This window comes from Cyprinus carpio, chromosome A15, assembly GCF_018340385.1.
Source record: "Cyprinus carpio isolate SPL01 chromosome A15, ASM1834038v1, whole genome shotgun sequence".
NCBI classification, from domain to species: domain Eukaryota; kingdom Metazoa; phylum Chordata; class Actinopteri; order Cypriniformes; family Cyprinidae; genus Cyprinus; species Cyprinus carpio.
Window position 1 is genome coordinate 4,616,376 of NC_056586.1, and position 72,089 is coordinate 4,688,464.

Here is a 72,089-nt window from a genome sequence, read left to right on the forward strand (position 1 = left end):
CGTAAACGCTGTGACTTTAACACAGAGGTAATGACTACGAGTAATTACGGATAGATTAGAACGCCAGGATCGGCATCTGAAAATACATGCTGGGGAATCTTGTAGTCAAGATAAAGAGTAATGCTTTTTTTTTGTGGCTTCGAAAATCCCACTGGGACTGCATTTTAAGAGAAACCAATGTTTTGGTGTTTGGGAGAAATAAAACAGTTGTTATGCACTGTGGAATGGAGATTGGTTCTTAACGTGACAATCTCAAAACTGGTCAAACAATCATGTAATCTTAATCTCAGAGCTAAACTCATATTATTGTTTAACACAAGTCGACTGTAAATAAAAGATGACATGAGTGCCCAACTATAGCGCTATAATAATATAGAGCCTGGACAAACGGTACGTATGATCTGGCTTTGCTGCACTATTCCAAAAGTTTGGGGTCTGTACAATTTTTTTAACGTATCTTAATATTCACCAAGTTGCATTTATTTGATTAAGATATAATAATCAGTAATCATTATGAATACAACGTAAATAATGTGAATTACAATTTTAATTGTTTTCTCTATATTTAGTATATTGTACGAGTTGTTACCAAAATGGTCGATTATTTTTTCAATATTTTTGATGAATAGAAACGTTTATTGAAAAGAATCTTTGTAAACTGTGAAAATCTGCCGTCTTTTTTGATCAGTTAATGCATCTTTTTGATGGCAAAAAGTATTAATTCTCTTTAAAAAAAAAAAAAAAAAATCATACCGACCCCCAAATTTAGCTTATCAAAACAAAGGCTGATAAGCTCACAATGGTCACATATTGGTTAAATTGTTTGACCAATATATTGGTGTATGACTGCTGTTGGAAAGAAATTTTGAATAATTTCTTATAAATAATATAAAAAAAGAGATTCTGGGTATAAATCAGTCCGGACATTAAATTAGCAGACACTAGTTTCAAGGTCTGATGTAAATAGAATGCAATGAGTCTGCATATTATAACCAGTGTTTCTTAATAAAACCTGAAACTTCAGATACTGGAAACTTTTAGAGCCATCCTTAGCCACTGTTATTATCTACTCAGAATGAACTTGTCTTCACTCACCTTGTTCATGCAAAAGTGCGGAACATCTGCTCGATGTAGGCATTGGCCTTCTGGATCCAGACCTCTGGAGCCCGAAGAACTGCGTTTCAGAACTAATGCACGCGTGAGCTGACCAGGATGGACACTCAGTCATGAACTTCTTATACCACAGATGCATTTCAAACCAGCCTGCAGTCGTCCACGGTGCAGCCCGATGGAATTCCCCATCGCTGAACTGAGAACTGATTTGAATTCCCCATCGAGATCGGGAGCTAGTCTGTACAGGAAAGCCCAACTGGTCTGGCTGTGCAGGCGAAGCGTTTCGTTTCTCATAGACACAAGACTCTGGGACCTAAGAGAGAGGTGGGCACCCTCGGGAGGCTTTTGTACTGGCCTGGGATCAGACAGCCTCACCCAACTTTATCTTATTGATATTAACTCCCGACTAATCCAGCTCACTGTGTATGTGAGGCTTAAGGATGACCATCACGGCTGGGATGGCCATTGCTAATCTGTATGTGAGTGGGACGTCGTGACCAAAGCGTTCCCCATGTTGACGGCCTTGGCATAAACAGATGCGGCTGCATCAGCATTTCTCATATGCAAGTTGTTTCTAAATTTATTTTCAAACAGTTAGCTGATAAATATTCATATGAAAACATGTTAATAGCCATTTGACAATTTTGAGTCATCTAATGCCAAGGTAACAAGCTTCAGCAGATTTTTTTTTAATTCATAGTATGTGCCTTTACAATAATTACGTATTGATATTCTACAATCTTGTTGATTCCAAATAGTGCAGTTAAGAACACAAACATTCTTCACATGAAAAAAAAAAAATTCAGTTTGTTACCATTTGATTGTTAATCAAATTACACACATCCAAAAAAACCAAATTTCCCATTTTTTAATTTTTAAGATTATGATAAGATAATATTAGGTTGATACCATTTAAAATCAAACATCACAGTCAGTATAACATGAATGAAATGCATCCTTTGAGAGGATACAAGTTTTAGAGTTCTCAACGAAATTAAGCTTATCAAAACATTCAGAGATCCAAAATGCTGTCTATTTCTCTCTTTCTCATAGGCCTCAAACTAAGTAAATCTTGCTAAGATCTGTTCCATCTTCTCTGGAACGTTTCTAAAAATGCGTTTGTTGATCATGACCAGTACTTTGTTCTCAGAACACAGGTTTTTAGATACAGATTAGTAGAGGTATTAAGATGTATTGATATCAAACGTAAACAAAGTATTGTGCATGAAGCGCGGACATTACAGAGACATTTCCACACTTAACAGTAACTATGATGTTTTGGATATAGTACATCACCATAGAAAATATTACAACGCTGCTTCAGACTATGGTGGTACTGGACCCAGCACAAGTGCTCATAGGAAATCTCAGTGGACCCTTGCACAGTCTGTGATGATGTGTTGTCATTAGTTACTTACCACTGTAATCCAGCAATGTATATAAATAAAAATAGCTGTGAGAGTGTTGTTAATAAAAAAAAAAAAAAAAAGTTTTTGTGAATTTTCTTTTGGCTTACTGGAGAATATGCGGATGCAAGAAATCATATTTGCTGTAGTCTCTCATTCACCACCTATAGAAGTTTACTAACCGAGTTATTATCATTAGCATATTAACTATCATACCACACATATATACAAAACATGATCATTATTTGAAATGATAAAAGCTAAATTAAAACAAAAAATATAAAACTATTGGTTTTTATCAGCGATACTAAAGTAGAAAGAGCTCACTTTCTAAGAAAACCCAGAAATGTGAAGAGAGTCCAGTAGATCATATGTTGGAAGTAGGAGTTAGTTCACTTTACCACACACAAATTATGGCGATTAGTATTTCCCCTGGCAAACTAATGATACAAATTCCCATCTCGTTTTCAGGCAGAGCATTTTTCGTTGCCCTATACATAGGCAATCGATGCGCCCCTCCTGAAAATATATCCAAGTAAAATAAAATATATTCCAGACTTTTTCAAGGGCCCTCTCTTCCTTTGGGGCCCTGGTAATCAGTACTGGTTTTACCCCCAGATCCGGCACCCCTGGTTTCAGGATTTCTTTTACCCAGCATACGTACATTTGCTCCAACCACATACATTAAATAAAATAAATCAGCACAACAAATATGTGCTAATGGTAGTGATTTTGGTCTTCTCCTTGAGGCTAAACTACATTTCAGTGGATATGGAATGATTTAAAAAAAAAATGCTAGGGTAAAAACAACACTATTTAGGATTAACTGCACGGCAAAACCCAGCTGACTCGGAACTTAACCAACTTAACTTAATTGTTCCTTCCGTTAAAATACTGGTCAGAGACATGAAAAACAGGTGTTGTGTTCAAGTCTTCAGTCTCTCAGGTGTGGTTATGACAGTGGTGGACTCTTCCTCAACCTCCTAGAGTGCTTTCAAGAGACCTTTGAAATGAACCAAAAACTCAAGACGACAACATACAACTCGTTAGTACAGAAACCACTACAAAAATCAGTAGAGGAATCAGTCTGACTCGGTTCGCTGCTGGAGAGCGTCTCTATGAATTCACGCTGCGTTTCGGGCCACCATGTCATGGCTCCTATGGACCCGAATCAAATGCCCGCTACCGTGTTATCTGGCAAACATTTGATGTCCACTTGATCAATTCGGCCAAACAGTTCACGAGCGAGATACAAAGCTCACAAACACTGTGATGTAGTGTGCCAGGAAAAAGAACAAGAATGCGCCCTAACTGTTTTTCCATAATTAATAATCATCATTAAGCTTTAAAATCATGTCCGTCCCATTCTGTTTTGAACCATGATGTTAAACCAAACCTAACTGGGTATTATTATCTCTCTTGCAAACGAGAGCATGCCTACTTTTTTTTGCGTCTACGTTTTTATTTTTGTGGACGGTCCCTTGGCGTGCAGTCGCGCGGCTTCACGGCGTCTCTAGTAGTTTTCACACGCTCGTGCGGCCCCCGGTCAATACACAGCGCTGCGTTTCTGTTTCGGGATGTTTGCAGTGATGTGGGCTGTAAATCATGGAGCGAATGATCAAATAAAACCACGCAGCTCTTCCTGCGTCGATCACTCAGGTCAGTTCTGCTTTAATAACACTAACACGGACGGCCTCTCAGTGTATCAGCCGCTGGACTTGCACAAACACAAGTACATTTATAAATATCGACAGAGTTGTTACGAGTCATCAGCACGCGCCCGTCTCAGCTTGTGCTCATTAACTGCCAGTCAAGGGCTTTAATAATGCCAGTGTATAACAAAAATAACAAAAATAAAAAAAATCATACCGTTATGTGTCTCGTACCATTTGTTCTCATACCAATCGACTTGAAAAACGCAAGGGAAGAAGAGTTCGCTCAATAATACTTATGCTTGTTGTGTAGGGGGGACAAAATTGAAAGCGACACGCAGCATGCAGTCAAATCAGTTTTCTATTGTTTCGGCGTTTCACGGGGGCTTCGGTTCCCTTGGTCGTTTTTCTCCGCTTTAGGGCTCCGTCAAAGGCGGTTGGTTATTTATTATCAGGAAATAAACGAGAGGTATTGTAAGCGTTTTGAGGAGCGTGCAGAACTTCTTGGAGTTATTGTTTAGTACAGGGGGACACAGCATTGCGTAACCAGACTTGAGCTCAATCAGGTGTTCTAGTTATGCATTATGTATTTTGAGTTATGCTGTGATCTGATGTACCTTACAGTTCGTTTATGTCCCGTCATAATCTGTGAGAATCACAACAAGGTATACCAGACTAAACAAACTGTCAGATATTTTTCCTTGTATGCAAAACCATGCATTCTGAGTTATTAATGCGGTGTGATGCAGAAACAGAACTGGTATATTTATATGCACTTTTTGATTTGAATAGTATAAGTTGGTTGCCTGATATGGGAGCTCGAGAGCCAAATGTAAATTCGATGTTTGCCCCAACTGTTTGGTTAACATTTTAAACTATTGTTGTTGTTGTGCCAGATGGGGAAGGTCTATACTGCTGTTATTGCAGTCTTTAAATTCAAATTCCAAAAATGTCTGACTTTATATGAATGCATGTGTCAGTAATGCACACAATACAGAGCTGATACAAAATACTAAAACTGTTGCACTACCGTTTTGAATTGCATATCTTTCCATTGCCAGGTCAGCCATGTGTTTAGCCGGCTGACACCACGGGGGTGTCCTCTGTACTCCACGGAGCTCTCCGGGTGAGGAGGCGCTCCGTCATGGAGACCTTCCAGCTGAGCAAGCAGACAAACTCTGAACAAATCCTTTGGAGCTTGTATTTTGGTTCATATAATTATAGTGGTACTTATGAGAGAAGTTCTGAGATATAGCCCCTATTTAAGTACTTCGTATTTACAGGTTTTTGAGGTTAGTTTACAAAAAGCAAAGGGCCGGGGTTTTACTAATCTTTAAATGGGTCACTTAAGGCCCTTTCACTCCAAAGACAATAAACTATAAACAATAAATTATAAAACAAAGCCTATAACAATAACAACACAGAACTGATGCATTGGGAATTCACTTTCAGGAATGATTTTGTTGTCCAGGTGATGCAAAGATTTAAAAAAAAATCCAAAATCCTATAAAGGAGTTGGCGCGTATTAAAATGGCAGACGACAAATGCAACGAATGTTACAATAAACAAGCTGTAATTATGCATTGTTGTGGATGCTAATTTTGTTATCATTCTTAGTGTGAATGGGTCTTGAGAAAAGAAAGACAAGCATAAGTAGACAAACAAGAACAGTGACTAATTTAACACCAGTTGATTTTAAAGTTTTAATGAAATGGAAGTAGCTTCTATATTGTGTGACACATCTGAGTGTAACGGGTTAACAAAAAATAAGAAAGTAGGAGTGCAAAACTTGGTTTTGTTCATCAGTTGTTGATTGGATTTTGAGATGTGGGCGTTGCACTCAAAAATAATGAGAGCTTGCAATCGATTTGCAATTCGCAAAACATAATATAGTTATGGAATTGGCATGAGATTGTGTTGAATGAAACACATACATAAGATCTAAGCTGCGCATTTAGAAAAATAGGTGTGAATTTAATATTCAAGGCGATATAATAATGTAACATGCGGTTGGGAGGGAGTGGTTAAGAGCCCTACAGAGCTCTGCAGAGCCCTCTATAATGTTTGAATGTTGTCTTTGGAGCAGGATGGTCGGTACCTCGGCCTCAAAGCCTGATGCTGAAGCATCCCCTGCAGGGCTCGGAGACCTCGGAAGAGGTCCTGGAGGCTGGCTGGCCCAGACCCGAACAGCTGGTGGTTCAGCTGAAGGAGCTGGATTGAGAGAGGAAAGGACAGCCAGCTGCGCCAGAACATGATGGGAAAAAATATACAAAGCTCAAGGTGTGGACTTGTGTTTGTTCTCGTTATACTTGAGAAAAGAATATACAAGTAGACCCCTGATGAGCTGATAAAGTCAGCAGGTCTGAAGCTTGATGTTTTTAAGCATTAAGTGACTGTTTATTCTGTTATTCATCTATATTTGTGCTGGGCTGCAACTAACGATTCTTTTGAATCGAAAGAACGAGGCAGAGATATTCTAGTCAAGTTTACAAAGCTTAGAACTGCAGGCCAAAGCCAAGGCTTATGGCTGCCCTGAACAAAACAGCTCAAACTGGAGCTGAAAGGACATCCGAAAGCACTTTATTCAAGGATCTTCAGAACATATTATAACGAAGAATGAACAGCAGTCAGGTAAACACACAGAACCTGGGAAAACTGACTGTGAAATTGTAAACATTATTGGTGTTATTTTTCTTTAAGCATGGAAGTGTCGGAAAAAATCTTGGATGGCTTAGACACAAATATAATTAACATTATTATGAGTGGTGTATTCTTTAAATGTTGTTCATCTATTATTTGGGGATGGTTGCTAATTCATTCGCACAATGTCTTTGTCACAATGTAAAATTTAAAATTTTCCTGATGGCAGTGCAGTATGATAATGAACTGTTTTTTTTTGGAATTCGGAGGAGCAAAAATAATGAGAGCTTGCAATAGATTTGCAATTTGCCAAAACATATATAGTCTATGAATTGTCACTATAATTAGAAATGCCGTGGAAAAGTTCATTTATTTCAGTAATTCAACTCAAATTGGTGAAACTCGTGTATTACATAAATTCAAATGCACACAGGACTGAAGTAGTTTGTTAAGCTCTTTCGGTGCTTTTAATGTGTGATGATTTTGGCATCACATTAAACAAAAACCCACCAACTAACTATCTCAACAAATTTAGAATATGGGTAAAATGCCAGTTCAACTAATCAAACTCAAAACACCTGACAAGGTTTCCTGAGCCTTCACAAAATAAAAAAAGTGACGTGACGTGACAAAACCAGACAAATAGGGGGACCCATACTCAGAATTCGTGCATCGACATTAAGCAGCATCGCGAGAGTGCACAGCACACCAGCGAGTGAACACAACACACCAGAGCAACTTGAAACACCACACCCGGAGGCAGGTGGGGGCAGGCCATTGTATTGCGTGCGGCGCTGGACGGGGAGCAGTTGGGGGGGTTCGGTGCATTGCTCAAGGCCACCTCTAGTAGTGGTTATTGCCGGCCTGAGACTCGACACCAAAAAACTGATGTTTTCAACTCTCTAACAATTAGGCCACGACTTCCCTCAGTTGGTCTTAGGTACACATTCAGGGGAAGATGCTGGATCTGACAGTTGTCCAGGAGGGACAAAGTATTGACATCCCTTCACAAGGAGGGTTAGCACAACTTCATTGCCAAAGAAGTGGATGTGCCACAGAGTGCTGTATCCAAGCAGTGAACAGGAAAGTGGGGAAGGATAAAAGTGTTGTGGACAGAATAAAGGCTTTGCACAATAACAGATGGAGAACTGCACCTATCGAGGGATTGTCAGGCAAAATCGATTCAAGAATTGGACTGTCCAAAGAAACCTGGGCTCCATCCACCTCCGCAGGGCCACAAATGATCACCTCCATGCCACGCCTGAATTGAGACCTAATTAACGCAAATGGAGCCCACTACCCAAGTATTGAGTACATGCCAGAGCTGGTGTTGAGTACCGGGATAAACACTGCCATATATATGGATTACTCTAAGTCAGATTCCAAATCTCAAGCTAATTGTACTGAGGGAGTAAACTACTTTTTAAATATAATCGTAATCAGACTACAGTTAATTTTTTATGGAATTACATGATTACATAGTTATTTTACACATGCTTTAATAAGTTGGGTTACAAAATTAATTGATTCTCCTAAATTTCCTTTTTAAACGTTTATATTTTTTTCCTATATAAAACCTGCCGGCTTAATTCGTGTCAAGGTCGAAAGCACTTCATTCGAGTTGTACCAAGGAGCGGGCGGAGAGGGGGAGGGGTGTCAGAATCGCGCTCAGAGGAGAAATCAGCAACCAGATAATGGACGAATAGAGGGGAGAAGACAGACCGTTTAATCACTGGATGTACAGGACATCATTTCATTTTTAAAGCAAGTCACGGGGGGAAAATGTCACTGTCTCAGTTTAAGATCTGCCGTACCACGGATTAATTTGCTGTCCACTGGAACCTTCTTTGACCTAGCAAAGTTATTGATTGAGGGTACTTTATGTTTCTTCTAAGATAATTTTTTGTAATCTTGATTTTCTTCATTGTTACTACCGCCTTAGGGGCACTTCAAGGCCACGTCCCCACACGGAGCCGCATTCCCTGTATAGTGCATACATTTTGTATCATGATCGGTGTGTTCGTCACCACAGATCTGGCATTTTGGGATGGAGAGTGAAACAGATATTTTTTAAAAGCGCGAGGGGGTCCCAGAGTGGATAATAGCTTTAAAAATGGCCGCCTTTGCGTTTTCATTCGTTGTGGACAGCGTAAATCCGTTATATTTTCTGAAACGATGACGTTCATCAGCCCACGTCTCGCCCCTAGTCAAACACCCGCTACGTCACGTAAGAGCCAACAACAAAACATGAACAAACACTTGAAAAAATTGTTTTTTTATTAATTAACATTAACACAAATTAATAAATGTATTGTTCCATGTTCGGTTGTATACCGAGCGCGCAAGGTTTATGTGCATAGTCCTTGTCTTCTATCGTTCTTATAGTGTGCTCTGTGGCAGAAGTACAGCGCCACATGCTGGTCTGGACATGTTATAGACATATTCGTTTTGTGTCTTTTCCTCTTTTAGTACTATTTCAACTTAAAATTGTTTTGAGATGGAGTAGAAATGTCATTGCTGGTGTGAATTTAGTCTTTTTCAGGATTATTGTTTGCAATGTAGCTATTGTTTGTAGTTTTTTCCATTGATACTGTCATATACACTTCTAGTGTTTTTTTTGGTTTATTTTTTTATATTTGACACTAGCAGGGATATTGCTGTTAAATTCATTGTTTTTTAATATTGTTTTTGGTAATGTAGCTGTTTTCTAAATTTACTTAATTCTAAGTAAATATGTTAATTTAAAAATCATAAGGGGGGGATGTGATTTTGTTTTATTCAGTGTTACTAGCAAACACTTACAGCAACGGTACATTAGTGTTTATGTAGTTTTTTTTAGGGGAGTATTAACTTTCCATACAGTTGCACTTGAAAAAGAAGTAGAAGCTATTGTGGCTCTTGTTGGTTGAATTAAATATATTATTTTTTGGAATATATATTATATCTGTCAAAATAGCACAAGATTAGGCTAAATTCATTATATGTGATATCAATACGGGGTTAGCACAAAATCGTAATCTAAATGTAATTCAAAAGTAATCAGATTACGTTACCAAAAATGTGTGTAATCTACGAGATTATATTACTGGACTACAAATTTTGTCATGTAATCTGTAATCAGTATGACTGATTACAATTCTAAGTAATCTACCCAGCTCTGCGTACATGTACAGTAAATGAACATTACTTTCCAGTAGAGGCTTAACAGCACCTCACTAAAACTGTTTTGTTTTTTTTTTTTTTTTTTTTTTTTTTTAATTGGTCTTATGAAGTATTCTAATTTGTTGAGATAGAAAAAAAGAAAAAAAAAAAATAGGGTGAATTTAATATTCAGTTCGATATCCATATTAACATGCGGTTGGGAGGGAGTGGTTAACACATCTACAGAGCCCTCTATAATGTTTGAATGTTGTCTTTGGAGCAGGATGGTCGCCCGGTCCCTCACGGCCTCAGCCTGATGCTGAAGCATCCCTGCAGGGCTCGGAGACCTCGGAAAGATGTCCTGGAGACTAGGCTGCTGGCAGCCCACTTACCGAACAAGCTGGGTGGTTCAGCTTGAAGTAGAGCTGATTCGAGAGAAGGACAGCCAGGCTCGCCAGACACTTGAAAAATCTGAAAAACACCTCAAGGTGGTGGACTTGCATAACGAGAAAAGAATATACAAGTAAGACCATGAATGTCAAGCAGGTCTGAAGCTTGATTTTTTTGCATTTCATGACTGTGTTTTGTCTCGTACAGGAAGAGAAAGAACAGGCAGAAGTCAAAGTTAACAAAGCTTAAACTGCAGGCCTAAAGCCAAGTATGGCTGCCCTGAACAAACAGCTCAATGAAGCTGAAAGGACAAGAAGCAACTGTACAGCAGTCAGGTAAAGAGACAAGCGACATATTGGTGTTATTTTAAGCATGAAAGTGGTCTTATTGGGATAGCTCAATATATAATATTATTAGTGGTGTATTCTCTTGTTTCGTTCTATATATGGGCGATTGCCAAATTCATTAAAATTTTCAGTTACAGCAGGGGCTGAGTTTTTGATACTGTTTCTTTTTTTTTTTTTTTTTTTTTTTTTTTTAGAATTCAGAGAGCTCCTTCCAAATGGCTCCAGAAGTGGAGGAGGACACTCCAGCAGCTGAAAGAAAAAAGCTCAGCCAGGCAGAGTCCGCTAACAAGACCCTCCAACATTCAGCTCTGGGAGCTGAACAGCGTGGGTGAGAGAGGAAGGTCATGCAGAGGGCAGGTGAGTTCACAGGGCAAATTATTCAAGCACTATGAATAATTTTGAGCGTATGTTGTTCAAATCTTTAAATGTGTCATATGATGGGTCAGGTCTTTTGAGCTAGGTACTGTTTTATTTCTGTAATAACTAATCTTAGGCTTCACTCTCAAAGACCACTATCCACTGTTTTTATTTTTTCAAATGTCATCCAGGTGCGAATTCTGCAGGCTGTGGTGAGGGAAAAAAGATGTGCGAGTTGAAAGAACAAATCTTCAAACATGAGCAGGAACTCCTTAATCTCACGCAGGTCTCAATGACCCTGAACTTGCAGCAGGTGTGTTTGCGTTAAGTGCATGTCTGAAATTTTTAATGTTCCACAAAGGACGGAGGCCCATTTGATATTTATAATATTTCATATCATATATTCATAGATTATACTCATTTTCAATAAAGTCCTACTTTAATTATTATTGACGCAGTAAGTAAGGTAGGTTGTTGTTTAGTTATGGTTTAGGTATCTGGGTAGGGTCTAGAATATGGTTGTTCAGAATAATAAGGCATTACTATATGCTTTCTGTGAGTACTAAAAATACTAGTAGAAATACATTGTTATAAACAAACTAGTTATGGTGATAGATAGTGTTTCCTAATTCTAAAATGTAACCCCAACAAAAAAAGTATAATTGTTCCTCGGTCCCACATTTTGGCATTATAGTCTTGTACTAGCATGATTTCCCCAATATTTGAAAAAATACAAGAACATTATCTTAGATTTTAGGACCCCCCCCACAAAATTCAAAACCTTGTGTACCCAATATGATTTCCTAATTTATTCCAATGGTTTTAATTTTTATTATGAATTTGATGCTTAATATTACACAATTAGTATTAATTTTTCTTTTTTGATTATTATTACGTAGGCTTTATTTTCTTCTAAAAGGCTGCTATGTGTAGGTTCAGTAATTTCACTTCAATGGCAATGAATAGGTTCTTTTCATTGCCATTAAAGATAAATAACTGAACATAAACATAGGAGAAAAATGCTAATTTTAGAAGAAAATTTCAGACAGCACTTAAAGACTTTTGCATCTGAACTCTTCATATGCACACACACACACACACACACACACACACACACACACAAGCACACCACACACCACACATAAACACACACACACACAATCAAAAAGATGTAAGATGGGGAAGAGCACAGCAAGGGTGCCAGCAGAATAACATTGTCATTTGATGTTTCCACCATATTTGTTGCTTTGTTGTTTTGGGATACCTGTGTGTGTTGATATCCTTATTTGTGTGTTATTATAAAAGCATGAAATCATAGCTCGTCATGTTACCATGGCAATTTTGATCTAAGCTGTCTTGCATGGGTGCATGCATCATAGTTTCCACATTCTGTGAGAAGCACCCAACTCATCTTATATTGTTTGATTCATAGTGGTGTTGGAAGGAATTAAGGAAGAAACGGCGGACTTAACACTAGGTGTCTACAACGGGCATGACCGAAAAAAAAAAAAGCAAACACATAAATCATAAACCCTGCAGCTTTTTTTAGGAGGTCTTCATATCAATAAATGTGGTTTCTATTTTACTTCTAATCTTACTATGTTCTTTGCAGGCCTCTTTCGGCATCCCAGGCAGCGCATAGAGGAGCTGGAGGAGTCCTTGCGCTCCTCGTTCAGAAGTCCTAGAAATGTTGCAGCAGGAGCTCAAACAGTGCAGAAACCGAGCAAAAAACAGCGTCAGCATCCACAACATTAGTATAGTTTACCCGGGTGGTGATCATGTGTCCTGTTTAAAATTTTTTGAAAGCAAAATATGTTAGTAAATCATCACAGTCTACATCAAGAGATTTTTTTCCTTAACACCGTTACAGCTGGTTTGTGGTGATTTTGAGCTGGTTGAGATGGTCATGAGAGAATGAGAGTGCCCAGCAGTGTGATTAAAAATGGAATCCAAGTAAACAACAGAATTTCTTGTTGCATGTTGTGGTTAACAGCTGGTTGGGACTGTATAAGATCTTTTTTTTTTTTTAGGATTATAGACATCGCTTATAGCAAGGTAAGTGTAATAAACGTGGATGAAGGTTGTTCATTTGTGCAGAGCTTCTGAGGCTGTAAGGTTTTCAGGGCAGATGGAATTGGAGTTGGCCAAGAAGCCCGGGCGACTGAGAGAAGAGAGGAGACTTGGCAGCAGTGGGGCGAATGCAAGGCGGGGAGAAAAGATTCCAGGCTCTTAGAGTGCCAGCACTATGAAGCTTCAGGGAGTGGAGAGTGAGAACAGACCGTCAAATTCTCTCAACACTGAATACTTGAAAATAGACCACAGAGATGGATGAAAATGAGAGCAAAACTTTGAAATCGTGCTGAAAGCAGAGAGAAAGAAGGAAGAATAAACTCTGGAGAAATTGAACGATGTAAAGAAGATGCCTTTGAGGTACTGTCGTCTGAGTTCCAAAAAGTGAAAGTATGTCTAGTAGACAGCTCAGATTGCGACGCTCAGAGAGGGAGGACCACGAGAGCAGACCATCAGTTACAGCTCAACATCGAATGTCACAATACTTTAATGCTGAATTGCTGGAGAAAAGACCCCACAGTAGTTGGATGAGAAGAGAGGAGCAAAGCTTGAATCTAGGGAAAGGGAAAGATAAGAAGTGAGGAAGAAATGCTGGAGAGTCAATGAAAGAGAGAGAGACTTAGCTTTGAGGCAGAGCTGACCAACTTGAAAGTGTTCTTCTAGAAAATCTAGATTAAAAAACTTCAAGAAGATGAAAGAGACCAGACATCAGTTCTCTTTCTCAACGGCTGAGCGTTACTGAAAAGAGAAGCAGCAGAAGGTGGAGGAAATCAGAGAAAAACTTGAATCGTGGGCAAAGAGGAGAAGGGAAGAAATGCTGGTTAAAAATACAAAAAGAGAGAGAGAATGTGGGGCCTTTTGAGGCAGACCTGACGAAAGATGAAAAGGATCTCTAGATAACCGAGCTGGGGGAAAACGTTAGAAAATGAAAGAGCAGAACCAAGAAGCATCAGTGGCTCCTCAATTCTGAGTTACTGAAATACAAGATGCCACAGAGATGGATGAAACTGAGAGGCAAAACTTGAGAATCTGCGAAAGATCGAGAATGAAAGCGCAAGAATTGTCATGTCTCATGCTGGAGAAATTGAAAGCTAATAAGAAAAATGCCTGTTGAGGCTGAGCTGACCAACTTGAAAGGTATCTCTAGAAGCCAGATTGGAGACATCAGAGACTGAGAGAGAGCAGACCACCCATCAGCGTACACTCAACATCAGTGTCCCACAACAACTTATGCTGAAATTGCTGAAAAACGACTAACGGAGTTGGATGAGATGACTTAGCAAAGCTTGAATCTAGGGAAAGACGGGGAGAGAGGAAAGAAATGCTGGAGAAAATGAAAGAGAGAGAGACTAACGTTTGAGACCAGAGGTGACCAACTGTGAATGGTTACACTCTAGAAACTAGATTGGAATAATGTTAGAAAAATGAAGAAGCAACAGAACATCAGCCCCATCAGTAGCTCTATCATAAATTCTGATTTTTACTCCCTCAAAATCAGACCACAGTAGATGGATGAAATGATGAGGAGAAAAACTTGAATCTGCTGAAAGGACAAGAAGGAAAAAAGAAACGCTTTGGAGAATATTGGAAAAGATATATAAGAAACTGCCTTTGATGGCAAGAGGGCCTGGCCAAAAGAGAAAGTCTGTATAAGAATGCCAGACTGGAGACAATCAGAGAGTGAGATGAGAGCAGAACATCAGTACAACTCAACATTCAATGTCCACACAAGCTGTAGATGCTGAATTGCTGAAAAAGGACCACGGTAGTTGGAGGTGGGAGGGGGACTGAGATGAGTGAATCAACGAGCTTTTTGAGAGTTTAGTGGGAAAAGAGAGGGAGAGAAAGACGTAATGCTGGTGAGGGGAGGAAGATGAGAAGAGGAGAGATGACTGAGAGCTCTTCGAGACAGGAGGCTGGACCGGAAGCTTGGAGAAAGTATCGTCTAGAGGGGGAAAACTAGATTGGAAACGTTAGAAAAAATGAAAGGACCAGAGCAATCATGCTCACGATCAGTGGCAATCACAACGCTGAGTTACTGAAAGAAAGACCGAGCAGAAAGTCGGATGGAAGGATCAGGAGAGAAAACCTTGAAATCTGGGCAACGAGAGAAGACTGGAAGAAAATGCTGCGTTAACTAAAAGAGAGAGAATGATGCCTTTGAAGGCCAGAGCTGACGAAAAAATGAAAAGGATCTCTAGAACCGAGATTGGCAACGTTAGAAATGAAAAGCAACCAGAACATCAGTTGCTCTCACTGCTGAGTTACTCAAAAAGACCACAGAGATGGATGAAATGAGAGCAAACTTGAATCTGCTGAAAGAGAGAAAGAAGATAAAACGCTGGAGAGAATTGACAAGAGAGAGAGACTAGCTTTGAGGCAGAGGTGACCAACTTGAAAGTATCTCTAGAAGCCATATGTTTGAGACCACAGAAAGCGAAAAAGAGCAGACCAAAAGTCGCTCCAATTCAAGTCTGAGTTTACTGGAAAAAGGCCACAGAGATGGATGAAATGAGAGCAAAACTTGAATCTGCTGAAAGATTGAAAGAAGAAATGCTGGAGAAATTGAAAGATAGTAGAAAATGCCTTTGAGGCAGAGCTGACCAACGAGGTTGACCAAGTAATCTCTAGCAAATGCCAGGTTCGATTGGAAAACCACAGAAAGCGAAAAAAGAGCAGACCATCAGTACACATCAACATCAGTGTCACACAACTAAATTGCTGAATTGCTGAAAAAGACCACAATTTTGGATGAGATGTCGAGCAAAGCTTGAATCTGGGGAAAGAGAGAAGGAAGAAATGCTGGAGAAAATGAAAGAGAGAGAGACACTAATGCTTTGAGGCAGAGCTGACCAACTTGAAAGTATCTCTAGAAGCCAGATTGGAAACCACAGAAAGCGAAAAAGAGCAGACCATCAGTACACTCAACATCAGTGTCACACAACTTAATGCTGAATTGCTGAAAAAGACCACAGAGTTGGATGTGATGAGAGCAAAGCTTGAATCTGAGTGGGAAAGAGACGAAGGAAGAAATCTGGAGTCAATGAAAGAGAGAGAGACTAACTTTGAGGCAGAGCTGACCAACTTGAAAATATCTCTAGAAACCAGATTGGAAACATTAGAAAATGAAAGAAGAGCTGACCAAACATCAGTGCTCTCAATGCTGAGTTACTGAAAAAGACAGCAGTGGTGGATGAAATCAATGAAAAACTTGAATCTGAAGAAAGAGAGAAGAACGAAATGCTGGAGAAATTTAAAGAGAGAGAGACTAGCTTTGAGGCAGAGCTGACCAACTTGAAAGTATCTCTAGAAACTAGATTAGAAACTTCAGAAAATGAAAGAGACCAGAACGTATCAGTGCTCTCGCAATTCTGAGTTAGATGAGAAAGACAGCAGAGTTGGATGAAATTAGAGCGAAACTTGAATCTGGGCAAGGAGAGAGAAGGAAGAGGAAATGCTGGAGACAATGAAAAGAGAGAGAGAGTACCTTTGGAGACAGAGCTGACCAACTGAAAATATCTCTGGGAAGCCAGATTGGAAACACCACAGAAAGCGAAAAAGAGCAACCATCAGTGCTCTCAATCTGAGTTACTGAAAAAAGACCTCAGAGTTGGTTGATTGAGAGAAAAAACTTTCAGCTGATGAAGAGAGAAAGTCTGGAGACATTACAAGAGAGACAAATAACATTTGAGACCAAGCTGACAAATTTGCAAGCCTGTCTGGAAGTCGCTGAATGAGAGCCAGAAAGAGCAAAATGACAAAGAAGCTAGAGGTGGAGGTGGCAAGCCGCATGGAAGAGCGTCATCATCTTCAGGAAAAGCTCAATGAAGTGGAGAGAGCAAAGGAAGAAGAATCTAAGAGTGAAAGAGATCGCTTAGCAGCAATGCACAAAACGAGCTTGAGTCCTTAAGAGAGACACTGGATGCCAATAAAGAGGAACAGAAAGCAGGACTGCAAGCCAAGGATGCACTGGAGAAACGTTGGAGAGGGATTCAGAATTTGACACTCCTGGAGAGGGCAGCGATGGAAATATCCATTCCTACGACCTGCACAGTTCTTGCAGAGGTGTTACCTTGTCTAGAAGCTCGGCTGAGCAACCTTACAGTCACGAACATCAAGAGAGTCAAGCATGCATGTCCCAGATCACACTTACTCTGCAATCTCTGCAAGGTAAACAGCCCAGGAGAACAAAGTTCAAAGCAAAGTTGTGGTTTCAGTAGCAGTAACTGTCCTTGGGAAGCATTTTAATGAAACAATGCCAAATGTAGGCAAATTGGTTGTTACTGTGATCAAAAAGTAATTATGATTTTAACACACCCGATTGCTCTAGGTCAACTGGATAAGACTCACAGCTGAGAAGAGAGGAAGCAGTTGCTAGGATACAGGAAACTGGAGCAACAACGTCTCACTGTTCAGGTAGGTGGATTGCAAAAATATGTTAGAGTTTTAAAACATTGCTTTGCAAATACAACAGATTTTCAGTACAGTGGAACTTTTTGATGTTTTTTTTTTTTTGTTTTGAATGCAAGTATAAGGAGCTAATGAAATATTACTTTCACTCATACTTAGGTGTTAGGTATTAAATAAAAGGTACTTTGGGTTTCTTGGTATTAATCTGTCCTGCATTTTATATGCTATGGACATGCATGGTACTTAAAGTTGTATGAGTTGTTGACAGAGCGCTGCTGTTACTTTTCATGATCAGATAATATTTGCACCTAATGACAAAGACAATGACAATGGAGTTTGGTGCACAGAATAAGATGTAAACTCATTTAGTATATAGCATAAGCTGTGTCTGGTGCGACAGGAGCAAGGTGACATAAATGCCTAGACAGTTTGTCTCACAACTTATCAGGTCAGCGATATAATCCTCTGTCACTTTCATAAGTTTGTTTTTTTCTATACTGGCCCCCACATATAAGGGCACAATTATTAAGTATTAATAAAGGTATGGTTTGTAATAGCATTGAAATACTTGCAGTTATTGGTGGTCGATTCAATAGACCAGTGCACTCTCAATAAGCATGCATTAGTGTAAGCACACTGTTTGTTGTAACTGAGGCCTGTCTTTCCTAGGGTTACTGGTGAGTGAGTCATTACGTGATCATGGGACTGACCTGTCTGTGAGAGATTTGGGACAGGACACACCAGGGGTAAGTCTAATGGTTGCCCTTGTGTAGCATGAATGTACTTTGAACTGCAGTGGTTCTTTCAGTGACAGCAGTCCCAGTTCTCCCATAATTGCCTTGCTCTCTAGTGGAGAACATGCCCTTTACCGTTGTGGTTTGTAATGTTAGGACAACCAGAAAGGACCTGTTCCCCCAGTAAAAAACACAAAACAAAAACAGGAAGTTAAGAATTTTATTCTTGAAACAAGGTTGTTGGTTGTTTTTTTTTTTTTTTACACTTTTTTTTTTTTTTTTTTTTTAAAGTGCATGTAAAATTTTTAGTTATTTGATGATTTTTCACATGTTATCTCATGATTTTTTTTCTTTCTCACAAATGCTACCCTCAGGTAACAGTGGAGATGGACATAGTTCAGAAAACAAATTTCAGGACAGATCGGATTACAGTTTTTCGTGGAGCAGCAGCTTGCAGACAGAGAAAAGGGAACCTCTTTGCTCTCAGAGAAAAACTGTCACTCACTACAGCCAAAACTATTCCAGAGGAGGAAAGTTCCAATAGCCCAAGCAGAGATGGACATCGCTGGGTTGTACGACAACTCTACAGCTCTATCTGAGGTTCTTGAGGAGCACACAAGAGGAAGAGACAAACACTTGTGGCAGTTGACCCATCTGCTATGTCGGTGTCTCTGCTGGCAATGAGAGTAGCCCTGACCTTATAGCACCCCAACCTGAGTCTCCTGGAGAATCAAAGGGTACCTCCTCGGATGAGATGGTAACAAGCAGTGACTCAGAGGTGGCTCATAGTAGCTGGACTCTTCTGGAGGCAGTCAACCAAGATGGGACTCAAGAGTGGGTGCCCCAAATTCAGGACTTTTGCCTCATTGCGCTTATCCACCCCACAATCTTGGGAAGAGACCTGCAAAGAGCATGTTGCATCAACTAGCTGCTTAGTTGATATTGAATCACCATCTTTTAGTTATCCGTGAAACTGTACATGTACGTCTAGGCCAACAGGAGGGAAGTCTGCTAAAATACAGATTCAAGCACTGGTCAGGCTTTCCGCACAGATCCTTAGCAGAAGAGATTCAGAAAAGGTATAGTGAAAACTTCTGGGAGAGCTTCAGCAGTTGAAAGACACAGCTTTACAATCACAGGAGAGAGTTTTCCAGCTGGAGGAAGCATTGAAGTCACTCACAGATTCCAAAAAATGAGGTTCAGTGCAAGGCAGATATATACGAGAAAGAGCTGATTGAAGTCAAGGCATTGTTTGAGCAAGAAAAAAAACAAAAAAAAAAAATAGATAGGCAAAATGTTGCGGGAGCAGTTTGAGAACTTGCAGGAAGAGGCTTTTATCTAAAGATGATAAGATGAAAGCCTTACAGGCAAGCCTTGATGAGTCCATCAAAGACTTGTTGAACAACAAGGACAAGCTATAATGCTTGCTTTTCAACTAGAGGACAGAGAGCTCACTGTTCCTCCGAACTGGAACAGAAGCTTGTAGACATGGAGGGCAGGTTAGTTCAGGTCTCTCAGGAGGCTGATATGGCAAAAGCTGCTCTCGTTGCCAGGACTGCTGAGCTGGAAGGTCTGACAAAAGTGTCTTTCACAGAAAGACCAGGAGATGATGGAACTCAATGAAAGCATGACTGCCAAACTACTCCAGGCTGGAGAGGAAGGTTTACAGTATCCAGTGAAGTCAAAAAGCTAAAAGATTCAAATACATGAACTTGAGAGTGTCAGGGATGACCAGCAGAAAATCATAGAGGATAAAACAGCAGAATGTGAGGAGCTTGTTGCTTACGAACGGAGAATGATGACTTGAATATTCAGATGGCTGCCTTGAAGAAAAATGGAGAACAGGTCAAGAGAAAGCTGCAGGCAGCTCTGATACAGCGGAAAGAATTGATAAAAAAAGTTGCAGACTTGAGAAGGAGGCTGAGAGCAGGGAAGAAAAGGAAAGAGATGGTACTGAGGAAATAAAACTCTTCAGTTCAAAAATGAAATTAAGGAAAAAGAGCAAAGAAATACAGAGACTTGATGTTTTGTTGCAAGAGACCAGAGATGACTTAAATATAAAAGAAGAGACCTTAAAAAGTCTGAAACAAAACATCAGTAAGCAAGATCAAGCACTGACTGATCACGTGCAGAAAATAGAACATTTGACTGAGCGGTATTACAACTAAATGAACAACAAATGTCACAGATGGCTGAGGACAAAAATAGGCTTCTTTCACAGATAGCGTCCATGGAATCTGACATTGAAATATTGCATAAAAAGCTTCAGGAAGCTACTGATGCTCATGAGGACGCTGTTGTGAAAGCTCAAGAGAAAGCTCGCCATCATCTTGAGCAGATGAAACAACAGAAAGAGGAGTACAGTGACCTTTTTGAACGCCTCCAAACTGAAGAGAGAGAAAAAACTGGGTTGTTGAATCGTATTTGTGGAGCTTGAGGGACTGCTAGAATCAAAGAATGATACAGATAAAGTTGTGAGTGTGAATGTGGAGGGGAATGTTGGAATGGTCTGCTACACAAAATCTAGAGAAACCAGAGACAAATGATTGGGTTCAGGAGGATTGGGTGGATTTTTACTCCAGCTGAGACTACGAGGGCACAACAACATAAACCTGGTGAGCAATCTCAACAGCCCGTGGCAAAAAGATCATGAGGACATTATAAATGCTCTCCAGGAGGAATTCAGAGTTGAGCAGGCTGCTCGTGCAGAATTGGAGGTGCGCCTACAACCCTACAGAGCCAATCCTCTCAAATCACTCACTGATAGCAAATTCAAAGAGGGCTTTGCAAAAGAACTTGAAGCCTTGAGAGAAAAGGAGAGGCAGATTTGATGCTCTCACTGAGGAAATGGAGAGGCCATTTCTTAGGGGAGAAATGTCAGAGAGCCGAAGCTAATGCAGTGAAGCTGAGAGCGGAGGTGGATGAGGCTTGGGAAGCAGCTAAAAGAAGAATCTCAGATGCTGAGTCCCCCCAATCAAAGCCACTTCAGTCAGAAGTGGAAGAATTAAACAATTTTCTAAAAACAAGAATGATGAGATTGTTGATTTAAGCCAACAGCTTAGCGAACAAAGTTCCCTTTTACTTAAGATGCAGGAAACAGTACTGGAGAAAGATCAGCAGATTGCTTCCCTACAAGAAGGGCTTAAAGCGGAGCAAGATAAGGTTCAAAAAAACTGGAAGCAGAAATGCCACCACAACGTGAGGAAGAAAGAAGGATAATACGTGCCAACTCCAACAGCTTCAACGCCAAACTGCAGGCTGGCTCTTGTATCACGTAAGGAGGCCGCTCAAATAGAAACAGGTGCTAAAGGAGGAACAACTGCTGCTGAGAAGATCAAATTAGAGCTACAAACAAAAAACTGGAGTTACTAGAGGTGGTGGGCTGAAAACAAGTCCAAGAGAGGAGAGGGAGAAGTTAATTGAAGAGGTGGATCGAACTTTGTTGGAAAAACCAGAGTCTGCATGCCCTCATGTGAGAGCCTTAAACTTGCCATGGAGGGTGTTTTGAATGAGAAGGATGCATGTAAACGTCAGGCTGAGAGTGCCAAAGAGGAATCCGAACAAGTGTGCAGACAGCTGGAAGAAAAGGTGCAAAGCATGAAAGAAGAGTATGAATCCCTTCTCAAGTCATATGAAAATGTAAGTGATGAGGCTGAACGAGTGAGACGAGTGCTTGAAGCTGCTCGACAAGAGAGGCAGGAGTTAGCAGGCAAGGCTCGAGCTCATGAGGCAGCCAGGCAAGAGGCTTGAGAGGTTAGCTGAGGAAGCTATGAGGAGGTGGATGTTGTGAAAGAAAATGAGAAAGTTTGCCAAGGTTAAGCATCAGAAGATAATGGATCTGGAGGAGGAGAATAAAGGCTCAGGGACCAAGAAGAAAAGAAACTGACCAAACGTACAGATACTGAGCTGAAACAAGAGCTTAAGATAGTCAAACAAGAGCTTGAGACCTTGAAAACAAAATTATAATATTGTTATGGATGAAAAGAAATCTTTGGAGCATGAAGCTGAGGAGTTGAGACAGCGCTTTGGCTGAGGACATTGACAAAAAAGGCAGTGAGAACCTGGACACATGCTCCATGGAAACCATTAAAGGAGGTTAAAAAATTGTCCACACAGCAGAGAAGTCCTGATTTAATTGAAAATTCAAGAGAATCAGAGTGATAGTATTCCCCCCAGACGCCAATCCAACTAAGCCATTGGAAAAAAAATCCATTGGTACTGCTCTGAACAAAAAAAGTGCAAGCAAATGTTGAGATGACTGCTCAACACAGAGGAGATGCTCAGGAGCTAGGAAACCTCCTCTCAAAACAGCAGAGAATAAGATAAGGGAACTTGAAGCTGCTCTTGAAGAGCACATGGAATCCAGAAACAAGCAAGAGTCAACGCTGATGCAGAACTTGCTTCCCTCAAGCAGCAACTTCAGGAGTCTTCAGAAAGAGAGGGGCTCCAGAAGGAAAAGATCTTTAAGAAAGAGACCCAACTGCAAGAACTTCGTACCAGCCTAGAGACCTGAAAGGGATGAACCTGGAGGAGCGGTTAATGAACCATCTGGCTCAGCTCAATGGCAGCATTGCGGCTACCAGCAAGATGGCATCTGACAGTCGTGATCGCCTCACAGACATGCAGAGGGAATTGGAGAAGCTGGAGAGAGAGGGGGGCTGAGCTGGAGGCTGAGGTGGCAAGTGAGAGGGAGGGCAGCCAGGATGGAAGAGGACATGAGGCAGGCACAACGAGAGAGAGCAGAGGCAGAGGGTGAGGCCGGCAAACAAAGAGAGCTGGGAGCAGAAGTTGAAGTCAGCACAGAGGTTTAAAGAAGGTCAATCAAAACAGGACACGTCAACTTGAGGAACTGCTGAGGGAGAAGCAAATGGAAGTTCGACAACTACAGAAAGACTGCATTGAGTACCAGGAAAGAATAAGTGAACTAGGTAAAGATGATAAGTCATTGACTTTGGGGAGAGATGAGTTGAGTGCAGAACTTGAGGCGGCACGCTTGGAGATTGCAAAGATTATGCAAGACAGAAAAAGTATTGCATCTGAACTTTCAACGTATAAGGGGAAATTGGACATGGCGCTGGAAGAAGCAAAGCAGGCGCAAGCAGAAAAAATTGCTGCTGAACAAATGGTACAACGTCAGAGAGGCAGAGTTTGAAGGCAGATGCGGTAGCGTACCCTCGATGAAGTCAGGTATCGCCTTGGAGCCGAGCTAAACAGATGGAATTAAGACTGGAGAAATCTTACCGGGAGCGGGAGAGGGAGGAAGAGGCAACTCTTGAGGCAAGGAGTATTGCTGAGGCCACAGACAGGCATGCCCAGGAAATGCAGGCACGTCTGGATGAAGCACTGGCTCGGTTTGGCAGCCTTTTCGCGCTCCATGTCGTCCCTGCAGGATGACCGTGATCGAGTGCTGGATGAGGCCAAGCAATGGGAGAGTCGTTTTCATAGGGAGCTACAAGAAAAGGATGCTGATGTTCGGCAGGCTGAGACCCGTGCTAAAGAACTTACTGAGGGAACTCCAGAGGGAGACCACCCAAAAAGAGGAGCTGCAGAAGTTTATTGGAAAGGTTTGTTTTCTTTTTTGTATATATATATATATTAATATATATATATATTTATATATTAATAAAATATAAAGTATTATTATATTTTCATTTTTTAAGTTTTATTAATTTTGGACTTTTTACTTAAAGTAAATCTTAAATAATGAATTTCTGTATGTTTGCAGAATGCAAAAGGCGGAAGAGAAACCTACAGCTAGAGCTGTCTGAGGCAGAAAAGAAACATAATGAAAGCTTTGCAGCTCTTGAAGAAAGAAAGAGGGGATCTGCAGCAGAACCTCGCTCTGGTAGAGACCAACCTGACCCAAACACTTTCCCAGCTGACTACCTTGGAGACAGAGGCAGAGGGACTACGGCACCGGACCAAAGCTTTAGAAGAAGCAGTAGACAAGCTTCAGAGTGATGCTAATGAGGCACGTGCAGTGATCAAAGAAAGGGAGACAGAGGAAAGGAGACTATGCTTGAGGCTGGAGCAACTGGAAACAGACCTGGCATCTTCAAAGAACCTACTTGACAATCTTCAGGCAAGCATTGGATGAGAAGGAGAAGAGGGAGATGGAGCTCCTTGGTGAGAAAGAGCAGGCTGTGACACAGGTACTTAATGTTCTTAAAAGAAGAAAGTTTCTGAAACAAACGCATGCATATTCATTAATCTCACTGTAGGGAATTTATTACCATAAAATGATACATACTCCTCTATTCTTTTAGGCTGTAGAGGAGGCAAGGAAGGATGCAGATGGAAGGGCCGAGATGGCAGAGAAAGAGCTGGAGAAGAAGAGAGAGGAGTTGCGTAGTTTAGAAGAAAGGCTTCGTAAGGCTGAGGAGGACACCTTCCAGAGCAGAGCTCAACTTGAGGTCCTTTACCAAGGCTATGGGCTCCCTGCAGGATGACAGAGACAGAGTGTGCTCAGCCAATACAAGCAGCTAGAGGAAAGACATCTTCAGGTAATGTTGCTCTAAATGGATTCTGTTTTAAAAATATAAACTAATTTGCAGTAAGTAGCCTATCTTTTTAAATTCTGACCTTGGTCTCATGTTCACTCAGGTCATGATGGACAAGGACAGTCTGATCCAAGAGGCTGCAGGAGAAAACAACGGTTTAAAGGAGGAGATTCGAGCTTTGTTGTCACAGCGGGATGACCTGAATGCTGAGAATGCCAAACTGGCTGCCCAACTTCATGGCTACAGAAATGACCTGAACCAGGTTCTTGCTATGAAGGACTCCCAGCACAAGCAGATTCTTGCTACCCAAGTAGAGCGCATCAGTTTCCTGGAGAGAGAGAAAGAAAATCTCAAGAGCCAAATTCAGGCTCTTGTAAAAGATGTTTCACAAGGAAAAGTACCTCCATTGGAGCAGGAGATCTTGAGCCAAGCCAGTGAAGGGATTGTTAGAAGCCGATAAGCAAGATAAGCGCACCAGTGCCGAGGTAGAGAAGCTGATGGGGAACAGCTCCAAGCTGCTAGAAAGCGCATCACCACCTTGGAGGAGACCTTGGAATTGGAGAAGGAGACTCAGGCAGTACACAGCAAAGAGTTGAAGGAGAGCTGCGCTGGGAGGTGGTGTTCTGCGCACTGAAGCTGAAACAGCCGAGGAAAGGGTTGCAAGAGTTGGCGGCGGGACCTGTTGATGATGGAGCAGCAGCTTCTGGAGGAGAGGGAAGCAGCCTCTCAGCTTCGAGCTCAGAATCAGTCTTTTGGTCAAGCCATGGCCTCTCTGCAGGATGCAAGAGATCAGGCTGTCAACGAGACCAAGGAGCTGCGTCTCCGTTTAGATGAGATAAACCAGACGGGTCACCCAGCTCTTCTCCTCCAAGTGGCTCCAAAGGAGAAGTGTGGAGCCTAAAAAACGCCCTGTCAGCACTGCAAAATGACAGAGAAAGAATGGTATTAATTACTTGATCATTTATTGGAAACCTAAGTGGTCACATTTTAGTTTAAGGTTCAAATTCTCGTTATTAACAAACCATTAACTATGACTTCTTTAGCCTCAATAAACCCTTCATTTGCTGCTTATTAATAGTTAATAAGGTAGTTGTTAAGTTTAGGTATTGGGTAGGATTAGGGATGTAGAATATGGTCATACAGATATGTGCTTTATAAGTACTAATAAGCAGTCAATATGTTAATAATAGGCATGCTAATAAGCAAGTAGTTAATAGTAAGAATTTACTCCCCTATACTAAAGTGTTACCCACCTATGTCTTAGTTTTTGCAGCATCCTGCCTTCTTTTAATAACATTTGCAACCTGTATAATTGCTCCTGCAGTTGGAACAGCTGCCACTTGCAGCGATCTGAATTGGATCGACTTGGATCAGGGGAACTATCCAGGCTCACTCAGGCTCTGGAGGATGAGAGAAGAAGGGCAGGGGAGCAAGAGGAAAAGATCATGGGGCAGAGATGAGGCATAGAGATGCACAGATGGACAGATATAAGCAAGAACTGGAAATGCTCAGGTGAGACTTAACTCATGACTTTATTGCCCTCTGCCATTTTTGGTGATAGTCTTTTAGAGCCATGCTTCTAACTGTCAGAAGTCTGGTCCCTTTCGTAGTTTATTCTGTCCAATTGTATTGGTGTGGTAAAATGACTGTTCTGACAGCTTCAAAGAAGTTAGCCAAAAATGTTAGTACACTTTTGCGATTAATTGCTTATGCTTTTATCATGGTATCACTGTATTGAAATTTAGTCTTAAAAAGTGTTCATAATACAGTATAACAGGTTAAATAACTTTTTTCTTGTAACAAAAATAACTTTTAAATACAATAAAGCAATACAGAAAAATATATAAAGTAAAAAGTTTTACACATATTAAAGTGCAAAAGAACTATAAAAACCAACAGGTATCAATTTACAAAAAGCCCTCATTAGTTAACCTTAGTTAATGGATTAACATTCACAATTTACATTTACATTTATGCATTTAGCAGACGCTTTTATCCGAAGCGACTTACAGTGCATTCAGACTATACATATTTTTTTTACCAGTATGTGGTCCCTGGGAATTGAACCCACAATCTTTTATGCTGCTAACACAATGCTCTACCACTGAGCCACAGGAACACTATGAGCAATAGCTACATTTGCTCCAGAAGTTATTAATCTTTGTTAAAAAAAGTCTTAGTTCATGTTAGCTCATTAAATAACACAGTTGCAACTTTTGATTTTAACAACGTGTTATTAAATATTGGAATACCTAAGATTAATGAATGTTAAGAAGAATTTTTCATTGGCAGTTTGTGTTAACTAATGAATGAACTAATGAAGCCCTAATGTAAAGTGTGAATGAACAATAAAGAATCAAAACACGTTCAAACAACATCTAGGGCATGTTGTAGTCCAGATTAAAATGAAAAAGAACTTTGAAAATAAATAGCCTATTAAGTCTATATAAATATTTAAGTATTTGGCTCTGTGATGAACACACCCACTGCACCATTGTGATGAATACACAAATCTGAATGGCTATTCAAAATGATTTTAAATATGTTTTAGAAAGTAGCAGCTGCTTTATTTATGGGGTTACCAGGGTAAGGGCTGCATTTTCTCCAGTTTTAGCCATCTGCTGTCAGAGAGTGAAAGTGCTTTCATTAAGCACGTCTCTCATCTTGTTCCCCCCATGTGCCTTCTCATGCGTGTCTTGTTTACATCAGCGCGCGCACGCGTCTTTCATTTCATTTCAATTATATAATTATTCACGGTATTTAGAAGTGCCCACAATAACAATATTGTGTATATTCATTACCTTGATATATTGCAATACTGGCACATGTCTAGTACACTTAGGGACCATAGTTTCTAACTTCACCGAAAGTGAAAAACACACTTTGTTTTTACAAATGTTTTCCATGTATAGACTTGAGAGGATGGACTGGCAGGGCCAGGCCGAGCTCTTGAAGCAGCAGACCCTGACAACCCTCTCAGAAAGGGACCAACAGGTTCGCCATCTTACTGCCATGCTGGAGGAAGCACGGACATCAAAATTACGGCTTGAGCACACACAAAGACAGGTAAAAAGCTCTAGTCTCATTTTCAAATATGAGACATTGAAAGCAACCTAGGAATGTTATTTTCCATTAATCTATCTGCCTTGTTTTGTGCTATTCTAGTTTTATTCTTTTCACTCTACTCGTTTTGTTTTAATCTATCTGCCTTGTTTTGTGGTTTTTACATTGTCTTTAAGTGTATCGAGAAGTCTTTTTAATTCAAGGCACAAACTTCTTTGTCCCTTAGGGAAGCCTTGCAGTAGACGCTGGCCCCCTGGTGGCCCTCTCGAGCACAACGAGGGCTATAAAGCCGAGAGTGCATTGAACTCTCAGAGAAGGTACTGCTGCCGAAGTTTAGTCTTATCATTAATTATACTGATCCACAGTTGCATGCTGTCAATCTCTTTAGCACCTGTGCCACAAACTTCATTGGTAACAGTTGTAGATAATACTCCAGCTAAAGGCTAACATGCTACTAATACTGTATTTGAAAGGAATTAAGCATGTGAATTTCGCTTTTTTAATCAATGGCCATTGTATTGTATAATACCTATGCTGTACAGTAACTCTTCTAACTGTGTGTGTGTTTCTGTCAGGCTGGATGAGGAGTCAGAACAGAGGACTCAGAGTAGAGGAGCAGCTCATCGCTGCACCAGGATCGCCTCAAATGGTTTGACCCTAATCTCAGATTAAGATGAACTCACTGCACCCTGGATCTGGGCGTTATGCTGCAGACTGCTTTAGTGTGAAATATAGCATGCAAGACACATAAAATTGTCATTATCGTTGTTTTAGATACAAAATATCACAACCATATCATCTGGAGCTTTACTCTGAAATATGTAATTTTTAGGGCCACTGCGTATGGACCAACTGCAGTTTTTATGCACATATTTCATGCCTCAGTTTTCACATTTTAAAAAACTGAATATTACAATTTCACTTCCTCATGTACAGCTTATACACAAGGGGAGTGGCAGACCGCATCTGAAGCCATGATGTCAGAGACTGCGTGTACTTATTGAGGGAGCCTCCAGAGGGCGCCGTTCCACGGGTAAACACAACCCCACAATGCCTTGTTTTAACATGCATAAACATGCTATTACAAATCAAATTTCTAATTAACTGTATTATTTTATTATTAAAGCCTGAGTTTTTTAATGTAATCATATATATTGGAGATTTTTTTTTAGATGTATCTTTTTTTTTTTTTTTTACCTTAGACTCGTAGTGGTGGATTCCCTGGGCTTCTGGCGGATGCTGCGAGTTGCCTTCTGCTCTCGTCAGCGCGACGCCTCTGCTGGTGTCACTCTACCTGCTGACTGTTTTTCACGTGCTGTTGCTGCTATGCATGGGAGGATATCTGTGAGAAAGAGATTCATCATGCTTTACTGAGAGAGAGAACAGTTACATGCTCATCTGCACTTATAATACAAAACAAATGAACACATTATTTAAACACAGGGTTAATTTTCCTTGGCCTAATTAGCCAAAGGTGTTTTTTTTTCTCAGAGCGTTCTGACAAAAAATAATTGCCAAACACCCAGTTTTAATGGGGCTTGTCCTGACTAGTAAACACTAGAGCACTAAACCCGCACTTCCTCAAGAACATTATTTTAGCCTTTAAGGAAGCCCAAATTAATGAAGGGCTAATTGTAATGTAGATGAATATGACAGCGTCAGCATCTGTCTAACAGAGTCTTTCACATTGTCTGTCAAATGCATAAAGATAGACAACTAATTCTGACCAAAATTCCAGCTTCCTGTAATTAGTTTTCTCTCCTGATATCTCTTTATTCTGCAAAGTCATAGCGCATTCAGATGTAATGTAACGTTGAAGCTGATACAAATACTGGGAATGCGTCTGCATGGCTAGAAGTTGTCCTATTGTGCGAACCTGTTTCCTTGCATGGCAAGACTAGTTTGGCCAGCTGGGGTTGGTGCAATACTGTCATTTATATTTGTTAATTTTAATTGGGTGTTTTTTTTTTTTTTTTTCTCTGTAACACACTACACCTCATGTTCTTTACATTTGGACTACTATTGCTTTTATTCACACCCTTAAAGATGTAAATGAAATACCTTGAATTTCTTTAGATGTTTTGATTCTGTTTCAGGTGTAAAAAGCTTCATCAAATCATTCATGTTCTGCTTATTTCCAGTATTCTGAGCCAGAGAATGGACGTCCTATTCTCACTTAACTACTGAGGGCTGTGATGGGCTATATAGGGATGGTTTAGACTGTGGTTGAAATGTTGTCTCTATTACAGTGAGATTTTAAGAACAGCCCAGTGAGTGTTTTTATCTGGTAAAGTCTGTATAAATGATCCTTCCTCTCCCGTCCTGCTAACCCTGTTGTAGGGCAATTTTTGGAAATAAAGTCTATTTATGGGGAAGACTCTACAACATCTGATGTGTGACGAGGAGTTTTTGGACATGGTGGTGCCATTGCAGCAAGATTTACAGTAAAGCCGTTTGGTTTAAAAAAAAGTTAAAAAATAATTAGAACACTTAAATCTTTTATGGTGTTCGGAATAGGGGAGTCTGCAGATTACCAAATTTGGCCTAGCTACAAAATGGTTTATGTCAGTTATTTCTAGTCTTTTGCTGTAGTGTGTCAGTAGGAAAATATCAGTGCGTTACATTTCCAAATATTCATTTAGCCATTAATTGTAATCCAGTGAGATTATTGTTTGCACACGGAGTCTGACAACAGCCAGTGCTCCACCCACCAGAGATCTGATCTGATCATCATCATAAATCTGTCTGGCATTGAGATGAAGAAACAGAACCAGGACGCCCTTCCAAGATGCTTCGAGAAAAACTACCTAAAGGCATTTGCTTATCTATATAGTGTGACCATACAGCTGAAACCATTTTCAGTTAAATAAGTGTTCAATAATATTAATATTTAGTATTTTGAGGAGATCTCTTGGTACTAAAATACTATTTGTGCAATAATTATGGTCCATTAATGACTTAGAATATTTTATTTTTAATATTTCTATTACTTACATTACACTAAGGTAGTATTTAAGTATAAAACAACAAACAAAACATCTGTAATGCCATGGTTTACCCACTAGGTACCTTTTATGGCTCTTTACTAAATATATTAAGAATATTGCAGGTCATACCTGTTTTTTTTTTCTTCTTCATGTAATGCCTAAATATTTTTACATGATTAAACACTAGATTTTTAAATTAGAAAATTTGAAAAAGTTAACTTAGGCCTACAAACCATTTTAAATTCTACTCGGATAATTACACACAATGAATGCAAGCAAATACTGAATTTAAAACAAGTTTAAAATGTTGCTACAAAGGCATTCAAACTGTCATTCCACAAATATTTTTATCCCATTTTTTTTTTTTTTTTTTTTTTTTTTTTATCTAGTAATGAAGTTATATTTGAATCGAGATTCGACCAGATCTGAAGTTCAGACCTGACCCATACACAAAAATTTGCAGAAATGCAAGAATCATAATGCAAATATTACATATTAATCTGTGTTTGGAGGCAGAAAATTAAAATGGAGTATTTTAGTGTATCTCTAAGCTTTAATTTAACGGGTCACAAATTGCAGAGGTAGGACTCAGCTGCGCCGTGAACGCGTGTCCGCCGCTTCTTTTCTCTGCATTCATTCGAAGCGCAGGTCGAGATCTTCAGTTCGTCTCACCCTGACAAAGAAATTAAATTAAACATTAAACACGACCAAAAAGCCGGAGAAAAAAAAAAAAGCATTTAAACCGTGAGTAACCCCATTGTATATCTGATCTTTTTGTTAATAAACGATGCATTAAGAAAAACGCTACTTTTTTAAAATCAGGAAGTGGTTGAAAAGTTGCCAAAACTTATTCGTTTCAGGAAGTCAAAAATATATATATTTCTGTACATTATTTCTGTAACCATTATCTGTGTGCTTGCATTACAGTGTTCCAGGTCGTGATTATTGTTTGAAATTCAAAGTGTGAAGATTTTTAGTCGTGAACGTGTAAAAATGTAAATCTGCTGTAGGCTACTAGAGAAATGAGGAACTTGCAAAGTGCAATAACACTTGTTTTGTTTATAAAGACATGCTAGATAAACGAAGTTTGTGTTTTCCATAAAAATGTGGAAGTACTTAAAACATATACAAACTTCAAATTACAACTTCAAACCTGATGTTTTACTCTCTTGATGACAGCAGAGCAGTCAGGTGTAAAATAGTCAACTTGGAAGTTTTCTACAAGATGATGATTATAATCAGCTACTTAGTGATACATTTTTATTCATACATCATATCTGTAAAAAAAAAAAAAGTTAATTGAGTGATGCATTTTTAATATAATGCATTCAATACTCTTTATAGTTTGTACATAAGGAAATATAACATGAGCCATGCAATCCTTGCTCGTTCTCTTTCTACAGATGTGGAAATCTGTGGTGGGACATGATGTTAATGTGAAGGTCGAATCGGAGGGGGACGACTGGGAAACAGATCCGAATTTTGAGGTAAGCAGACCTGAAAATAAATGCGCTACTGTTAAGTCCTAAGGTGCTAATCTAAATGAGTGTGTAAAAGAGTTAGGTTTCTTGAAACATAACTGTTTTTTTTTTATTATTATTATTGTATAAATGAAAATGTGTCTGTGTACCAGAATGATGTATCAGAGCAGGAGCAGAGATGGGGTTCCAGAACCATAGAAGGATCAGGTCGAAAAGAACACATCAGGTAACAGTTAAAAAAAAAGAGTGTCACTCTCTGCAGAGAGGAAATAGGAAAGTAGAAATGGCTGCCGACACGAGTTGCATTTCCAAATATGGAGTGTCTCATTTCAAGCCTACATCATGTCAGTGAAGCGGAATAAGATGTTGCACTGACACACACTGCATTTTAAATATGATACATCTGTATTATTTACAGTAATAATGTTAAAAATATAAAGGAGGAGCACCATAAACAAGTGCAAAGGGGGCATAAACAAAAAATGCCATTACATTCCATGGCGATATGCAGCATGTAGGAACATGCAATGTGCCTGTGTTTGTGTGCAGCATTGCAGATCTCAGGGCAGAATGTGTCTCGGGAACATGAAGTGGTTAAGAAGAAAGAGCTGGACCAGGGCCCTAAGCCTCTTACGGCTATGGAGGGAAATTTGGAGTTGAGAAAGACAGAGATGGACAAGGTTAGTTAGACTCGGAAAAGAACAGGGGGTGCTGGGTTTTAAAAGTGACTTCTATGTGAACTGTTCTTCATATATTGTTACACTGTAGACAATAACCCTCTTTTTGCCCACTAAATTCACGAATGAGAACGCACCTTACGTCTAAAAACCTCAACACAGGAGTGCAAACTCTGCATATAGTCATATTCAAACTTGCTGTTTAAAAACACATTGCACCAGGTTTGATGTCAGTGACACCAATCGAACTAAAAAAAATGACGTGTTGAATTTTCCCAGGGTGCTTTAGGGCACAGCTATGTGGCGGAGGTAGAAAAGCACTCATCCCAGACAGATGCAGCAAAGGGTTTCGGGGGGAAAATTTGGTGTCCAGAAGGACCGTGTGGGACAAGGTTAGAAAACTCTCTCATGTGATTGTATAATAGAAATAAATGAATTGAATATTTGATTTCCTTTGCCTTATTTTTTTATCATGATTTATCACAGTCTGCCATGAACTATGAGTATAAGGGTGAGGTACAGGCAGCATGCATCTCAGAAGAAAGGTACTTTCTCAAAAACATCTCAAATCCAGAAGATTCAGGCATCTACAGTATGTTCTATGGGGCATCATCTTCTCTATTGTTCTGTGCTTCGTATAACGATCACTTCTTTGCTGTTCGTAAGATTATGCTAAAAGTTTTTGGTGGCAAGTATGGTGTGCAGAAAGAGAGGGTTGACAAAGGCCGCGGTTGGTTACGATTATAAAAGGCGAGACTGAGAAACACTCAGTCACAGAAAGGTCTGCATCTCCGGTCCTCAATCCGTGTCGCATTTTGGTGGAAGAAGAGTTTATAAAGCAAAATTCTGTTTTCTGAACATCTCGCAGACTACGCAAAAGGGCTTCGGGGGGAAATACGGTGTGGAAAAAGAAAAGGTTGACAAGGGCTGCTGTGGGGTTACGACTACAAGGAGAAACAGAGACGGGAAACATCAGTCGCAGAAATGTCATTTCAATCTCTGCTGGACCAAAACATCCTGATGGTCCTCGATCCGTATATATATATATTGCCCACCTTTTGGTGGAAGAATGGTTTATAAAGTATAATTCTGTTTTCTAAACATCTCGCAGACTATGCAAAAGGCTTCGGGGGGAAATACGGAGTGGAAAAAGAAAAGGTTGACAAGGCTGCTTTGGGTTATGACTATAAAGGAGAAACAGAGAAACATCAGTCGCAGAAAGGTACCATAAATAGTCCCTGATGTCATCTGATTAATGGAAAAAAACTCTTGCAAATCCCACCTTCGCATGTTTATTCTGATGCATTAGTGGCACATCACCCGCTATCTATTTTTAAACGTTTGTCCGTTCAAAATGTGATGTTTCTAACTGACAGCTAAAGCTAGAGATGCAACACATTTTCGGTCTGTTTTACATAATACTAAATATATATGTTCTTATTAATTTTAAAGACTATGCAAAGGGTTTTGGAGGACGTTATGGAGTCGAAGCAGATCGCATGGATAAGGTATACACGTCACATGAATTGTATAGAATTATAATGGACGTGTCAACAAATGTTTTGCAGTTTCCCAGTGAATGTACATTGAGTTATTTATTTACTTATTTTCCACAGAGTGCAGCTTCATTCAATGATATGGAGTCACCATCATCATCTTATGAAAAGCCTCAGGCTTTTGAGGCCTGTGAGTGTTTGCTATACATACAAATATTCATGAAATGTTACATTTGAAGTGATTGCTTTTGAGTAGTAATGCAGTGACACTCGTACATTTTGAATGTGTTGATAAAAGGAGGGTCCGTATGCTTTTCAGGAACTCAGTAGATTCTTCTCTTTGTGGTGTTTACAGCAAGTGTAGGAGCTGGAAACCTTAAGGCTCGCTTTGAGAACATGGCGAAGGCCTCAGATGAGGAGAATAGAAAGAAAGCTGACGGAGGAGGAGAGAGTCAGAAGACTCGCTCGAGAGAAGAGAGGGAGGGAGAACGGGAAAAGAGGCACTAATGCAAACAAGAGGTTCATGTTTGTCGTAATACCCATACATATATATATATATAGATATGCTCACTACACTTAAAATAGAAATGCATGAGAACAATAGATAACCCACCCACACACACACACACACACACACATCAGCCTGTTCTTTTTTTTACACACTAATGAACACTTTGTAATGCTGGTCATCTTCTCTCTTAAGGAGCAGAGCAAGCGTGAAGAGGAGGAAGAGAACCAGAGACCACCACCTGTGCCAGCATCCCAGAATCCTCCAGAGACATTCAGAAGACTGCCTGAAATTCCCAGAGATGAACCAGAGGGAAGAAGCTCAGGCAATGTTATATTGTCATTGCTCTTTTGAAGATAAACGTTTGATGTGGTCTTTAAGTAAATAGAGTTGAAGTCTAAGTCTAATATCTAAGGACTGTAAAATTCTAGACATTTATCTTGGACCAGTAAGCAACCAAGTTTTTTTTTAGTCAAAAAACTCAATAAACACCACTAGCAAGGCCTATCATCTAGTTTAGTTGTTGATTCTTCTGTACTCTTCTGTTTCTAGACAAGTAACTAAGCACATATACGGAGATGAACTGATCATCGTCTGCTCGGTGTGTGTTTCAGGTAGAGGAGGAGACCCTGAATACGAGGAGCCGCCATGTTACTGCACGGGCGCCCAACCGGCTCAGCTGACCTGATCGAAGAGAAAGAGGAGGAGAGAGGAGGAAGCAAACTTATGCCGAATGTGACCTGACCCCTGTACCTCAGGAAGAAGATTATGAGGATATTGCAGCTCATTTGCTAGCTTGGCAGGTTTGCTTGACACACACATTGATATTTACTACATGTGCTTTTCACTTGTGGGAATCAAAGAAAAACAACAGATGGTTACTAATTATAACAGTTATAAATGTTTGTGATCGCCAACAGCTGGAAGTACTCATTTTTTGGCTTCTTCTACAGCTGCTGATAATGACTATGAGAAGATCTAGGCTGTGGCTGCAGCGACAAACACAGCACAACGGGCTATTTATGACTACCAAGGAGGTACGTACAGCCATTACAGTCCACAGCAGCTGATTGATACCTCACTGACATTGATATTTTTTATTTTAATTCAAACCTGTGTCGGCATGAATCTGAGTCATACTCGAGGTTTTTTTTGCTTCGTTTTCGTTTAATCTGCCTGACTTTTATGAATATCAATCATGCTTTGCAGACGCAGCCAAGCGACGAGATCTCGCTTCATGCCAGGGTGACATCATCACTAACGTGGAGATGGTGGATGAGGGTTGGTGGAAAGGAAACTGTCATGGTCGCACAGGCCTGTTTCCTGCCACTTTTGTGGAGCTCCAGTAGTGCCTCTAATAATACAGTGATCACAATTTTGATTATTGGCCCACTTGCCAGACAAAAGTTTTATTGCAGTGTGTTATGATATACCAAGTGAAATTACAAATATAAGAACATGCCTACAGCACTGAAAGTTTTTTTTTTTGGTTGTTTTCTTAATGAGGCTGGCCACTATTAGATGAGCCAGAACTGTCCAATAAGTGCACACGATTTAGTAACCAATAACCATAAGGATTTTAGATTAAATGGATATGCTTATATACAATTACTGTTAATGGTGGGGTCTGTATCTTGTAAGGTTTTGAAAGGCTCTTATGCTCACCACGAAACTGCATTTAATGTGATCAAAATACCAGTAAAGAGTTGAAAGAGTATTACAATTAAATAGCTTTTTATTTCAATGTATTTAGTATTTCAATGTATTTTCAGCAGTCATTACTTTAGTCTTTAGTGTCACATGATCCTTTTGAAATTATTCTAATATGTTGATTTGGTGCTCAAAAAAGCATTATTATCAATGTTGAAAACAGTTGTGCTGATTGATATTTATGTGGAAATCATGATTTTTTTTAGATTTTTTAGTAAGTTCATAAGAGCATTTATTTGAAATAGAAATCTTGTAACATGCATGTTTTTACTGTTACTTCTGATCAATTTTAATGCATCTTTTCTAAATTACAGTATTAATTTAAATATAAAAATACTGACCCCAGGCTTTTGAACGATAGTGTATAAAAGAACATTAAAGGGTTACTCCACCGCAAAATGAAAATTTTTTCATTAATCACTTACCCCCATGTCGTTCCAAACCCGCAAAAGCTTCATTCCTCTTCGGAACACAATGTAAGATTTTTTGGTTGAAAACCGGGAGGCTTGTGACTGCCCCATAGACTGCCAAGTAAATAACAGTGTCAAGGTCCAGGAAAGTATGAAAAGCATCGTCAGAATAGTCCATCTGCCATCAGTGATTCAACCATAACGTTATGAAGCGACAAGAATACATTTTGTACACGAAGAAAACAAAAATAACAACTTTATTCAACAATTCCTCTTTTTCTCCTCTCTCCAAATCTGCTCAGAATTGCCAAAATGGCGCTACGCTGATTTGGAGAGACACAGAGGAGAGGAATTGTTGAATAAAGTTGTTATTTTTGTTTTCTTCGTGTACAACAAGTATTCTTGTTACTTCATAACGTTACAGTTGAATCACTGATAGCAGATGGAGTATTCTGATGATACTTTTCATACTTTCCTGGACCTTGACACTGTTACTTATTTGGCAGTTTATGGGACAGTCACAAGCCTCCCGGCTTTCATCCAAAATATCTTAAATTGTGTTCCGAAGACGAACAAAGCTTTTACGGGTATCCCTTTAAATAAATGTTTAACCAGTCACAATTTACAGTTACTTTTTTAGCTGATTCCCTGTCCTACAATATGAAAAATTAATTTCTTTAAAGTGCTAATATTCCATGTAATCTCTCAGATAACAGGATGTCAAATATTACAGTAATTATGAAACATCGTTAATAGTTTTAAATGAGGAATTTCATGTCAGTTACCAGTTTTCCAACCCTTTATGCATTGAATCAGAAGATCTACAAATGTGCTAATATATTAAGTTGTTTGCGGAATTCATATGTACTATTATAAAGAATTTTGGTTGGTGCAGGGATTAAATCTAAAAGTATACCATGCTGCCTTATAGAGATACACAAGCCACTGGTCTGGCTTATGCTTGTCTCTTTCTTGACTCAATGTTGTGGATTTTTGTTTACTGCAAAATAAAACTAAATCCCCCAGAAAGGTATATTGGATTTTTACTTCAAAGTAAAGCAGACTAACAGAGTGAGAGATTGAAGTAGAGAGGACAAATGTATATTTCACTGGAAGAGTCCGTTGTGTAGTAAAATGCGGGTGACTTACAGTGTCTGCCTCTTCCAGACACTGGAAGATTGCATAAACAGTCCATAGAAAAGTAAAAGATGCACAGCAAAGCTCCTGTACAGCTATGTCAGGCATAATGTCCGTGCACAAGCAGATCAGTTCATCTACCAGGCGAGCCCCTTCTTCATCTTAGGTTTTCCTTTTGTAGCCATACGTTTGGCTTTCACCTTCTTTATATGCCTTTGGTTCATCCAAACCGGATACCGTCCTTCATCGTCCAACATTGTCTTTTTATTGCGTTTAGTGTCTAAATCCATCTTTCCACCATCCGCTGCAAAGCAACAACAGATCTGCATTTAATATGCTAAAAAACACAACATATAAGCCGAATTGCTAAATGCTTCTATAAAAGCTCACCATGTTCTTCCTGCATCTCCACATCCTCTGGCTTCTGCTTCACTTTCTCAGGCGGCACCACGGTGGCGATCTCAGCCACATCTTTCATGCTGATCTCACCTTTCTCTCCCTGACCCAGCACTGTTTTGAGTCGTGCCAGCTCTTTGGGTGCAACTTTCTTTCTTTTCTCCGCCCTCATCTTTCTCCTCCACTTGCTGCGTAAACTCTTTGCCATCCTGATGGAAACTGAGGAGAGAAGACAAAGCTAATAATAAAAATAAAATCATAAAAAGGGGTGGGGATTGTGTGTGTATGTATATGTATACATATATATATATATATATATATATATATATATATATATATATAAACAACTCTCTTTATTATATATATTATATATATATATATATATATATATATATATATATATATATATATATATATATATATATATATATATACACACACACCCCATAGTCTGGAGAACACAATGTTTGTTTGATTTTTTTTGCATGATCATTTCGGGTCATCTCTTTATTAGAGAAGCTCCATGAACTGAAGTCTATTAAAACACATAAAATGTGCAAATGTTGGTCACTCCATAAGCATAATTAAAAAAACACCGATACAGAAAACACATGACCTGATGACAATGATTTTTCATATTCTTACATATCTGTTATCCTGATGCAAGAGACCCGTGTAAGAAAAACTAGAACTAAGATGTTCGTTAGCCATCTCACATATACAAAAATAGCTTTTTATTCTAATAGATATCACGTACACACACCGCTCACAGGCGTAATTACTACCAATACACGGACTTCAATATTTATTGCTGTGTTGAAGCTAGTATTTACATTCGCAGTGTGTAACTTACATTTATCTTCAGAGCACCTCTGGATGCACGTGTATGTGTGTACGGCTGCCGCTAAGCACATTCTTTACTACAGTTACTTTTTTTTTTTTTTTTGCGACAAAATATCGCATGTTTACGGCTCGTGTGGTCGCGCGCTTAGTCCAGTAGAGGGCGACAGAACTGCGGCCTACTTTTAACAACTCATAAACGACAATATTCCAGGTTAGTTGAAATACAAAAATGTTGGAAACGTATATTATAAATTCACAAATGTGTCTTAAGATGTTCTCCCTCCAGAAAAGAGCTATGTCTCCATTTAAAGGTGAAATACTTTCTCAATCCCAGTTTAAAGTAAAGAGTCAGCTACAAGTAAGTTGATTTCCCAAAAGATGTAAACACTGACTGTTGCTCTGTACCTTATGTTCAGTTTGTACTTTTGATCGGCCCAAAATGTCAACTTTTGACTGAACTAATAGTGTTGCTGGACAAACTGTTTGTGTGACGCAGATGGATGACATACGTTGTGTTTGTAAAAACTCATTTGAAACATCATTATTGTTTATTCAATCCCATCCAGTGACACTAGCTGTGCTGAAATTACCCGCGTCACCTTCCCAAACCACAGTGATTGTCCCAACAAGTGCAATTTCTAGACTGTTAAAGGGGTTAAAGCATAGTTAAAGTTTGGTGGGTTATTTATAATAAAATATCTGAATATGGTACCAAACATTAGGATTAATTAAAGAGATATTTTGTTAGGCCGTGTCTTTGACATTAAAGCTAAGGAAGTGTTCATGTTGTTCATGAGTTTTTCGTGTCTGTATTATAGAAAAGAAAAAAAAACGAAGAAGTGGAAATGTTATGTCAATTACTTATTTGAATTGTATTTCAGGCATTTGGAGTAGACTGTCACAGGGGTTTTCAAACTTGGGGTCCAGGGAACACCAAGGGGTGCACAAAGGGATTCTAGGGTGTCCGTAGGAAGCTTAAGGACAAAAATTAGTGTTTTTCATTAATTTCAGGGCTGTTAAGAAGCTTTTAAAAACCTGCTCTGGAAAACATATATCACCTGGGTTACAGTGTTGGTCTCCTTCGGTTTATACAAAGCCAGTAGCGTCCTAGATAATAAGTAAGTTATTGTCTATTTGTAAATCCTTTTATTTTATATTGCGAATTTATTTAATATTAAAGTTATCACTTATTTTAAATAAGGTAATTGTATTATTATTCTTTTTTTGTGTGTGTGTTGTGTGTGTGTGGTTGTGTGTGTGTATGTAATAAAGAGATACAGGAGCCCTCCACTTATTATTGGGGATAAGAAAAAAAATAACGACCGTTTATTCAACACTTCCTTGGCACACGGTCTAACTCTGTGTCTCCCATATCACTGTATGTGCTGCGTTATGCTCTTTAAGTGTACTTTAGAGCTTTTGATTTTGAAAAAAAACAGCGCATCCCTTATGGCGCAGATGAGACAGAAGGAGCATACGCTTCATTAAGGAAATATTGAGAGACACAGGGGAGACTGGTTGACAAAGGAATTGTTTGTAAATGAAAGTCTTTTATCTTTTGTTTGTTCGATGTACAACAAGTGTTCGGTATTGCTTCATACTAACCCATATTGCACGTCTGATTGCAGATTGGGTATTCTGACGCCGACTTTTCATACCTTTTTTTATGCCCTTGACAATGTTAATTTACTTGGCAGTCTATGGGACAGTCACATGCCTCCCGGTTTTTTTCTCCAAAAGGCTGCTTTCCCCAGTCTTTAATTACAGGCCATTTCCAGCTGTTGCTTGTGTTTGTGGAGTTTTCTGTCTTTAGGCTCATATTCAGCTGGCGAAATTTCATGTTCAAAGGGGTTAATCGGATTTAAATCTGGAAGAGTGACTTGAGCAATCTAAGACTTTACCTAGTCTTTGCCCTGATAAACCCTTTACTGAACTGGCAGAATGTTTTTGGGTCATTTGTCCTTACTGATCACCATATTGAAGCGCTTTGTGATGAGTCTGGTGGCATTTTCTTGAATATAAAAAAATGTTAGCCAATATGTTTGTAACATTCCAGGATCCATTCTGCTGTCCCAATCATATGTGGTCCTCGACAAAAAAAGCCCCGTGGAACTCAGGACATCCAGGTTTTCCGGAAGAACCGGGAGTAGGGGCCCGCCATCTTATTCTAATGCCAGAGAAGTGAGAGCCCCCTCGGGCAATACAACGCTTACCAAAAAGCCCCCTGGATCTCAGAAATCCAGGTTCAGGAGAACAGGAGTAGGGGCCTGGGGGGGGGGCGGGGGGGGGCCAGCTACCTATCGATGGCCCGAGAGGGGTGGAGGTCCGGGAACTCGGGACATGCATCGCTCACAAAAAGCCCCCGTGAACTCAGGACAATCCAGCTTACGGAGAACCGGAGTAGTTGGCGACCATCTTGCCTCTCATCATGCCGAGAGAGTGAGCCTCGCTGGGCCTGGGTCGCTCGAAAAAGCCCCTGGTGCTCAGACATCCAGGTTCCAGAGAAACGTGAGTAAGGGGGCCGCCATCTTACACTCTCCTGCTATGCGGGGAGGGTGGGCCCAGAGGGTGGGCCATGCATCGCTCATCTATCGGCTTCGAAAAAGCCCCCGGTGATCTCAGACATCCAGGTTCCGAGAACCGGAGTAGGGTCAGCCAGCTTAGTATCATGCTCGAGAGAGTGGACCACCACCTGGGCCATGCACTCGCTCGAAAAAAGGCCACTGGTGACTAAGACATCCAGGTTCCGGGAGAAACCAGAGTAGGGGCAATGCCATCTTAGTCTCATGCCCAGAGAGTGTGAGCCCACCTGCGGCCATGCAGCGTCTCGAAAAGCCCCTGGGGCTCAGACCTCCAGGTTTTCGGAGAGAACCAGAGTAGGGGCAGCCATCTACGGTCTCATGTGCCCGAGAGGGTGAGACCCCCTGGGCCACTTGGTCGTCATGGAAGTTGAGAGGCCTTTTTCCAGAGACACCATACGCAGACCATGCCATGAAACCACCACCATCATGCTTTTATCAGATGAGGATGCATCCTGGGTTGTGTATGTCCTCATCGAATGCAAGACTCAAGAATGCAGTAAGCAATGGCTATAAATGATACGACACATTCCCTGCTTTTAATCGCTGATGTGATGCAGGCAACATTCTCACTGTTCCAATACAGCTGTTTGCCTTAAAACAATATCCTGTATCTTCTGTCTACGGGAGCACTTGCCAGCAGTTTGTTTTTTTTTTGTTTTTGTATAATTGACATATGAATTATAGTTTTGTATAATTTATAGTTTAGTTTTTATTTTATTTTAGTACATCAAATTAAACTAAATGAAAATGAGAAATGTTGATTTTGGCAACCAGCTGAAATAAAATTTTATTGTGGTTTTACTTTTGGTTCACTTTAAAACACTGCTATGTAGTGCTTTTTGCACGAACAGATTATAGTGAAACCCCAGTGATGGACGAGAGCTTCTGTTCCTGCACACATACACACACACCAAAGAATCAGAGAGGTTAGTTTTTTGTGCACATGTTGGATATTGTTCTTCTGTGATTCTGGATACCAGATTTTCGCCTCCTTTTTCCGGGACATGTTTAACAGTCCTGATGTTCTCCTTGGTGCTAACATCATTAGCACATTTACAGTCTATAAATAAATCCCAGTATTGTAATATCCCTCTCCAGGCACACAACTCTTTGTCTTTTTGGTAAAACCTCATACTGTAGATAAAAACAAACAAACAGAGCATAACCTGCAACCAGTCTGCCACGGGACCAGCAAGCACTCACATCAGGAGTGAAAACTGAAAGGCCCATCTGCTGGGCTGTTCCAGTGACATTGCCCTTGGCAGTCAGCTGAGGTCTCTTTGCAGTGGGGGGGAGTTGTGTACATTGTAGTGTGTTTTGATTCCCCCAATTAGGGTTCCTTCCTTCTGTGAGAGTGACGTGGCTGTATGTGGAATAATTAAGTCCCAGGACATCATGTTCTGAAATGATCAGCATGCAAATGGCACACACAGTCTGTGGCTCTCTTGCACACTTGCTCACTACTTATATGTGTCCTCTTATTGGATATCTGATCGTAGCATTGGCAGTAACTATATACACTCACCGGCTACTTTATTAGGTACACCTATTCAATTGCTTGGTAACACAAATTGCTAATCATCCAATCACATGGCAGCAACTCTATTCATTTAGGCTTCTAGATGTGGAGAAGACGACTTGCTGAAGTTCAAACCGAGCATCAGAATGGGGAAGAAAGGGGTTTTAAGTGACTTTGAACGTGGAATGGTTTTTGGTGCCAGACGGGCTGGTCTGAGTATTTCAAAAACTGCGGATCTACTGATGTCAGAGGTCAGAGGAGAATGGGCAGACTGGTTAGAGATGATAGAAAGGCAACAGTAACTCAAATAACCACTCGGTACAACCAAGCAGAATACCATCTCTGAATGCACAACACGTCGAACCCTGAAGCAGATGGGCTACAGCAGCAGAAGACCACACCGGGTGCCGCTCCTGTCAGCTAGGAACAGGAAACGGAGGCTACAATTCGCATAGACTCACCAAAATTGGACAATAGAAGATTGGAAAAACGTTGCCTGGTGTGATGAGTCTCGATTTCTGTTGCGACATTCAGATGGTAGGGTCAGAATTTGGTGTAAAGAACATGAAAGCATGGATCCATCCTGCCTTGTCTCAACGGTTCAGGCTGGTGGTGTAGTTGGTAGTTTGTGAAAATTAAATCCCACAGCCTACCTGAGTATTGTTGCTGACCATGTCCATCCCTTTATGACTACAGTGTACCCATCTTCTAAGGGCTACTTCCAGCAGTACAATGCACCATGTCACAAAGCTCAAATCATCTCAGACTGGTTTCTTGAACATGACACAGTTCACTTTACTCCACAGTCACCAGATCTCAATCCAACAGAGCAGCTTTGGGATGTAGTGGAATGTGAGATTCGCATCATGGATGTGCAGCTGACAAATCTGCAGCAACTGCGCGATGCTATCATGTCAATATGGACCAAAATCTAAGGAATGTTTCCAACGCCTTGTTGAATCTATGCCACGAAGAATGAAGGCAGTTCTGAAGGCAAAAGGGGGTCCAACCTGGTACTAGCAAGGTGTACCTAATAAATTGGCCAGTGAGTGTAATTTTAGCAAAGGTTTTTGTATCAAGACTTATGGGATTTTATTTAGATAAACAGTCACACAATAGCTGTTTTAAAACCTAGTGAGCCACCTTGGTGTCTGCTGTCTACATAGACAGCTTTCTTCTAAGGCAGCATCTGGATTGAAATGAAACCACACCACGGAAATGCTTCTCTTAATTCAAAATGTGACATTGTCACAAAAACGTTGTTGATGATGTTGAGTGTGCTGCTGAGTAATGTTATTCTAAAGAAATATAATAATAAAACGCATATTGTTGTAAAAATTCTTTTAACATACGGTGTAAAATGCTTGTTTGCATTCTACTGTGTACTTCTATGAAACATGCTCACACATGATATTTTGACTGTTAACAGGGTGTGGTTTTGCAGCGATACGTCGCATCGGTACTAAAAAACATGGTGCTAAGTTAGAAGACGTTCAAAAAAACATGTTTATAACCTGCAATTTGGTTTTTTATAGTTTTTTTTACACCCACTGCCATGCGACATTGTTAATGCAAAAAACAGGGGACAGATGTCTTTGACCCCTCACGTCTGACATTATTTTGCAGAATTGGGTGCATGGACTATATTATTAAAAATGGCCCCGCGCTCAGTTTAAAAAAAATTTCAACTTTTCTAAAAAACATGGTCTTGCCTTGCCTCATGTCTTGCATATTTTTTAAATGCAGAAAAAAGGAAGGAAAAAAGAGCGTTTTCTGAGGGGTTTTTGCTTCTACTGCACTATTTTTTTCCATTTGTCTTAAAAGGAAATGTGACCGATGGACTCTTATTGTTAAAAGAACAGTTGACCAAAAATGTTTGTCTAGACTTTGTGATTTTATGTCACAAAAAAATCGCAGCTTTCTATGGTCGCCCCACGGTCTTTTATTTAGGCCATAGACAACCAGGCGTCTCAGATTGGGATTTGGGACCTGTTGACTACCAGACTACGAAAAACCTAAAATAAAAGAAGGGAGAGTGCGGTCATGCACAGAGAGACACTTCGTGTTCATTGCAGTGGAACTACATGACTGTGCTGCAGATTCCAACCGGAGGAAGTTCATCGACGAGATGAGGACTGCCGAATTCTCCCAGGGCCTCTGGTTTCTAGAGACAGATGCCGGGTATTGTGCCTAAGCCTTAATGCACTATCATGGGGCAACTTTAAAACAATCACGAGGGACGTTGCTCTGGGTTTGGTCTCCATGGAGCTAAAGTATAATGAAAACGCATCGCTTTCTCTGCCCCTCCTCCACTCTCTTCCTGAACAGCATCACATGAACACAGCGGGGATCTAAACGAGGAAAAGCTCTGCCGCGGTTAGTAGATTTTTTAGGGGGTAAAGACAGTTTGACACGTTTTCCAGGTGTACAATACTATCACACTTTTAAATACTCATTTGTGACGGTGTGGGTTTTCTTATTTCCAGTTTATAGCATAATATGGCAGCCAAATATGAGGAGGGGGGAGTGTTGTTTTTCCTTACACCTATACCTGATCCTTTATAAAAGACAAAAAATAAAAACATCTAGATTAGTTCTGGGGAATTTTTATTATGATATCATACCACACGACTGCCGGTGATGAGGTTGTAAAGGGCCAGTTTATCACGGTATTATTGTAGAAATCGAACAATTACGACTGCAGGATACAATACGCAATTCTCTTTTACTTTGCATCCCACCGGGAAGTTGATACTTTGTTAATGGTGGGTTGATATGATTTTATGTGGGTGTGTGTGTGTTTAGATGAAGGCAGCATTTGGGTTCATGGCTTTGATTGTGGTTGTTTCTGGTTTTAAAAATCTATTTGTTGAGTGAGCTTGTTTTAGCATGCCCGCTAGCATTTTTTTTTTCCCCCAACATATTGACTTCACCAATTAGAAGAATGTTTATATAATTGTTTTAAAGAGTTCTCGCTCTCTCTACCTTCTCTTTTGCAATTAAAAAAAAATATATGGACAATATACATGAGCAACTGAAGCTATGTAACACATACACATCTGTAGATTATCTCCTGCTGGTGAGGTTGTGAAAAACCAAACAGTCAGGTTCAACTTGCAAAAAATATATACTTTATGTTAGGAAGCGGACAGTGGCTTCTCTTCAAACCAAAAGGGGGAAACACTTTCTGTAACAATGGACTTGAGCCACCTGGGTCACTTGCTTAAGGACAATCTATCTAAAAACAGTTAAGTTGTTTTCAACATTTTTGACTTGAAGGGGGGTTTTGTTGTTCAACACCAATATTCTAAGACAATTGAGCTCTTCGTTGCAGTTTTTCCTTCCTTTCCTCTTTTGTGCAACCCAATATTCTAAGACATGCTAGTATTTTCTGCATGTAATTATGATAAAAGCTGAATTGTTTCAAAACTTTTTTTAAAAAATGAATAGAAACTAGTGGAGTAATGCTAATAATTAATTAATAAAACCGCGATTATTTGTTTTTCCAGGAGTTTTCAAAAACAGATATGTTCTGAATCAAAATACGCCTTTAGTTTAATTTTAACATTCTTTTTTTTTTTAGGTATTTTTATTTAGACATAGTTTTACGTGAATATTTTAATCTAAATGGATCCCATTTATAACTCTTTATATCATCTGTGGAAGTTGCTGGCTGAGAACACTTGGTTGAGAATCATTTAGTGAAACCCCATGTTTTTAACTGAAATTCTTCAGGGAATTGTACAATTTGGTGGGTTTGCCGCTTGGGGTTCTTCTACTAGTGACACCCCCAAAATCATTAAATTATGCATATGATTATTAGTATTTTAAATTATTTTAAGAAAATAGTAATATAGCTCTTTTACTCTTAAAAAATAAATAAATAATAATAATAAAATTGCTTCTGCATATAAAGTGTCCATTGGTTCTACCAGTGGTGTAGTGTGGACAATCGAAAAAGTGTCCCAACATAGTCTTAACTTAGTGTGCCAATTACAGAGTAAGTGCCTCTGCTTGATATAGAGTCTCCACCATATACAATAAAGAAAACATCTAACTTTTTTAAACAGGGATAAATTAAAGTGCTGTCGACCATTTGCGCAATCTCACCCTAATTTGTAATCAACGGATGGTAAACAATTTATGGCAAACAAGGTGCATTATCGGTACCCAAGAACAGGAAATGCTCTCCAAATGAGTCAGCTATAGCATGTATAGCAAGACCTATCTGTGCTGTTGCTCATTGTTGCTGCTCTGTTAGCTCAAACAATGACTATGAAGGATCTCTTTTTTTAGCGGCCAACAATTTAAAACCTGTAAATTCACCTTAAATGACTCTTAGCTAAAACTACCATGGAATCTGTATTAGGCATCACGGCATGTTAAATGAAGAAAGAAGCAATGCATGCACTCTCCTGTTCATAGTGAAGACTAACTACTTTTGTGATTAATTAATTCATGACCATCATTAAGTCTAATAACGGCAGTGCTGCAGCAAGCGTCAGTTTGGGTATATGTTGCCACCTGGTGTGAAGTGAGTGCAAAGGTATGCAATCTATCGGAGGTTGTATGAATAATTGATGGAAATGTGTGTTGTCATTTGATTTCAAATGAGTCACAAAGTTTGACTCTGTTCCCCCAATGGGTCATAGCAAGAACGGGAATACGGTTTATAAACATTGTTGATTAGGATTTCCCCAAGGGAAAATAGAGTGTGCTTGCAAGGCAGCAAAAAATAGTGTTGTATTAGGAACGATGTTTGATTTAGATTCTGGGTTACTTTTATTTAAGGTGTATGATACAGGGTATTACATGAAGTTACTGTAGTAATATTAATAATAATGTACATTACTATATGGTTAGGGTTAGATAGGGTTTGGCCAGGGTATTGCATGCACTTATGCATAATTAATGCTCTTTCTAATAGGAAGGATGTGTACTTGTGTAACAAGGACCAACTAAACTAAAGTGTCACAGCCTTTGTCAGATTACGGGGTCAGTTGTATGAATTTAGCACATCTTCACACTGTATAGGCTATAAGCACTTATGAGTATGAAAGAAAACAAGACCAATCACAATTCTGCTATTTGATCTTAGAAGAAGACTGAATGCAATTCAGTATGGAAATACAGATGATGCCATCACTGTTGGATACACTGAACATTCAAATCTATGTAAGAAAAAAGTATATTTTCATACTTTAATCCTATTTTTAAAATTACATTAAAATAGTACCACATTAGTCTATAATTATATGCAGAATGGGTTGAATGGGTTTTTAATTAATTAAAAAAATACATTGAGGTTTATTAATCCTAAATAGAATGTTTGAGGAATATCAGTGTCTTTTAGAAATTAAAAAAAAAAAAAAAAATAGCTTATTCCAGTGGTTTCAACCATTTTGACTGCATTATCCTCAAAAATATTCAGACTGTGTTGTTATGTTTTAAAACATAAGGATTAAAGATAAAGATGTAAAAAAAAAAGAAAAAGAAAATGTATATTTTTATATATAAAAAAAATTATGCCCAGAACATATAAAAAATTCATTAGTTAGCATGACTTTTCACTTATAGAAAACATATTATTCTTATCCAGGGCTTTTTTTTTTTTTTTATATATATATATTATACTCATGTACCCTGGGTGTTTCAAAGAGAAAAAAACAGTTTATGTGGTATTTTTAAATAAGAAATATATTGAAATTAATTTGTTTGGCTTATTTTAATACTTGCTTTGTCTTATTTTATTTTTTATTATTTTTAATTATTTTTAATTATTTAATCTTTAGGGCCCTTTAGGGCCCCTACTTGAGAACCACTAGTAAGGTGAAGAGGTTGAAAGAAAAATGCACAATAGCAAAAAACTTTAATAAACTGTTAATAAAATTGTACTGTATATTATAGTAATTAACATTTTAGACGACTATCATGCTCTGATTAACTTGTCATGCTTGTAAATCAGTTCTCACTGGGCATTGTTTGTTAGTGGGAATGCTGTGATATGAATTCCACACATTCAGCTTACACTTGCACTTCATGACACGTTTCATGGTGCTGTCACGTTTCATAATCACTCAATCAGCACGTGTTATCATCCGCTGGTGCACGCTCTTACCTTGAGGTGACACTTGTTCTTTACCTTCAGAATAGGCCGCTTATATAAGCCCTGCTTTTCTGCAAAGCAAAAAGCTTGTCGCTCCTGCCCAGCAGGGGGAGCATCACCTGGAGGGTCTGAATTGCAGATGTACAGTTGGGTGGCTTGCCACATGAGAGTGCAGGAATATGCCAGGCTGAGTGCTCTGCCCTGGGCTTCAGTGCCACTACTGCCCATCCGGGGGACACTGACAGACCACCACGAATTCAGCTCACACCACTGCACAAACGTCGAGGTTCAGATGCTCATTGCGTTTGTCCACGTCTGTAGATGTTTCAGACAGTATGACTGCATAAAAACACCTTTCTTTAACCCACTGGTGCTCCTTATTTGGGAGTCACACTTGTGGTCAAAAATGATCGCCTCCGCCTTACCGGACACCTGAAATGTTACCCCCCCTCGTAAAATCAGTGTTATATATTTTTGTTCAATCAATATATATATTTTTTTTCTTTTTTATTTGAGAGAGAATTTCATGCTACTAATATTTTTTAGTATTTTAATATTTTTTGCCATAATTATGCTCAAATTTATTTTGTGAATATTGAAAATATTAAGGCAGTATTTCATGTTAAATAAGAGATAATGCCTTTAAAATCAAATTTTTGAAGCCGTCTTGGTGGGAGTAATTAAAAAAAAAAATCTAAACACCTGAAATTTTCCATGGTTTAGCCACTAGACTCCTATATAGCACTATATAAAAGGCCTATAAATTCTCTAGTTGATTTTAGACAAAAATACTTAATTTTATTAAGTTGTAGATTTGGATATATCTATCTATCTATCTATCTATCTAGCTATCTATCTATCTATACGTTCTCAAAGACAACCTTTTTTGTAAAGGGTTTTTTTTTTTTTTTTTTTTTTTATGCTGATTTAAAACGTATGTTTTTGAATTATTACTACAGTCAAAACTGAACACACAGAAAGCATTTTGTTACCAAAAAACATTAAAACTTCAATAAAAATGTAACAAAAATGAACAGGAATGTTTTATCAGAGCTTAATCCTTCTGGGTCTGATCTGATTTCAACCTCCTTATTTCAGTGTTTCTGACTCGTTTTGGCTATATGTGTGTGGTGTGTGTGTGTGTGTGTGTGTGATGTGGATGTGTCTGTTTTGCACTCTTGAGTCTAACCCATTCCTTGCTGTCCACTTTTTACTGCATTGTAGTTGAATTATTGCTTTTATTTTACATATTTGCTATGTTACAGTCACACCAGTTCATAGGTGTGTGTGTGTGGATGTGTTGGTTTTGCACCAAGTGTGAAAAATTTTTTATGACCACTTAGCTTACTCGAATCATGCCCTAATTTTTTTGTGCATACACATTCCAAATGGCATAAAAGTCACCAAGTTTCGTACCATTCTGATGAAGCTGTGATTTTTAAATGAATAGAAACAGGGAGTGCTGATATAATAAATTAATAAATATATACCCTTATCCTAATAGGCAAAAAAAAAAAAAAAAAAAAAAAAAAACATATTGCTAAAAAAAAAAAAAAAAAAAACATATTGCTGGTCTTATTGGAAGACTTATCGGTTCTGCTGTATATAATGAAGCTATCAAATCATCTCGATGTCTCCGTAAAACATCTTATCATTCTTATACTGTACATGAGTGATCCTGTGGAAGCTTCACTCTGATATGTTTATTGTACTGCAGTGTTTGAGATACTCCCTCACACAGATGGCTATTTCCGAAAAGCAGGATTATGCATGTTTTCATCTAGAATGAGAAGGCTGATTAATATTCCTGCACACAACTGTTTCTTCAACTATGAACACATTTAGACCTGTGGATTTGTATAAAATTCACTCTTTAAAAACACATTTTGCACACTTTTTATTGAACAATGACCTAGAGGGGACATGCATGAATCATAGGAGAATGTGTATTGTGCTTGCGTGAGATGTATTGTGCTTAAGTTAACATTTTCGTAAATACAGTATTTGTCTTGCTAAACAAATTTCATAGCTAGCTAGCATTTTGTGTATCCTATGTATTTTATGTATACATTTTATATATTTAGCCTATATTTATTTTCTCACAGTTTGCGCGATTTGACATTTTAATTGGAAATGACATACAAGAGGAAATATTCCGTTCACAAGTGGTGTTTACCATGATTTTTCTTTGTTCTTCAGTGATGAATTGTTTTTTTTCTTTGGTAAAGGAGTTCAACAACTTTCCCCAAAAAAAACATATTAAGCCTAGAAATTGTTGGAAAAAAAACTGACCTTGTTACACATTACATATACGTACTGTAGTAATAACAGTAAATTATGCATAATTACATGGAACTAACCTCAAACCAAAACCGGGTAACATTTTATTTTAAGGTGTCCTTGTTACACAATAAGTTACATGTACTTACTACTATGATAACAATTAAAATTACACATAATTACAAGTAACCCTAGACCAAACCTTAGTCATATAGGTTATAACATGTAATTAATTAATATTACTCGGGACTTAAATGTATAATTACATTTTGTAACAAGCACACCTTAAAATAATGTATAACCGACCCAGTCCTTACCCTAAAACTATATCCCTAAACCTAACCCTACATTTTAAGTAATATTACTCAGTACTTAAATGTGCAATTAGCTTTTAATTAGATTACATTGTAAAATAAAATGTAACTAAAATATTCAGTGTTGTGGATTTTATAACACAACTATGGGGCAGCTGACATTGTTTTAAAAATTTTAATTCCCCAAAATGCAAAATGTTAATTTAAAAATAAATTAAAATAAAAAAGTTAAAATAAAACAACAACAATGGAAAATGTTTTATGATTATTAACTTTTTGTTTAGATTATCATGTTCATGATGAATACTTAAAGGGTTAGTTCACCCAAAAATGAAAATTTATGTCATTAATGACTCACCCTCATGTCGTTCCAAAACCGTGAGACCCTCCGTTCATTATTGGAACAGTATCGATATTTTTAGATTTAGTCCGAGAGCTTTCTGTTCTCCATTGAAAAATGTATGTACAGTAATATGTCCACGTCCAGAAAAAGGTAATAAAAAAACATCTTCAAGTAGTCATGTGACCTCAGAGGGTCCCGTTAGAATTTTTTGAAGCAGCGAACATTACATTTTGGTGTCCAAAATATCAAAAAAACTAACGACTTTACATTGTAACATCTGAGGGGCACGTTGTGTTATGAGCGCGTTCACAGCACTGCCTTTGTGAGATCCGGTTTGGACGAATCACCGATTGTAACGGATCTTCTGAACAGCTTCACCAAACGAACTGAAAGTTTGAAACGTTTTAAATAAAAGATCAAAAGGATTACCCAAGAGATAAATTTTCCAGCATTCTTTGATCAATATTGACCAAGGGTGCCGATATTTTTGGCAATGAATGTATGTGAGAAGTCAAGACCTTTTATTTTATGTAGTTCTCTGTATATTTACTGGAAAGGCTGATAACTCACTTAAGCTTTCCTTCATCTTGACTTGATACAGACCTTCAATCTGAATTCACACAGAAATTATGTGACAGATCGGTGATGAATGAAAAGGGATGAGGACTGTTTCCCATCGCTGTTTGCCTGGACCTGGCTGCGCTCCAGAGCTGAAGGGACTCTGAGCTCCGAGGGTCCCTGTACAGCTCAGGTGGATTACTGTAAATCGATCGCACAATTGATGGGGCTCCAAGCTTTTGCCTTGGCCTGACAAAGACAAATGCACTTAGTGAATAATGATTAAAAAACGCTAACAACACCTTTGGCGACAGATCAAATACGTTCACAATCTGTTGAGGACGATTTAATGGAGTCATGAGATTTTTTCCCTTAGTAAATCAGAGCTCACCATATATCCAGCCTGTTTAGTGAGCTTTTTCTCATAGACTGACAGTTTGCTCTGCAGCGGTGCTCTAGCGCTCACGGACACTATCCTTTCACGCTGCGTTGGTAGCTTTGTTTAATTTGTTGCCTAGCAAAGCGTTTACCGGTCGGTTTACTGTTCTGCTTCCTCAACATTGGAGGATCATGTCTATGGTTGTTTGTGGTCTCCCTCATCAACTGTCTCTGAGAGGCCGGGTTCAAAGGGTGGAGACATTACCGAGAGTGCACCAATTATGTGCCGATCTGCTCTAACATTATAAATGGAATGTGAATAACTGGGACAGTGATATTGACAGTTTATTGAACAGTGGGGCATTTCACTGTTGATGAGTAGATGGCCTAATGAAATAAACTTGCTGGCTGTCCAGGAAGTGGCCGGGATGTGAGGGTTCGAAGAGTTAATATGTGCCAGCCCTATTCCTATACTTAGTATAGTTTTTTGAGTGTGGGAGGGGGTACCAATGATTCTCTCAGCAGTTCTGGACTATCCACTGTAGTTTTTTGAAAGGTCTGAATTGGTAGTAGTAAGTTGAGCCAAACCAAGACCATGTTCAGAAGAAAACAAAAGGAAAGACTCTACGACTGCAGAGTCGAAACTGCAGAAGCAGGAACTCTGTGGCAGGTTGGGACACTTCGAGTTGGCGGGGGTTTTTTTCAACAATGGAGTGGAATGTGGAAAACGCCAGCGGCTGGTTCCTGAAGTACCAAAAGAACCTAAATGCATCTCCACTGCCAGAGTCAGAGATCGCAGACCGTGCACGGCTAGACAAACTCAACACTCCCTTCTGGATGGAGGACAATGACTGTTGGTTGTTCAAACGCAAAACTTCAGGGAGCTGGAACAGATGGGGTTTCTTTGGCCAGTGCCTCCACAGTGAGAAGTGCTTTTTTGTGGGTGTTGGATATGAATTTCATTAATCTTACTAGCTGTTGCCTGAAATCTGTACGAGAACAGATAGAGGCTCGGACAGAGAGGGGTTAGTTTGGTCTTGGGAGTACTGGGATGATGTGTTTGTTGAAAGCCAAACTGAAGTTCAACAAACAGGAATCCTCACGTAAATCGCTTGTTCGGTAGACTTTAAAGGGCCAGTCCAAATGGCGGAATGCAGGTACATGTGCATCATTCATTACATGTTTACTTTATCAGCAAAACTTGACGGGAGTCCAGTGAGTGTTCTACGGCAAGTGGGCCACACAAAAAGCTGTCAAATGACTTATTGACTAGATGTTAGGGCAACAGTCTATAGATCATTAAAGTACCGGCGGATGCTGGGGGAGTGTTTAGAGCAAGGTAGGGACCGTGACCTATTCTACTCTATCTATCTATCTATCTAGGCATATTCTGTCATCTATCTATCTATCTTCTATCTATATATCTTATCTATTATCTATCTATCTATCTATCTATATGTCGTCTCTATTCATGGTTACATGCTTATTTCGATTTGCTGTGCACGTGTCTCTTTTTCTTTTTTTTTTTTTTTTTCTTTTTTTTTTTTTTTTTTTTTTTTTTTTTTTTTTGTTTTTTTCTTCGTTTCTTTTTTTTTTTTTTTTTTTTTTTTTTCTTTTTTTTTTTTTCTCTTTTTTTTTTTCACTTTTCACTTTTTTTTTTTTTTTTTTTCTTTTTTTTTTTTTTTTTTTTTTTTTTTTTTTTTTTTTTTTTTTTTTTTTTTTTTTTTTTTTTTTTTTTTTTCACGAAAAAACTATCTTTGCACCCTTTTTAAAGTTAAGTGGCTTGCTGGTAAAGAGATTAAAACATTTAATCTAATTAATTAACATGAGTGGTGCCCTCGCGCACTTCACACACTGGGTCTAGGCTGAGGAAATTACTCCCAACACGATATAATTTAAAGTCATGTTGTGGTAAAACATCAAACAGACATTACAAAAAGTAGCTTCAGCAATAAATGTTTTAATTGACTTTCAACATAAAAATTATTATAAACCATACTCTTTTGGACCACGAGGGTGGGGTGTAAACGATGCCTACAATCTGAAGGGCCCTTTGAAAAGTGTACAGTTTTTGAGCACTGCCGGTTTTGGGAAACAACCCTCCAGTATGGCGAGGCCCATGATTGTTTTCATTCTGAAATGCCATTCGGAGGGCAAACATTTAATTTTTTTTTTTTTTTTCCCTGTTTGGAACGCACCGAGAGTCATTCATTCACTTGGATTTGTTCAAATGGCCTGATTCATTCAGGAATGAAGTAAATGGTTTCTCTATGCATGGTCCCATTGAATCATTAGGCTTGTTCAACTTGAAGTGGATCATCACCATCAGATCTGATCGGTGTTAGCATCATACAAACTACCATTGACAGCTATAGAGAGCAAGACCGCTCTGTGTGCTTTTGAATTGCTCTTGCGGTACTTGACCGTCTCACAACGATCGGTCTGTGCAGCACAAGCTTCAAATCCAGCCTAATGGTTCACCCAATTTGGGATTAAGAAATGAACAAACGCCGCCTGTGTGGTGACTCAGAGAACAGTTCGGTTTTATCTTTATATCTTTTCGTTAGCAAAATCTGAACCAATTTAAATGTCTAAAATAACACAATATTAACTTATTTATTGAACTGTTGTATAAGATCAGTATACATTGCACTCGTACAACATTGGTGTGTATATTGCACTTATTGCTCGTGTTTGATTATTGCGTAAATATGAGACAAAAAACTTAAAAACAGGGATATTTGTTTGCCCCCATATCTTGAAATTTAGGGGCATTTCTAAACTACATTCTCTAGGCTCCATCACGCAGTGAGTTGGTAGCCCTGCCTCATGTTTGTCATCAATCAGGTGTATGAAATGTCATATGACCCACCTAGGTCTGCGGGCGGGAGGGCAAGTGCGTTTATAAGTGTTAATAATTTTAAAATTGTGTACTTTTCAACGTAATTAAATTAATAATTAATTAATTTAAATCTCCAGCCCTAATTTAAAGAAAAAGTTATTTTAAGCCATTGAAAACAATCAGCTGCGAAAGAGAAGTCCTTTTGCTATGCAATGGCGCTTTTCAGAGAGGTGCACGCAATGCGAAGATGGTGTCTCATTAACCATGTAAGTATGAACGTTATTTTTATTCTATTTATTTTTTTTTTGCCATTTTGTAGGCCTTATATAGTATCTAAGTAAAAGCAAACAGCTGAGAAAGAAAACACTGTGTAACAGTTAAATGGATCCAGGGCGCTCTTAAAGTCTAATATTCCTGCTGTCTGTCGTTTATGTTAATTAAACAACAAAAAGAGAGAAATTTCTCATGCTCTTGACTAAATCACAAGCCTTTCTTATTATTGTTTAGTGGCATTTGTGTCCTTTTGATTTTAAAAGAGTTTGTTATTCTATTTACTTGCTGACTGTTTAACCTTGTCTCCAGTGAGCTTTTTTAATTAATTTAAATTAATATTTATTTTAGGTCGAGTATTAGTTCTTTTGTGTATTGACAACTTGGTGACAAGAATTATGAGAATTTCTATAGAATTAAAAGCCATGATGTATATTGTTACCATTATAAAAAATTATATCTATCTATCTTCTGTCATTCTATAATCTTTCAGTCAAGATCCTTTTTTTGTTTTATCTATCAAAAATAATTGCAAAATAATTATTAATATTTTAAAAATGAATGAACATGATACTGTATAGCAGGTGCAGCAGATGAATGTGGTTTGATTCTGATTAGGTGGGTGATGTACTGCAAGGTGTTGAGCTGGTGACTGTTTTCGCCTGTCATCAGCAGCGGTAAAACAACAGGTGGTTGCAGTGCAGAAAGGAGTAGAGGAGCGTATCCCTCTGCAGAAAGCTATTCTCAGCTTCATTCTTCACTATAGATCCACAGTTCCACTGCAGTTCACAATGTGTACACCCTCAATGGGAACTGACAGCAATCTACCTCCAATCCATTAAGACTTGTCCAGCCATCTCTATTATTTGTCTGTTTCAAAATATAGGCTATCATCAGGAGAGGGAACGACCACAACCAAACTAGCACGGCACAAGCAATGCCACTTCTCTCGGTCGCCACCACAGACTCAACCGTTTAACTGTTATTTGAAAAGACAGATTACATTGCATCTCTTCGGCTAGGTGTCCTGCTGTAGCAGACATCTGTAAAAAAAATAACTAAATTAACAAACAGGCACTTCTAGGCCCGTCTAAATTTGATGATTTCAATAGTGTTGCGTGCTAAAGTAGTTTTCCATTTTTGGTGCATGAATGCTACCCAAATTGTGTGGTCTTTTTTGAGGAAGAAGTGCTATTACTTTCTAGTACTTGGAAAGTGTTACAGAGTTAACAAAAAACGTCTTGGCAACAAAAACTGAAATAATCAGTTACACTATAAAAGTAAACAAGGAATAAAAGCACAACCACAAAATCTTACAACTACAAAACTAAAATTATAACTGAAAATATAATTAGTTTGTGGTGTTATTGTTCTTGATTTACTGTAGGACTGAGTCTTAGAAGGGGGTTCTGGTTTTAGCTGTGTACAGATTTGTATTCAAAATAAGTAGTTTCAGTTTGTTCCAGTGTTTTAACATGAAAAACCTGTTTTTCCTTCCATTGCTTTAAGACTAAGGGCATATTTTCCCTTGTGATTGATGTTGTGTGGTGTTCTCTATAATAAGTTTTTTCTATCTCAGGTGTAACACTTACTGTACAGAATCTGAAATTGTGTGTGTGTGTGCAGAGGCGGATGTGAGTGAAATTATCTGCTCGAGAGAGAGAGAGTGAAGACGGTCTGCGTGAAGCAGTCTCCATGGTGGCAGTGTGTATGTGTGTGTGGGAGTTTGGACACAGCACTGTAAATGAATGAGTGTCTACAGCATCTTAGCTTTTTAAAATAAATCTTCAATGTCAGACTTGATCGGATCACTGAAAGCACCTTCGGAGGTGGTGATTCTGACAGCAGAAAATGCAAATGCTGATGTGTATTCATTTTCCATATACAACTTTATAGTCTATAATACATACAGTAAGTGGTGTTTTCCATTAGTAATGGTTTAGAGCAGTGTGCCATAGCAGAAAGCCTTCCAGCTGATATATATACTGTGATTTTAAACAAACTTCGCTGTTTCACCTGCCTACAGGTTGTCAAGAGATTTCAACAGGAAGTAAACTGGTTGTGCATGAGTATAGCCGTAACTAAAATTGGCAAGGTGTGCCAGGGAATCTGTCTAGTGAACTAGGTCCCCCCCCCCTTCTGATGCTATGTGAAAAGTGATTACCGATTTGTTCTATTGGGGCCTCTATTCTCGACAATGAATGAAAATGAACTGGCATTGTTCAGACTGACACATATGATCACGGATTTGTCATGCTTTTTTATTTTGTTACTCCAAGCATCACTGTTTTTTTGCCATGCTTGTGAAACTTGTGGGACTATTTTGCAGGACTTGAACTTTTCAGAACTGTAACACTGGGATGGTACATAGTTCATGATTGGTACCACTTTTTTAATGTGCTGAAGGAAGTCTTAGCTAACCCAAGGCTGCTATTTTTAAATAAAAAATACAGAAAAAAAACAGTATTTTGTGAAATGGTATAGTCTTCATTGTGGTCTCACGTCAAATGTAACTCATCTTGTTCAGGTCATGACCAACCAGTCTTCAGTGTCAACTGGTTCTCAGAAAATCAGGTGTGAAAAACAGTTGTGCTGAATATTACTTGTGATAACGGCTTTTCGGATTTTGATGATACAAAGACTGGTTTATTGCAATAGGATTCTAGGTAACAGCATTAAAATGGTCTGTAGACATTTTTTTAAAACTTTAATGCATGAAGCCGCGAAGAATAATTAAAAAAATCCTTTACAAAATGTAAAACAGATTATGACAAAAATAAATAACCAAACGGCTGAAAACAATACGGACATCATAACTTTTGAAACTTAGTGTGATAACATGAAAAAAATTAACAGTAATATTGTGGAAAGCTGATATTTTGGATGTGTCGATTTTAACAGCATATATTTTAAACAGGTTATTCAGAATCGTAATGTTAGTTTCTAAAACCTCTAATACCAGAGTCATGCGCAATAGTAAGACGCAAAAGGCATCCAGAATGCCGGTAATCACAGGTGGCAATATTTTACAAGTTTGGAAAGCTAGCAATTAGACCTAATTGTTTATAGCCTGTCAAATTTCTTGATTAACCTACAACCATAGAAATTTCTTCTGATGAATCTCAGAAAACTAGTGTGTTTAAATTTGTCATGATATGGATTTGTATTTCATGGCAGATAACAAAACCTCATTGTTATTGCCTTTAGCTGCCAGGGCATGTTGCAAAGCTGAATCAATTACGAAGTAAAGCAGCAAAAACTCCTTGCAGAAAATAAATTATAAAAAAAAAAAATCCATGTAAAAAAAATGTAAAAGATGTATCAACAAGAAAATAAAAAATAAATAAAAATACTGCCTAGAAAACTTTTGAACTGTCGTGTAAAATGAAATAAAATGGGTCTAATTATGAAAAATATGTATTTTTTGGAGTGGTTTTATTTTACCAGGCAAAATCAAACAAAATTGCTTAGAAAAGTAAAAAAGTATGTAGTTGTCTTAAAAAACCCTCTAATAAAAAGATCACCATGAGCAATAGTTAAAAGCAAAATGGTAATTGCAGAATACCGTTAATATCACATTGAGGCAATAATTTAATATTTATTCTCTTCCGTGTCTGTCTTCAAAGCGTGTTCACAACAGTACCATGACGCATAAATTTAAAAATAACACATTATTTATATTGGGAAACATAAATATTTTTATATTGTGAAAACAACAAACAATCAAAAGAATATTTATAATATGTATAATATGCTAAAATATAACAACAATAACAACAACATAAAAATAACAATAATTACAATTATTGTTGTTGTTTTAGTATAAAATTGCTACAAATCTCATAATATAAATAATAATAATAATTATTATTATTGGTTTATTATTATATTATATTATATTATATCGTGTGTGTGTGTGTGTGTGTGTGTGTGTGTGTGTGTGTGTATTCACTATACCCAACAGCTGTAGCAAAAATTTATTGCTTTTTGTTTGATTTTTATTGCCTCATATCTAATAAAGTCTGTATGACAACAAGTGGAGTTTATATGAGAACAAGGTCTTTCTCAGGTTGAAGAATGTCTTTTTTCCAGTCAGAATTCAGTGAGAATGCAGGACCAGTGTGAGAGTTTTGGAAATATTAAATATATTAGTAGATAAGTAGTATTGTGTATTGTGAGGCATTAGGCGTTGGGTGTGACATACGTATATCCACAGCATGGGGTCCAATTAAAAATGCCCTCTTTTAGTCTCCATTTGCCATGCTGTGTGTCATAAAGGTTAATATCTCCCATGAACTTATAACTGTTGTAATCTTTGATGTGTTTTACCAGGGAAGAGATCTGACTGTGGCATCACGAGCTTAATTGAGAGCGTTTAATGTCTGCATTTGTCTGCCTGTGCGGCCCAGACAGAGAGACAGGGCTTCCCCCTGACACCATCTTCCATTGAAAGACTCTCCTTTCTTTCCTGTAGTATTGATGAATGATTCATGAGGCTGCACAACGAGTGGAACTTGGCAGTGCACTTTGGACAGAGAGATTGTGTGAGGATCACACGGGCAGACGAGTGGGTAGCCAATGCACCTATTTTCAGAGACGGCTCGTGGCCGTGGACCCGTGAGGGGCATCAGTATAAAATCTCCTTAATATGTTGGGCTCATTAGCTTTTAATGTTTTTATAATGGCCAGATGCTTGAGCCTCATGTACACCAAAGCAAAAGGCCCCTGGATAGTATTTATGCAACTGAATTAGCTCCTACAGGAGACCAGACCTTCTTGTTGTTGTACCACTTTTTTTTTGTGCTGCATTATAACAGTAACATTGATGAAATTATTGTGTATTTATTTGTCTCAGTTATTGAGGTACAATGAAATCTGAAGTGTGCATGTGTGTGTATGAAAATACTTGTTTGCTTATTTGCTTTTATGTTTGTTTTTTGGACGGTTATTTGTTAATTAATTAATTAATTAATTTTTTATTAATTAATAATTCAAAAAAATTATTATCAGCATTTTAAAATTACACCTTTAAGCCTCTCCGTTCTTTAAAACAATAGTTTTTTAGTCTTTATTAATGTTTGGTTATATATTCTATATATTATATATATATATATAAATATAAATATACGTGTTATATATATATATATATATATATATATTATATATATATATATATATCCTATATATAAAATTAACCACTGCATCTCAAATATTACTGAAAAACCCAAACTTTATATATACTGTTTAAAAACATTTGCGATGCAGTGTTTTTTTTTTTTTTTTTTACATTTCGTTTTACATTATGTCTTTAATTTTTCATCAAGTGTTTCTCATTTTAAATATTTTAAGTGAAACATTCACATACACATATATTATTTCCGTATTTTTCCCAAAAACTGCAAACTGTGTAATTGTGTTTTTAATGTAATTAAAGGTTCCTTTACTAGTCTTTACTTTGCAAGTTTGGCCAACACTTTTCTTTTTTCAAGCTTTAGGCACTTTTTTATGCATACTGCAAGACCATTTCTGTAAACCTCTCTCGCTGGACATTCACAAAGTTTGGCAATACAATATCACTGTGTGTGGTGTAGGAACGGTAAAAAACTGTGCTTAGTCCTCCAGCTCTGCTTTAATGTGTGAAAGTTAGCCTGAGGACGATGTCCTGGATGGATATGAACGCTGTCCCCTCTTTCTGTAATTGTATTTTTTATCTGAAAGGGCCCGCTTGGTGGGCTCAAATGTTTAGTGATGTTGTTTTTCTCTGCCTGGTCGAATCTATTCTAACGGAGGGCATAAGATGAGTTACAGCAAAAGATAGGAACCATGTGTAACGTATAGCCACATAAAAACCAAATAAAAAACTTTTCCTCCCTCGCGAAACCTAATCCATCAGCTCAGTGGCTCAGCACGTAAAAATCACAAGGGGGTGTGAGCGTTACTCTAAAACAAACAAGTAATCATAACGGTTACATTAAGCCACAGGAATACACAGATCTATATTACAGGCCATAACTTTGTTTTATTCCTTTTTTAGCACCAGTGTCCCTCGGAGGCTTTCTCTTGAAAAGATGTGTTGTCATGGTTGCAGTATGTCAATTACCAGCGCACCCAGCTTGGGTGCAATACCATAGAGCTGTATCTGTGAGCAGAACGGAGGCAAAAAAAAACAAAAACAAGACTGGTGAGTCATCATTGATGGGAGTGGGGTAAGACCCTCGGTAGAAATCTAGGCTGAAATCCCCTTCCAGCTATGAGAGAGAGAGGAGAGAGATGGATGGTCAAATGTGAGCTGTATTTTCCAGATACTGCAAACCAGCTTGGGATGATATGTGTTGAGTAAGGATAAAGGACATTTTTTGAAACCTTGGGTTGGTTGCATTTAGAAAAAACACTCAGAAACATGCCATGCAATTATTACCCAGTTTTAATGACACATAGCATGGTAATATTGTGTTTTTGTATGGTATATCCAAGTAGCTATAATTTAATTATGCTTTTAAAAATACTATGCAATTTCCCATGTTTTTTTATATAGTGCATGCTAATAATGGGTTAATAAATCAATAAAATATGGTAGTATCTTGTTGCTGTATTTTGAGTATGCACAATGGCAGTAAGTTTATTATCAGTGTTTTTAGTAGAACCATGGTAAGTACCTGTTGGTAATACCACAACATTTTTTGTATTTCACCCAAAGATACTTTGACTTATTCACCTGCAAAGAAGTACCAAAATGTACCATGGTACCATGTTTTTTTGGCATGGTGGCATGGTAATACCATAGCATAAATGATTAAAACATGTATATCATGCACGTTAATACCATGGATACCTTTTAAAGTGAATAACTTCAAATAATTCATCTACTGTAAACATAAGTACCAAAATGTACTACTGTGGTCATTTACTACAGTAGTCCTATATGGTACTTTTGAAGTACATTGGTTCTGTTTAAATACATGGATTCTCAGTACAAACAGTCTGTGAGACCTTGTGTGATACCACCACTCTACCATGGTACCCACCATAGTACTTTTCATGAAAGTGTAACCTTGGTAAATGTCTACAAAAAATACTGTATTATCATACCAATAAACAATATGACATGAGGGTCACGCTTTATTTTAAGGCCTCTAAACATAAACTCCTAAAATTGCTGCTGCTTATTAATAGTTAGTAAGGTAGTTGTTAAGTTTTTAAATATTGGATAGGGTTAGGGATGTAGAATAATGTGCTTTATAAGCGACTAATAAAACTGCCAATATGTTAATAATAGGCAGCATGTTAATAAGCAAACTAGTTAATAGTGAGAATTTTGTCCCCTATATTAAAAGTGTTACCGCGATATGAGATATTTTGAATTATATGGTAAATAACTGGTATAAATTCATAGTATCTGAGATATGATGTGTTGCTATGGTGTATATAAAAGCACAATGGTGTTAAACCTCAGATGCCATCACTGAACCATTTGTAATTGAGAGCAGCAGAGTGGAGCTCTATTGTGATTCATTTTGTCATTTACTCTTCTGAGCTCAGTGAAATATTTATATAGATTGGATATCACTTTCAGTAACCAACAAAATGTTGGTGCCAGATAACAGTCACGTAGTTGCAAACAGTTGACACCTCTACAGCATGAACGCATCCTAATTCGAGCTGATTGCACATTCACATTCACTGAGTCACAGTGTCTGAGGGAGTTTTTGCTCTCAAACTGCCCCTCAGGCACTATGCTAATTATTAGCATTAGCATATATTCTCAACTTCTTCCATCTACATAAAAGCCTAACCCGCTGTCATGAGAAATCTTTTCTCCTCAAAATCAGGTCTCTGTAGGATCCCAAGTGATCCCATTGGCTAAGAGAAACTTGCTCTTAGAGCCTGATTACAATTCTACAAAATCATGTTATGATAAGTGTTGTTTGAACTAGGTTATAAAGACCAGTAGTGTCTGGTTTAGGTATAGGCTTAGCAGATATTAGCCTGGTAGCTTGACTTAATGTATCTATTCAGATCAATACAAACATTCACATGCCATCAATTAGACAGTTTTTTGTGTTGTTTGCTTACAGAGAATGGTTCAGTTTTTTATGTTGGTATAAATAGGCCTTAACTGCAAAGTGGTGTTTAAACAGCCATTTATTTGAATTAAAATGTGTATCGCACCAAATCTTCTTACTGAAATTTGTCTTGCTGTTTGATGTTTCCTGTTGGATCATCTATTACTCTGTTTCACCTGTGGGTCTATCCATCTATCTGTTCACTAGCCGTGGTGTTATTTACATCAAAGCATTTTTACAGACTTGGGAAGAGCGTTAATAGATAAAATTGTCTTTATAGTTCTTCACACCAAGTACATTTTTTCTCATGTATTATCCACTTTAAAACCTTCTTAAAGATCCTCATTCCTGCTTCCTGTCCAAAATGATAACGGGAAAAGCCATCATGTGCTCTTTGGAATGACCTAATCTATCTCCGCTCCAAGCGGTATACACTCTCACTGGTCCCTTTGGACATTCATGCCGTATCTTGCGATGAGATTATCTCCTCCTTCCTCCACCCATCTGAGCCCAAACACACCCCATCAAGACCCAACACACTCATTGGCGTACTCATTTCCTCCGTTCCTGGCTCCCCCAACACCTTGGGATTCAACTCTCCTTCCTGTGCTCTCTCACCCTTGGAGACTCATGTTCACCTTGGATTGTTGATTTCAGGGCCTGATGCGCCAATTACCCTCCACCATAACCACAGCACGTTGTGGATGATCTTTGTGTGGCCAGAAAGAAGAAACAGTAACAATCTCCCAGGATGCAATATGCCTTACTGTCTCCTACACACAGTGTAACTATTGGACATATTACAGTTAGCACTACCCATTGCTACGCAATATGTAGTACATACAGTTAGCACAATAACACCTATACACTATACACAGTAATGTACACATTTCTAGATTATGTAGAAATTATATACGCATGAAAATAATGCTAAGTGTTAGTGGGTGGAATACCGAAATGTTATCGGATGTGGCATTGGATGGAAATCCAGTGGTTAAGCAGGCATTATTTGTGTTAAAATGTAGTTCGGTGTTGAACTGTCAAAGTTAAAGTGCAGTGTGTGGCCCATACCATATTGTGGAGTATTCTGTATGTATTAGTTCAGATCAGTTCATTTAAGTGTCGGATAGCTGAGGGAAAAAGCTATCCCTCAGTCGGCAGTGCGGGATCGGATGATCTGAGGCAGAACGTCCCTTAGCTGAGGGCACAGCAGAGAGATCAGTCTGTTGGGGAGGGATGGATGCTGGGTCAACTGATAGGTTTGGGAAATTATTGTGTTGGCTGGGTCTTTTGGTTTTCTAGACTCCCTTTTTCCACCTTTCTCCTTATTGTTTTGTCCATAAAATGGGAAGCAAGCATCTCAATTGAAATGTTGCCTGGTTTGGCACACCCACACCTTTTTATATAGATTTCTCATTGACGTCATTCATGATTATTCTCTGTGAATGGATTCCCTTGTGACTGGTTAAGGGGATAATTAAAGCAAAAATAAATACTTTGGTCATTCATGTTCTCCTTTCTCACTTTAATGTGCTCTCCAGACTTTCAGTCTCTCTGTAGATTTAGGGCATGTGCGTTCCCAACCACGTTCCTATTAAGGCCCCCCCAACACGGCAAGTTAATCCATGTCTCCTTAATCAAAACACACCTGATTTCAGATTCATCAGCTCATTAGTAAGGACTCTACCTCCAAGACCTGAAATGGGTGTCATCAGACAAAGGAGAGATGCAAAATGTGCAGTGTTGAAGGGCCGCCAGGAACGAGGTTGGGAACCACTGGATTAGGGGATATTTTGAAGAATGTCCAGAGAGCTCTTTCCATAATGAGGACTGGGTTTGGCAAGACTGCAATTCTGTTTAAAATCCAACTTTAATCTAAGTCCAAAGACCATATTTTCACAGGCTTGTCGGTCTTGTGTCATGGACTCGAGAGCTTTTGGACTCGGACTCAAGGCCAAGTCTGGGCTCGAGTACAACTGTATCGTTTCCCGGCCTGTGCTGATTCTTACATATGATCCACTCTGTCATTCACTCCTTTGACCCTTAAATTCAACTTATCGTCAGGTGTCTCAGCCTGATTTTTCAACTACAAAAACTATCTGGCAATTGCAAAATGACAAAGAAGTGGAATAAAGTACCCAAGTACACAACCCATACATCACGTGTGTTGGTGATGCAATATGTTCCAAGTCATCCCGTCTGACAGCTCACCCAACCCTCAGCCCAGTATGATTCAGCCTCATTATTTATGAGGAACGGTACTGAAATTTTAAAATCTTATGCACTTGCATTTATTTCAAATATTCTATATATTACTTCAATACCTGGATAAGCATTACAAATATATACTGCAGACAAATAGGCCATATTTTGACATCAGTGATGTCACAAAAAAACCTGATTGGTTTTCGTGTCTCATCATTGATGTAAAAGCTGATGCAATGCATCTTGTTGTACTATATTTAAATTGAACACATGCACAAATGAGATTTGAGAGCTATGGTAGATGGGGAAGATTTTTCATTGATAACGGATTAAAACATAGGCTGAAAAGTACAAACCGGCAACAGAAGCTATGTTTATGCCTATTGTTAAAGACGCACCGAGATTACAGAAAGTAGTCAGCAATGACATAGGTTGAGTCAATAATAAGAGAATGTTCAATTTTGGATGAACTGTTCCTTTAACGAACTTGTTTAACATATGAAAAGATTGATGGATCCAGCTCAAGAACATATCTCTCAAACAATCTCTCAACATCTTCAATTCTGTTCAGAGAGCAAAGTGCAGAGATTTTGAAAGGATGATCTCATTCCTTATTAGGGATATTGAGGTCTAAGCCCTGGTGGCACTGCCACCATCAAACTCTCATAAGGAGTGATAAATCAAACTGTCACATTAGACAACATTTAAGACACCTTTAAAGGAAGCTCACTACGTCCATTAAAGTGAAAACGCTCTATATCGTGCTCTATCTCTCTCCTCCTCTCCTTTTTCCCTCCTCGAGCAAAAGATTAATTCGTGCGGTTCTGACATCAGTTCAGGTACATCACTTCACGGGGGGGGCAGGGGGGGGGCGGTGTCTCTTTTGTGGCCGCAGACTTCTTCTCTCTGCTGCCCCAAACTGTGAGTCTCTAAGGATACCCTGAACTAAAGCCGCTAGACGGAGGGTATTTTGACCGCCTAATCTGTGTGTGTCTTCAGCAGAAGTGGTAACATTCCGAACGGTGTGTGATTGAGCACTTAAATGCTATTTAGTACTAAGGTATTACCGTTCCTTTAGCATGTCTTACTTCCAATCATCCCTTAAACTGCTTATTTTTTTTGGCCTTGTTGCTACTGTTTATTGATACTAGCTATTGAGAAAAAGGCAGACAGAAAGAGATGTGTAGAAAGATTTATGATTGGGAAATGTGATGCCAGACCAGAATTAAACATGCATTATTATTAATATTATATGTGTATAAATCAGTTGTGCAGAGTAAATAATTCAAGTTGTTTATCCACACTTATTAGTCCAAGGTGGTGCCTGGAATGCTGTACAGACCTAATTCAATTATTCAAATAAATAATTATCTCATCTTTTTGTTTATACACGTATTGTATATTACCATTTGTGGACTTGAACTTGACAAAATGATCTGTATCGAACATCTTTCATTGGTGGAAACAAGATACATTCTGATGTTCATTTATGGTTATTTCATGCTAGAACTAGTAAATAAGAGATTGATTCACATGCTGCTTGAACTGAGGCACTACAGTGATCTGTTCACAAACACCGTACATTTAAGAGCCCACAAAAACGCTTTTTTGATTGAATTTCTTGAAATATTGGACTTTTGTTATATACCAGAAGTAACCTGTTTTGTCCTTGTCTGTTTGGCGAGTTGTCAGTTTCCTCTTTTGCTTCGCAATGTATTTTTCACGATGAGTGAGGAAACGTATCAGGCATGAAGGTTCCATGGTTTGTCGGATGTAGCACCAGTAAACTAATGGGGGCGGGTCTTTGTGAAGGGTCAGTTTAGAGTAGTTGGAAGCTCCACATGATATTTGCGTCACACCACATGATATTTTCAAGTTCAGGTCAAAACTATACAGGCACAGAAATAGGCCACCTAAACAAATCAAGCTAAGTTTTCCCACAAAAGTTAATATGAAAATTAAAATTAAAAATAAATACTTGTAGAAATAATGGAATAGTCATTGTTTTTTGAGGTCATACCACATGAGATCCAAATGTCGGTGACTACATACCAGCCCTTTAAAAAGGTTATTTTTTCTAGATTTGAAAAGAGAGTTACAAACCAGCCTTGATGCTTTCCATGGGTTCCTGGCAAATTGGTATGTTGATGGAAAGATCCTATCTTTTTTTTTTTTTTGAGCTTTTTTTTTTTTGAATGGATTTCAACCTAAAAGTCCCAAAGTGGTTGTTTCTTGATGGTCGCACCACATGATATTTCATAAAATAGACGAATCATCGGACAATGTTTGTTTTGTATACTTATGATGGGAAATATAAATAAAATGCTTTGCAGTTTTGTACAGAATTACAAAACACTTTGGAAATTATGGCAAATAGTGAAGACGAAATAAATCTTAAATAAAAATAAATTTAGGGTAATTTCAAAGATGTTTCCAAAAACCGCAGTTATGGCCAGACACTCGCATCACGTTGCTATTTGTGACACTTTAAATAACAGAAAAAATACAAATAACCAATGTTTTTTTTTTTTTTTTTTTATTAAATTGACGTATATATATGGGAGAGGTACTTTTCAGTATATATGATATCTTTTTAATGCATTTAAACCAATTTTTAACGAAAAAAATTCTATCGGAGAGAAAATTTAGACGTCACATCACTGAATATTGCCCCAATAGACAATTTTTTACACTTGTCAAAGAATGTGCACTACCTATTAGACTGAGGCTATGAATGAATGAATGAAGCATTTATATAGAACTTTATTGTGTATTTACTGTACACCCCAAAGCACTTTACAATTCTGAGAGGGTCTCTCCCCAACCACCAACCACCAGCAGTTTGCAGCCATCCCCCTTGGATAATGCGACGGGCCAGCCACAGTACAATGGCGTCTCAGTGCGCTCACCACACACCAGCTACAGGTGGAGAGGAGAGAGAGATAGGAGCCAGTTCAGTGGAATTATGGCCAATTCAGTGGGCTATGAAATGAGGTTTTAAATGAACATTTCCCAGAACGACTCCTCCTCTGTGCTGTCTGAAAGTGTTGTACTGTATATGAAGGACTACTGGGACAAGTGGGGAACGGAGCAGCTTGAGTAGACTGCAGAGGTACGATATGGTGCCGTGTTTAAGAGCAGATGAATGGACCTGTTTGTCCTGTGGTCTGAGCAGCTCAATAATGTCGTCTCGAATTTATCAATGACAATTGATAATTGCGTTGGATGACCAGAGTTAGCTTCTTTCTCAAGCACACCTCATGCAATTACATAAATTTTATATATACTATATATGGTTTTAGCACTAACACATGGACTATAACAGCCCCTGTTACTGAAGTTTGCAGTCGAGCATCCATGGTGAACTCATCTGGATCCCTGTTTTTTTTAGGATATGGATTCACAACTCAGTGATGTTTTTGTGATTGCTTTTGTTGAAAGGGATTGAGTCCAAAAATATAACTCACCAGCAATAAACTACCATTGACCTAACCTTCGCTTTGGTTGGCTCGCCTTCGCGAGGGGGTTCTCGCTGTTCTCTTTCTCTCTGTTCCTCTGTTCCTCTGTGATTACAACCCAAAATAAATATTTCATAAAATACTAAAGTAATTAAAATAAAATAAGATTAAATAATTTCATAATTACTCTAATTGGACAGTGTGTATGTATAATATCATTTTCAGGATTCTTTGAACAGAAAGTTCAAGGAACAACATGTTATTTGAAATAGAAGCCTTTTTGTAACATTATAAATGTGCTGAAATTATCCTAAATTCACTAAATTCATCCTTGCTAATTTCTTTACAAATTTCAAGGCTTACTTGACCCCAAACTTTGTATTTTGAGCTTTTTAAACTTTTCTGTTTTTTATGTTTTACGTAAGTATTTAAAAGTATCTTAATGTTGTTTAAAATATTTTAGCATCACAATTTTATTTTTATTTTATAAAAATAAAAAATTTAACCTTTATCACAATAATTATCAAATCAATGTATTTATCAAATAATAGTATGCAAAAGTCATTAAATTACAATAGTATACATCCAAAAATAATTAATATTAATATATACAAGAAGAATGGAGTTACACCATGCACCGAACATGTCCAAACTAATGATGATTTTTTAATTTTGTATGGTACAGAAAGCGTCTAAAAATGATAATAATTACCGTGGCACATGTCCCCAAAAAAAAAACAAACAAAGGACAAAACCCAAAAAATCATGGCAATATAAGTGTGCTTTTTTTTTAAGTGTTCCAGTTAAAACTGGGGAAAAATTGTTCTCTATTCCCGACTCAATTTTGATATAATTGGTCACTAAGACTTATGTCACCCTCATTTCTCAAAAAGATCATATTTTCAAGCTTCATTACCCTTGTCAGCTTGACGCCAAGCTGTTTATGGATGCGGTTGTAGCTTTTCCGTGAGTCAAATTATCTCTGCACTGCAACACCCCTGAGACATGAATGTAATGTATGGGTTTGCTCCAAAAGCCTCATGTTCCCTCATGCATGTGTGTTATGTGTTTGGCATCATGCAGAAGTCCAGCTATGTCATGTTGTGCACTGCCCTAAACCCACTCAGGGACGGAAAGGCCATTAGCAGCTGCCTGTCAGCGAGCTTCAGCCTCGCTGGTACTGGTTGCTGTTGCACACTGAGAGACCCTACACAGCCTACATCAGCATGTCACAGGATTTTATTCTGCATAAAAGCAGGTTCAAGAAGCACCCCTTAATTGCCGCTCACATGTCCTTTCTCTTCATTTGAAGGCTGATGTGAATGCCTCATGGGACAACTGTGTGGCTATTTGGGCCAAAGTCACATTTTTTTGTTGAAACATTTTTGTAATCAAAGCATTATATAATATATATAATATATATAGACATATTGTTTTACAAGAAAGAAAGAAAGGGCACTCCAATAAGAATATCATTCTGATTCCGTGGATTATGGTTTGGGTCCCTTTTCTTCAATAAAAACTACTTCTCTCCTATTTTCCTTCTATTTTATCATACTTCATGTCTTACTTAAGTAAAAGCATGCCTCTTCTCGACAACCTGATTTGAGAGATCATCCATCTTGATGGATGCAGCACAAACTGTTTATAGACACACTAGGCTATGTGCTGATGGGTTAATATTTAAGATTAGATGATTTTAA

The 72,089-nt window shown here is 38.4% G+C and overlaps 1 protein-coding gene and 3 pseudogenes across 1 annotated transcript; 2 read left to right on the top strand and 2 right to left on the bottom strand.

Annotated features, from left to right (window-relative positions):
- The window catches only part of LOC122147630, a 3,665-nt pseudogene extending 2,086 nt beyond the window's left edge, over positions 1 to 1,579 (bottom strand).
- Positions 1,580 to 10,308: 8,729 nt separating this feature from the next.
- Positions 10,309 to 29,254, top strand: LOC109072517 (annotated as a pseudogene).
- A 2,958-nt stretch (positions 29,255 to 32,212) lies between these two features.
- Positions 32,213 to 36,321, top strand: LOC122147631 (annotated as a pseudogene).
- A 1,796-nt stretch (positions 36,322 to 38,117) lies between these two features.
- Positions 38,118 to 38,879, bottom strand: LOC122147661 (protein LLP homolog). The gene is made up of 2 exons (XM_042770818.1): positions 38,620 to 38,879; positions 38,118 to 38,533 (listed from the first exon to the last, which is right to left on the bottom strand). The coding sequence occupies exons 1-2, from the start codon at positions 38,831 to 38,833 to the stop codon at positions 38,367 to 38,369; spliced, it is 381 nt and encodes a 126-aa protein (XP_042626752.1). The 5' UTR covers positions 38,834 to 38,879; the 3' UTR covers positions 38,118 to 38,366.
- Positions 38,880 to 72,089: the final 33,210 nt, after the last annotated feature.

What these genes read in the sequence shown, in the direction of transcription:
- LOC122147661 (XM_042770818.1), bottom strand. Translation starts at nt 38,833, where the DNA reads ATGGCAAAGAGTTTACGCAGCAAGTGGAGGAGAAAGATGAGGGCGGAG. An exon ending in GGAGATGCAGGAAGAACATG is followed by an intron (nt 38,534 to 38,619) that starts GTGAGCTTTTAT and finishes GTTGCTTTGCAG; the next exon opens with CGGATGGTGGAAAGATGGAT.